Source organism: Chamaea fasciata, unplaced genomic scaffold, assembly GCF_029207755.1.
Source record: "Chamaea fasciata isolate MVZ Bird 193981 ecotype frontalis unplaced genomic scaffold, bChaFas1.0.hap1 SCAF_4, whole genome shotgun sequence".
Taxonomy (NCBI): domain Eukaryota; kingdom Metazoa; phylum Chordata; class Aves; order Passeriformes; family Sylviidae; genus Chamaea; species Chamaea fasciata.
The window spans coordinates 15,817,309-15,889,397 of record NW_027094089.1 but is presented as its reverse complement, the minus strand read 5'-3'; the positions used below and the strand labels follow the sequence as shown (position 1 = coordinate 15,889,397).

Sequence of the window (72,089 nt, the reverse complement as noted above, 5' to 3'; positions counted from 1 at the left end):
AAGTGATGAAAGGAGTCAGCTCTCCGTGAAATGCTCCAGCAAGAGTCCTGTCCTTGGGCTACACCTTTTCACCAAATCATGCAAGACAGATCCTTTTCCACAGGGTCAGTCCTTCAGGAACAGGCTGCTGCACTACGGGTTTTTGCCACGGAGTCACAGTTCCTGCCAGCAATCCTGCTCCAGCCTGGGCTCCTCTCTCTGCAGATCCTGCCATGACCATTGTCACATTGGCGTGATTTTGGTTGGTTGGTTGGTTGGTTGGTTGGTTTTTTGTGGTTTTTTTCTTGTTTTTTCTTTTTTGTTTGTTTGTTTGTTTTGGGGTTTTTTGCCTGTTTGTTTGGGGTTTTTTTGTTTGGTTGGGGTTTTTTGTTTGCTCTTTAAAGGGCTGTTTTGTTGTCCCCTCTGCTGATAATTTAGTCTTAAATTGTACCCCGCCCCCCTTTCCCTGTACTCTTAGTACTGCCTAGATTGCATCCACTTATTTAGGTGTCAATCCTTCCCTAACCCTGCCTTTTCTTCCAGACTTTTCCCTATCAATCTCCCAATCTTCGATGCCTTATTCGTAGTTTAGATTGTTCCCCCCCTTGCTGTGTTCCCTTGCTGGTTTCGGTATTGTAATCCCTGCCTGCTAACCCTCTCCTATTGGATCCCTACCCTGAACCCCCCCCCCACCAAGTGGTCCCTTAAAACCCACTGCCCTTCCCTGAGGGGCAAGATTTTTTCAAAGATTTTTCTTTTAGAGATTCTTAGGTGCTAGCCTCTGCTCTGTCTTCGAGTTAAGCTATAACAAAGGATTCCCGGAGCTGCAAGCTAGGCCCATCTCGCATTCTTTACACTGATCTGCCGGCGATTGCCTGGGACACAAGGAGCCCCGGGGGAACGTGTCGCACCCCATAAAGAGCAGTGATATCAACGACAGCCGCGACAGACCCTGCTCCAGCGCAGGCTTCCCATGGGGTCACAGCCTCCTTTGGGCATCCCCCTGCTCCAGCCTGGGCTCCTCCAGGGGCTGCAGGTGGATCTCTGCTGCCCCCGTGCCCTCCCTGGGCTGCAGGGACACAGCTGCCTCAGCATGGGCTGCTCCAGGGGCTGCAGGGGAATGTGAGCTCCAGAGCCTGGAGCAGCTCCTGCCCCTCCTTCTGCACTGCCCTGGCTGTCTGCAGGGCTGCTCCTCTCACGTGTTCTCAACCCGTTCTTCTCTCTCTCTTTTTCCATACAAAGATTCCCTTCATTTCAACGGAATTATCTGCAGACAGATTAGACCTAACACAAACCAGTGAAACCATAACAAGAAAACAACAACAACAACAAAAAAGCTAACCCTAACCCTAAAAAAAAAAAAAAAGAAAAAAAATCTAAAAAGCCACAGCGCCACACTTGTTTTGTTCTTGTTTTTGACCTTCAATAGCATATTTTTGTAAATTTTGTTATTTTGCAAACTGTTCTTTTCTTGCATGTAAGACAGCAGTATAAATTCTCAACTGCAAGAGTGTAAAGAACAAAACAAAACAAACTCCTCATTTGTGCTTAGCAACAACAGTATCATTTCACAAGTGTAATGGATATCATTAACACAAAATATGAGCCTTTGAGGAGGGTTAAATTCAAGGGAGAGATCTGGGATGCTTGTTTTGCCAAAGCTCATTTCTGTGCTCATGGAAAGAACATCATATTTGGGATGTGGCTGCCTGTTTAATCACAAGTCTATCCTATATGCTTGATAGCACTATCCCTAACTATCACATCTATGAAGGTACAGAGCTGATGTTCTCAAACTTCCCACAGGATATAATCTTGGAAGTACCTGTGATCAAGCTTTTCTGCACAGGAGTTGAAAGTAAGCCAGAAGGCAAGAAATGCTGAACGTGACTCACTGGTGTTAGTGTTCATTAAGTGTTTTGAAGAGTTCCTTTGCTGTAATTCTTCCTTCAAAGCAATTTTCTACTAGCACTTTCTAACATGTTCCAGGGTGGCTTTTCTTTCACAAAATTCTTCATTCATGTCACCTTCTCTTCCCCTGTCTCTGGTTTTCATATCACACTTTCCTCAGCTAGGTCTCGTATTTCAATGAGGGCGTTTGACAGTAACTTTCACAGAAATCATTGAAATCCTCTCTTTCACACCCAAAACAGTAAAATGAGCTATCTGATGCGTTCCTAAAGATATTTTTGAGCAGGGCATATTATTCAGTATATTTAGTATCCATAAAAACCCAAAAGTAATATCAAAAAATTATATGAGGTTCATTTTTAAAATGAAACAAATATGACATATTTTCTATCACACTAGCAAAATGCACTTTAAAGAAAGAATCATAATGGTTTAGGAACTTAGACTGTAAGTCAGAAATCAGAATGTTTTCTGATTGTGTGTTTGTAATTAAGGTTTTGTTTCCTTTGACCAGTTATAGCTTGACACTAGTTTTGCTAACTGTCAAAGAGATATACAATCACTGAGTGAACACCATATTGTCCTGTTCAAGCACCTTGAAAGTTGTTAAAAGTCATGGCTTTTGACTCAGTGATTATAGCTGATATGTCAACCAGGAATATGTTGTGCTAGAGCAGAGTGAATGCAAAATAGATTTATATATATGCATTTTCATATTTTTAGTAGAAGACACTTTATGACCTAAAAGAAAATTATTGTATGGAAAAAAACCCAAAAACAAACAAAAACAAACAAAAAACACCACACAACAAAAAACCCCAAGCAAACAAACAAACAAACCCCCAAAAAGTATAAACAGACACCAAAAAACCCCACACTTTCTGTACCAGAATACATATTGATTTTTGCTTGCTTTCTTTTTTTTCTTTTTACTCAAAAATGATCTGAAAAATGTAGAAATCCTATGAAAGAAAAAAGTTTTGGGAAAGTGTTTAAAGATGGTTCAAAAAGTTTTCCTTCATTAAAACATAAACCTATAAACCAAACTATATTTCAGAAATAATCCCCTCAAAGTTGTGTTGGAAATACACAGTTCAGTTTTCTAGTCTTTCTAAACAAAATTTATCAAAACACGTGTCATGGTTTAACCCCAAGCCACTGGCAGCCACTCACTCCCTCCCTCAGCACTGGGACTGGGGAGAGAATCAAAAGGGTAAAAGTGAGAAAATTCATGCCTTGAGATAAAGACAGTTCAATAGGGAAAGCAAAAACTGCACACAAGCAAAGCAAAACAAGGAATTAATTCACTTCTGTGGGCAGGCAGATGTTCAGCTCTCTCCAGGAGAGCAGGGTTCCATCACACACAGGGGTTACTTGGGAAAACAAATACCATCACTCCAAATGTCCCCCTACCTCCTTCTTCTTTAAATAGTAAGCATGACTTTTACATGGTCTGAAACATTCCTTAGGTCAGTTCGGGTCACCTGTCCTGGCTGTGTTTCCTAAACTCTCAAGCACCCCCATCCCCTTCACCAGGCTGGAAGTAGGAGAAGCTGCAAAGGACTTGGCTCTGTGTGCAAGCCCTGCTCAGGAATAAGAATAATAAAAAATGAATGAATGAATGAATGAATGAATGAATGAATGAATGAATGAATGAATAAAACCCTTCTCATTATTACCCCTATGTTCAGCACAAACCCAAAGCACAGCCCTGTAGCCCTGTAACAGCCACTGGCAAGAAAATTAACTTTATCTCAGCCAAAAACAGCTCAACAGACAAAATTTCAAATTAAAAAAGATTTTTTTAGAAAGTTTCTTAGTGAAATGACACCATTCCGATGAGGAACTTTTACTGGGGTCTGTTTTATTTTGTTACATATTTTATGGACAGTTATGAAAATTCTAGATTTTAACCCCTCCACTTCTGGCATCTTTCCTGTCACTTTGTGAAAGTATGTGCTATTTTCGAAGACATTGTGGGCTGCTTGAGAGGAGAAAAAATCTGAGAATGTATACTATTTTCCCCTTGAAAATCATCTGAATCACATCAGGTTCCTATCACTCATGTCATTTTGCATGATGTTCCATGACACACTGAAAGCACAGGCAGAAAAAAGGCTTTAGCAGTTTCTGTTGGTTTTGGTGGGGTTTTTTGGGGTTTTTTTGTTTGTGTTTTTTTTTATAAATCCCAGCCATCTGCCAGAATGTATTATCCTCAAGAGCAGTTACAGATTTCTTTAAAAGCATGATTAAAAGAGTCACAAAATGTCAATGGGTAGAGGGTAGCAAAAGATTCAAACTGTTAATCAATGGTTTACATCCAAAGTATTAGATTTAATAGTTAATTAACTTTTCTTCAGATATGCTGATCCACTAATACAATGTAACTTAAATGCATCCTCTGTTTATATTTCCAAGATAATTATTACTGAATATATGTACACGTCTCATAAAGGAATAATAAAAAAATCCTCTGTCATAACAGTATCAATTATTTATCTTGTTTATATTGATTTGTTTTCATTTTTCCAAAGTAATACAGACAAATACATTATTATTTTTTAAGCAGCTTCTACAGGGGGAAAAAAAAATGGTGAGAATAAATCTTTACTGACACAAAGAGTTTTGTAGCATTTTGAAAGAGATGTTTCAAAACACTGTAGAACAAGATATAGATGTTTCTCTTCATTGCTTTGACCAAGTGAGGTCAATGTTGAACTCCTCTCCTATGGTTGACTTTGAATACCTGTATCAAGATTACAACAGCAATGTCCAAGCTTCACACAGTGTGGCATCCATGCTGAGATAGCTACTTACTGTAAAAAGGTAACATTTTACTCCATTAAACCTACTTTTGAGAAATTTCATGTGAAAGTTGTGTCTGCCAAGGAAGCCATCTCTATTGCATCTACAGAGAATAGAAATTGATTTCTCCCTGGGGGCATTTTATCTCAGCCTAAAGTAAGATGTCTCACGGACATCTTTATATATTTTAAGATTAGGTGATATGATTCCCACCTTTAGTAATTAACTTCAGAGTAAACAGATGGGACACCAATCAATTAATTTTTCCTCTGTGTTCCTTACCTAAGAAACCTCTACTTTAATATATATTAAAAATGACAAATCTACAGATGAAACTCGAGGGATTTAGTGATTCAGCATTAAATCTCTGATACTTGAAAAAGACTGAGTAGATTTTTGTTTGTTTTAAACCCTCCAAAGCCTAAATAGCAAACAAAAACCTCTGGATAAAATACTCTTTGTATTGTTTTAAAGCAAGAAATCATCAGCAAACTTGGCTGAGGTTACAATCCACTTCTTCATGCAGGCTGTTGACAAACAAGTAGAATAAGGCTGGACCCAGTATTAGTCCTGGGGAATGCTGTGGCGGTCGCAATATCTTGGGAACCTTTTCCTACTTCACCTGGCCAGCCCTGACACCAGTCACGGGAAAGGTATGGCTTGGTACTCTGGAAATCTCATCAATCCTGTGGGCTCTTTGTCCAACAAGCAAGTACAGCGACGTTGGAATTAAGAGAGGACATTGCCGAGGTTTCAGCTGCTGGAGTTTATTAATGCCCCACAAGACACCACCTCACCTCCAGGGAGTCTGCCTCGGCAGAGTAGAGACTGCCCTGATGCACCAGTTTAAGAACGGTGGAGGAGCCAGGGGAAGGATAGAGCATACGACCAATCAGGGATAATGGGGGAGTGGTTCTGCATGTAAGAGACACATAAAAGAACCAATATGGGAAGGGAAGGAGGGAACAGCTGGGATCTACCCCAATCACTTGATGATCTCACTGGAACTTTCTAGAATCAGGCTGTGGCCTCAAAGTGACAGTCAGGACCTGGGGAGTACATAACATATGATTGACAGCAAATTGAAACTCAGGGGAAACCATAGGGAATAAACTCAGGGGGGTACATGGAACAGATCATTAACATACATAGAACAATATAAGAACAAATCATGAATACATACATGAAACTGATAAAACTAAATACACACCACTACAGAACACCAGTGACCACAGGCCTCCATCTGATCTCTGCTCCACTGATCACAACCGTCTGTGCTCTGCCATTCAGCCAGTTCTGGATCCACCTCACTGTCTGTTTTTCTAATCCAGATTTCCTGGGCTTGCCTGTGAGCATGTTATGGGAGACAAAGAGAAATGCTTTGCTGAAATAAAAGCAGATGACATCTACTGTTCTCTCCTCATCAACACGTCACAAAATCCAGCTCCTGGCCCTACACAGGACAACCCCAAGAATCACACCCTGAGAGCATTGTCCAAATGCCTCTTGAACTCTGGCAGACTTGGCGCCATTCCCACTTCAGTGGGGAGCCTTTTTCAGTGCCCAGCTGCTCAGTGGGTGAAAAACATTTTTCCTGGTATCTGACATAAACCTACCCCGACACAGCTCCATGCCTTTCCCTAAGGTAACTGCTACTGATCACCAGAAAGAGAGGCTGGTGCCTCTCAGACCTGAGGTCCAAAAGGATGTGTAAAGACAGGCTACATCATCCATTTTGTTTTATTTTCATAAAAGATTGGAGTGATACATTATTCCTGTGCACAGCTGTACACTGAACCCAGAGCAAAGGGACCTATGTGGGCCCCAGGGCACGAAGGTTCGCTGGAGATTGTTCGGCTGGCGCACACAAAAGATGCACCAGCACTCATAAAACAACAGCTGAATGAGCAGACAATAAAAGCCTAAATTGCAAGAGGCAGTTAAATGATAAAGAGATGCTGCAGCACTGAACTTGCTTAGGTAAGAACTTTCTGCCCGGTGCCACTCCATTATGATTAATGTGTGCACATGCGAACTTTATGAAAAAGATAATGAATTGATTGTGTTCTTAAACGATGCCATTTTAGACCTGTTTGGATTCCTGCCTTCCCCGGGGAGCAGATGATTACAGTCTGTTTGCTTAAACAAATGAACGTTTAATGGTCATCTTTCTGCCAGCCAAGTGGAAAAGGGGAAACATTTATCAAGAGAAGGTATGGAAAAACTGATCAAGCTGGCTATTCATCTGGGATTTAGGTGTTGCAAAGAGGCCATTGAGAAAGGAAAACTGCAGCAGTTACTATGCAAAACTCACTTCAGGCATTGTTCAGAACATGGAGGTCACTGAGTCCACAAATGGAAAGAATTTCACATCCTGGCTTTCTCAGAATACAAAAGCTGTGAAAGTTTAGTTCAATTACTTAACCACACAACAGAAACAAGATCAACAAAAAGCAAGAAGAGGAAGATCTCATAGAAGATATGATTATTCTTCAATGTTTTTAGTTTATACATTCAGTGTTCTGTTCAATGAGACTAGGAAAACTAGCAAAAGCTTTTGGCTTTGTATAGGGTTTTCTTTTCCTTTGTTGAGGTTTGTTTACCTTTTAATATCTGTTTTACTTTTTTTTTTTTTTTTTTTTTTATCACGCTTTCATTTATCTCCTCTAGTCAATTGCCTTTATTCTTAATGGATGCATTCCTTAAGCAAAGCAGATAGTCTAACAATTCAGTGTTTTCCCATGTATGGGCTTTATTTCACTCATTTTCCCGTGTCTATTTTCAATGAGAAAAACTATCTGGTGATTGGTTTAAACCAAACTTAATATGTTTAAAGTAACATAAGCCCTTTGTCCAGAGACATGTCTTCATCTTTCCTATTGGTAAATCATAATCCATGTTTTTCAATTTTTTAAAGTGATTAGAAAATGGAGAAAATCCCTCAACAAATAAGCACAATGAAAACTGAAAACAAACCTTAAGGAGCAAACCAGCTCTATACTATAATAAATTTGGAATGATCAAGTTGATGTGGAAATTACTGTCTTTATGACAGTAATAGTTCAGTGCTCACTGGAATAATAGAGCATTAAGTATGTAGCAGTACAGTCTGGCTACCAATTCATTAGGAAACTGCTTTTCAAAAAGAGTAAGTTGGTATCCTGGTGGATGAGATGAACAGGCTGTCAACACTATGTCCTTGCAGAGAAAGCTGATTGCAAGTGGGCCTCTTTGTGCAGCAGTATGGTCAGAAGATCAAGCTTCAACAGAAAAAAAAAACAAACCAAACCCAAACTTTATTCTTGTTTGTTTGTTTGTTTGTTTGTTTTTGTTGTTGGTGGGTTTCTATCCTGTATTGTTTTTCCCCCACCATTGCCAAACAATGAAAAAAAACCCAAAAAACCCAAAAATCTCCAGAGAATTTGTGGACTATCCATCATTTGAAACATTAAAAATCTGACAGAACCGAGCTGTAAGGTACTTAATCTAACTTTGAATAAGGTTCTGAGATTGATATTAGAGCAGGTGACTTGCAGAGATCCCCTCCAAAATGAACTACTCCGTAAGACTGCATGAATCTGTGATTCTAAAGGAATAATATAAAAAATCACACTAAAGGTTAACATTCATATGGAGAAAGACTTAAGAAAGATGCATGAGTGAAATCTAGGATACACAGTAACGCCTACATTTTGACTGTGTTGCCATTCAGAATAGCATTGAAAAATTGATTAAATTTTTTACATAGACAGTTTTTTTGAGTACTTATATAATGAAAATAAACAAGCAATCTCAATCTTCCCTAAACTACTAAAACAAACAGCTACTCCTTTAAAAAGCTGGATTCAGCACTATCTCTGTCCAATAATGGTTTATTTTTATGAAATATTTGGGTTTTTTGAGATATCTGTAGAACTGGTCCTGTTCTCAGCATCACTCACCTACATCCAGTTGTCCTTCTCCATTTATAGCTTTTCCATTTTGAAAACTTGCTTTTCCTAGAGATAGTTTTTCTGTACATTATGTACCTTAGCTTGAAATATTTTCATTCAAATAGTAATTTTGTTAGATATTCTTACACAAAACTCCACCCAATGCTGAACAAGAGGCTGGCAAGCACAAAGAGTGGCAGCTGGAGAGCACCGTTATTTTAAATGACCTGGGCAATTTCCCTGATCTTTATTCAGCACAGGCAATCAGGTGTCCAGTTTGATGTCTCATCAAAAAATTACTTCATCCCATAGAAGAATGCTGTCCTAATGCATTGTTGAGATATGGTCTGAAAAATGTATTAAAGAGTACTTCATATAAAAAAGAAGCCACCAAATTCTGTTAACACATAGTCTTGATTTTCCCGAAAGTTCTTGGCTAGTCTTTTTGAAATAAGTATAATTCCTTTGTTAGGACTTTTCATGAATGTTGGATACATATGTATGCCTTCATTTGCAGAAAATTTTCATCATCCAGATGTGCTCCATGATTTTAACATCTCCAGAGCTAAGTATAGCCAAAATGTTATTATTGACTTGCCTTGAAGTTGACTTACAATTCCAAAATAAAAGAATTTGGATTGTATATGCAGGTAATCATGAACTTCAGGCTGAGCTGTACACTTTTAAGTTCTACATTGTCAGTGATGTTCTGTCAAGAAATCTTCTCAAGAAGATCCCTGTTTAATCATGGTTGGGTTTTTTTGGGATTTTTTCTTTCTTTCTGTCAGCTTCCTCTTTTCAGTCTACCTGGAGAAACACACCTCCAGTTAGTGATGTAAACCAGATGCTTAGCTCTTTCAATCTGCTAGCTACATTTTCTCTTTGTAAATTATAGATGTGCAAACCTATTTAAAACATAACTCAGGTGGCTGGTGAACCACAGCACCAGCCAGCTCCTCAAATAGAGAGCATCCACTTAGTCATCTGCTCTGTCTCCATCTGCCTGCTAAATTTGGATTAACTGCTCATGGTCTATACAGATAGCACAAGGATCTATTTGAGGAGAAGAATTCCTCTAAATCCATCTTTTTTTTTCTTTTTTGTTTTTTTCTTTTTTTATTTTTTTTTCTTTTTCCTCTGAATTATCCTTTTCATTTGTAAAATAAATGTGTAAATATGACGTAATGCAAGATGAACTGTCACCACACATCAGAAATTAGAAAGAAAATATTTTTTCAGAAAAAAAATTCTTACGTGATTTTTGGTTTTTTGGGCTCTTAGCAGATTGAGTATTGAATGGTTCAACTACAGTCTGTGGATAAATTAATACCCAGAAAATTCCTCCTAGTGTGAATTACAGACACATTAGATGTGTTCGACAAGGCTCTGAATATATTGTTTCAGGCCTTATCTGTTTCATGGGAATCTTGTAAAAATTGATTGATGAAATCCCAGAGAAGTCTTTTTTAACAAACCTGCTTTTATTGAAAAAATATACTAAGAGAGTAGGCTAGTTGTTTTCCTTTCCATCCACATCCATGTACAGGCACTGGATGAATGCTGGGTGATATTTGCAGGCAGAATGGAAGCTTCAGGCAGCGTTTATCAGGGAAGTCCACCTGTTGAGTCACAAGCTGAGAGAAGACACCCTTGCTTTCTAAATTCATTCTCAGAGAGGTGTCTAATTATGGCTAGATCCAATCTTATCCCAAAAGATAGTCTACAATTTATTTTTAAAGAATTATTTAGGTGTAATTCAATCTTTGTACCACTTTGTTGGGTGGGATTAAAGATGGCAACCCAAACATATTTATACTAACAAAATAAGTGGCTATTTTTATTAGCAGTGATAATGATAATGATTAGAAGACATTAATCAGATTTTTTTACTGCACAGTATGTATATGCATAGCTACTATAAACAGGCATAGCTACATTAACAGTCCAGTGCACTGTTTTTTGAAGCAATATTGAAGCAATAATATTAAAGCTAGGAAAAATAATTACTAAGCAGAGATTGATGTTAGTAATAGTAACAACTGTGGTCAGATTTCCTCCTTAGCCTCAAGAAGTAACCTTGAGGAGCATTCTCACTCAAGTGAGGAATCTCCATGCACAGTCCTGGAGCATGTTAGAAGTGCCTGTTGTTAAAAAACAGGACGAAGCTTCTACATTATGTAGTGATTGACTGTCAATCAAATGTTTCTCTAGGCTGGCTGTGTCAGCTCAGTTGCCTTTAGCTCAGCTAAAGATAAACTATCAGTAAAATCACTTGTGGGTTCCTTTATCAGAAACTTTGTCTGACACATCCTCACCAGTGCCAGTTTCTGTCAGGAAACATTGTTCCTCACATCCTCAGAATGCTTAAATTTGGGATTGGTAGGTCAGGCTGTTCTAAGCCTTCTCCAACACCAAAAGCAGTGTGACCTTCCCTTCTCCATCCATCTCTGATAACTTGCAAGTTGGGTAAACCTGTAGCTGTTTCACCTCCACTTAGGCAAATAAATCTGCTTCAGGGATGTAAATCAACACAAATCAATTGCCTTTAATTGAGCACCATTCATTTTCATTACCAGAAAATCTTACCTCTCTCCTGTTTTTCCCACCTTTTACTCTATTTCCCTCATTCTAAAATTTGTGTATAACTGCAATAAATATCAGTCAAATCCATGAAGGTACTTAAATGGAAATTTTGAGTCAGAGGAGAATCAAGATTATTAAATTTTAGGGGTTTCATTCAGGTGCATGAAGGACTGACTATTTAATTGTGGAAAACTGAAGTTTTGCAAAGTTATAGCAAGACTGAAATCCATATTAATCTTACTCAACTTTAGTCATCTACAGGAAGGGAAATTCATCTAAATAATCATCTTTGATATCTAGATATCTGTCTACATCCAGCTAAATCAGTCTTTAGAGGTGCTTTTGCTTTCCATAGAGAACAAAGGCAATCTAGACTCCAAGCATTGATTAGATATATAGTGTTGTGTGGTTAGTATTAGATGAGATTAATCAAACCTTGGGAGCACAATTGAAGGAATAGAAAAATCCATTGCTACCATGCAAAAGTACGATTAGGTAGTATTCCCCCCCCCCTTTTTTTTTTTCTTTTTTCTTTTTATTCTTTTTTAATGGGAATTAAAAGTATTTAGGTTATTTCCTGATATAACTACAATGCTTAGAACTTAGAGACAATTTTTCAGGGACTTGAACTGAAATTGGGCAGAGGGATCATAAGCAGGTAACAGTTATTCAGTATTGAGGAATATATAAACAGTGTGAACATAAACTATTCCATGTTCTACTTTTAAGAAACTATTCCATAAACTATTCCACTATTCTATTCGCATGTTGTAATGAAGTATTTCTTGGGGAGGTGTTCTTTTTGCGTAATAAATTGTGCAGATTCTAAATTGATCAATGGTCAAATGAAGAGTTCTCACATCTGTTTCACTGGGTATAACATTCTTCCTGAAGTGTCATTGAAACTTGGTCTAGTGTCAGAGAAAAGAAGCTCAGAGGAGACTTTCCTCCTGTCCACAGCTGCCTGACAGAAGGCTGTAGCCGAAAGAGAATTGATCTTGATCTCCTCTCCCAAGTAACAAGCAACTACAACACCAGCATTAAATTGTGCCGAGGGAGGTTCATGTTAGGGTTCAGGAGGAATATTAGGAAGAGAACTTTTTCTGTGGAAGGGTGGCCAAGCATTGAAACAGACTGCAGTGAAGTGATGGAATCACATGCCTGAAGGGTGTTACCAGCTGGTCATGGGAGGGGATTGTCCTTCACCTCAAATCCTATGAGCAGTTTTGGGTGCCACAATATAAAAAAAGACATTTAACCATGAGAAAGTGTCCAAAGAAGGGCAATGAGGATACTGAAGTGTCTGGAGGGGTAGCCGTGTGAGGAGAGGCTGAGGACACTTGATCTGTTCAGCCTGGAGAAGAAGAGAGTCAACGGAGGCCACACTGGGGTCTTCATCATCCTCATGAGAGGAAGAGGAGTGCAGGCACTGATCTCTTCACACAGTTACCAGTCACGGGACCCAAGAAAATAGCAGGGAGCTTTGTCAGGAAAGAGACTGGATTGCTATTGATGCAGCAATATGAATGTAATTATATATTACACAATTATTATAGTTATGTATACATACAATAATACAATATTACATTACATAATTGCATTTTGTGCAATATACAATATTACTTAAACTTATGCAATAATGTAATGTAAAACCAGAAAATCTTTATGGATGAGAGAGGCAGAGCATGAAAGTTGGGGTAAGAATCCTTTTGTTCACCAAGGAAACAAATATGTATACAATAAATTTAAAAATACCTGGAAGATTGTAGATTCTGTTAGGGTATCTTTGAAGGTAATTCATTTGTATTGTTTATCTGTATATGTATATTTATTTTTGTACTGTAGTAAAAAAAACCAAACAAACAAACAAAAAACAAACAACTAAACTGGAAATAGCTCCTGAGAAGTCTTTCTTCATATTTAGTTTTTAATTCTGATTTTTTACATCCAAAAAAAGTATAAACATTTAAAAACATAGCTTCCTTTTCCTTTTAATTTACCTTTGGGTAAATTAAAAATTTGAAGAGCGAAAAAATGCCAAGAAAATGTAAATTTAAGATTTATGTGTTTATTTATATCTGTGTTTGATAGAACTGACTTTTTCCTCTTTCTTTTTCCTTTTAATAGCCTTTTTTGACATTTTAAGGTTAATCTAGTAAAGTAAGTAATTGGTTCTGAAAAAAAATGAAGTAAACAGAACATGTGGTTTATGTTGCAATTACAAAGTTTCAACTTTGATTAATTTATAGTCATGAGCAAGAAAAGAAAACAGGAGAATGAAAACCTTAAATAAAAAACCAAAACCAAACAGAAACTGTGTTTTGCACCCAGGGCTCAAGCCAGAGAAGGATTTTTATTTCCTGAAAAAGAAACCATAGCAGGACAGGCTGTGTCTCTACTGTGATTTTAAAGAGGCAAAAAACTATCACAGTACTTGGGTTTATAACTTTTATTCATTAAAGTATTGTACTTGGAAAAATAGAAGATGACTACATTGAAGAACAAAACTATTAGGAGTATGTACAAATTGAGACAAACTTTTAGAAACAAATGCTAAAGATGTTGGCTAGGGAAAAATAAAACGTTTTTTAAATTATTTGTGTTTCATTTGAAAAATAGTCAGTGATGGATGAAAAAGCTAACAGGCAACAGTTTCTGTTAAAAGAAAAAAAATCCTTTCTGTCTAAGAAATATCCTCATGAAAGACAACATCTGTAGGTGAAATCTCTAGGCCAAAATCTACATCAATTTCAGCCACTGAGTTTCAGGGACACCCTGTAAAATGGCAGCAAATGAAACCTTACTAAGTCAATGTCTTGGTTTAGATAGACAGGTATCTGCCAGGGAGGGTTGGAGTCTCCCTTAAAATGTAAGCCCCTCCCCCCTTTTCCAGATTATTATAAATTTGCAATTAAAAGGCTGTCGGGCAAAGATTTTGGGAATAGGTATAGCAGTTCTTTTCTAGGGATATAAAAATACAGATGTTGTAGTACAAAAGAATAAGCAGACAAATAAACAAGAAATCCTAAAAAACCCTGACAGAGTCAGAAATACAACCTGACACCCTGTTGGTCAGCGTATTGGAAGCAGTCCAAAGTAAGCCCTCCTGGAGAGGCAGATGTGATTCTGTTGGAGTAGAGATGGTCCCGTTGAAGAAAAAGGGTCCAGTAATGGTGAGATGGGTCCGGTCTTCCTCCAGGGATCCGGTAAAAAAACTGGATACTTAGTGGCACTGTGGCTCCTTTTATCTAGGTTAAGATGTTTTGGCTCCTCTTCCCTGTGTGGAGCATCTTACAATAGTACGATGTAATGTGTTATATTATTGATGAGCTCTTAATGGTCCATTAGCAGAAGATATCCCCATTGGAGTAGTGAAGCAATGAAGAGAGATAAGTAACACACCACCATCTGATAAGCAACACTGACCCATTTGGGCAAAGATAAGCAATTCTGCTCCATCCAGATGGAATAGAATAACATGTTCTTTACAAAACCCAGAACAGTCAAATACTGCATTGTAATGCAAAAAAACCCTAGAAACTGCAAACAAAACAAAAGAAAGGTGCTAGTTTTTTATAGTTTCAAGCCACTTGGTGTGGTCTTATATTAATTTATGAGAGGTAGTATTCAGAAATGCTTCAGTATGATGAAAAATTTTGCAGAAAGAGTAAAAATGTGTCCAGAATCAAGGCTCAGAAATATAACCAAGTCAACTGCTCTATTATATCTTGTGTCACAATCTACCAATGTAGATTCCTTTGATTTCCTAAGAAATATGTTATTGAGGCCCTCTGGCTCTGGCTACTCCATCACATTTCCAAACAAACTATTCTGTGTTGCTTCAACCTTTGGAAATTCTGGAAAAAATTTTCTTAAATCCAACCTGAGGATATTATCAATTTCTTTTTTAGTCTTCTCTACTTTCATAAAATGACCCAAATTGTTTTGATCTTTCCCCATTGGTTATTTCTGGACTTCTGGTCACAGTTTACTTTCCTGTGTGCACTTTCCACTTCTGTGTCTGAAATACAACACTCAGAATTGGATACCATGCTGTAGCTAAGCCCTTATCATGAAAAACAGGGGATTAATTTAAGTATCTCATAGGGTACATTTATATTTATATATCTCAGTATGGTGTTTGCCATTTCATCTGTCTTCTGTTGTTCCAATTTTGTGTCTAAACTTCTCAGTTAAATAATGAAAAACTCAGTGTAGTCTTTTATAATTTTTCCCTGCCTCCAACAATACTCTATTAGTTTGGCTCAAGCAAATTACTTTATTTTACAGTGTCTCATTTTTCTTATTTTTATAGTGGGAATATTGGCACTGCCATCTCTATTTCCTTTGAAACCTAGAGATAATTATTACATCATGTGAGGTAAAGGTTAGTACTTTACGTAAGATTTTACAGAACATTTTGCTGTTGCCAATTCACTTTGTTTCCACACTAAACTGTTTGTGTTTTAGGGAAATGTGAAAATTTAAAATCTTTTTGGCATATATATATATATATAAATATATATAATAGCATAGAGGTTCTGAAAATCCTGTGATATAGTATGTACTTTATGCATTACCGCAAACTACTAAAATATTGCTTGCTTATACTCCAGTCCCACATTCTGAGACCAGATTTATCAAAAATGTAACTTTTATTTTGTTATAATTTTGGAATACATAGCATAACTGCCCCCATTTTTGCAATAGGAAATTTTTGCCACTCTTTACCAGGAAAATTCAATGATAGAAAAATCTATGAAACTGGGATAAGTGTGTGTATGAAGGTCTTTTAGGTGTCAATATGGACCCTGCAGTTTGGATTTATCAGGAGAATGTATTAAGCTGAGGAGCAACATTGTTATTTTAATACAGTAAAAGCATAGATTACCTATCTATTACACACTAAATTCTGTTGGAAAATAGTTCACTGCATTCATCTTTTATTAGACTTACATGTTACTGAGAGGCAAAATAAAAGGCTAAACACAACTATTTTGGAGTGTCTTGTGAAGGCAATGCTTGTTCCTTAAAGCAACACTCTGTTTCTAGGGAAAAAAAAAAAAAAAAACAAAACAAAAAAAAAAAAAACCCAAAACAAAACAAAAAAACAAAAAAAAACACAAACAAACAAAAAAACCCAAAAAAACCCCCCCAAAAAACCCCCAAAACAAACAAAAACCACAAAAACAAGCAAACAAACCCACCCTTGTCTAAAGAACAAGAAAAAATAACATCTAGTATTACCAGGAGGGTATTGAGCAAACGTAAAAAAGTCAGTAATAAGAAGTCATCACTGTTAATATGCAAATAAAACATAATTTAAGTCCTGTCTTGTGTTGTTTGCAGGTTCTGCCAGCCACCCTAAAAGCGTTGTGACAGATGTTCCAAGATCAGCCTTTTGCAGCCTGTTTCTAGAAAGGTTCTACAGTTAACCAATAACCACATCTACTGGTGCAACCTTAACTGTGTTCACCCTCCTGGGTCAGGGAGGCATGATACAGAAATCACAGAATGATTAGTTTAGAAGAGACCTTCAAGATCACTGAGTCCAACCCATGCCCTAACACCTCAACTAAACCATGGCACCAAGTGCCACATCCAGTCTTTCTTTAAACACATCCAGAGGTGGTGACTCTGCCACCTCCCCAGGCAGACTATTCCAGTACTTTATCACCCCTTCTGTAAAAAACGCTTTCCTAATATCCAATCTATATTTCCCTTGGTGCAGCTTAAGACTGTGTCCTATCAGTCTGTCAGTTGCTGCCTGGAGAAAGACATCAACCCCCACTGGCTACAACTACCTTTCAGGAAATTGTAGAGAGTGATAAGGTCAACACTGAGTCTCCTTTTCTGGAGGCTAAACAACCCATCTCCCTCAGTCATTCCTCATATGGGTTGTTTTCCAAGTCCTTCAACCTCATTGCCTTCTCTGGACGCACTCAAGCATCTCAGCCTCCTTCCTAAACTGAGGGCCCAAAACTGGACACAATACTCGAGTTCTGGCCTGACCAGTGCCGAGTACAGGGGAGGAATGACCTCCCTGTTCCTGTTGGCCACACTATTCCTGATCCAGGCCAGGTGCTATTGGCCTTTCTTGGCCACCTGGGCACACTGCTGGCTCATGTTCAGCTGGCTGCTGACCAGAACCCCCAGGTCCCTTTCCTCCTGGGCACTGTCCAGCCACACCGTCCCCAGCCTATAATGCTGCAGGGGGTTATTGTGGCCAAAATGCAGGACTCGGCACTAGGACCTACTAAACTTCATCTTATTGGGCTCTGGCCATCCATCCAACCATTCCAGGTCTCTCTGCAGAGCCCTCCAACCTTCCAACAGATCGACACTTGCTCCCAGCTTAGTGTTGTCTGCAAATTTACTAATGAGAGGCTCAATACCCTCATCCCTGTCATCAATGAAAATATTGAACAGAACTGGCCCCAGTACAAATCCCTGAGGAACACCACTGGTGACTGGCTGCCAGTTGGATGCAGCAACATTCACCACCACCCTCTGGGCCTGGCCATCCAGCCAGCTCCTAACCCAGCAAAGAGTGCTCCTTTCCAAACTATGGGCTGCCAGCTTTTCCAGGAGGATGCCATGGGGGACAGTATCAAAGGCCTTGCTGAAGTCCAAATAGACAACATCCACAGCCCTTCCTGCATCCACCAGGCAGGTCACCTGGTCATAGGAGACTAGGTTGGTCAAACACAACCTACCCCTCCTAAATCCATGCTGACTGGGTCTGGTACCCTGGGCATCCTGTAAGTGCTGTGTGATGATACTCAATATAAATTGTTCCATTACCTTACGGGGTACTGAGGTCAGGCAAACTGGCCTATAATTACCAGGATCCTCCTTCGCACCCTTTTTGTGAATGGGGGTCACATTGGCCAGCTTCCGGCCATCTGGGAACCTCACCAGTTAGCCAGGACTGTTAGTGAATGATGGAGAGAAGCTTTGCAAGCTCATCTGCCAGCTCCCTCATCACTCTGGGATGGATCTCATCTGGGCCCATAGATTTATGAGCATCCAAATGGCTCAACAGTTCTCTGACTGCCTCCTCTTGGATAATGGGGGGGCCATTCTGCTTCTTAACAACATATACCAACCCAAGAGGTCAGTTTTCCTGGGGACAAGCCACCTTCCTTCTAAAAACTGAGGCAAAGAAGGCATTGAGCACTTCCACCTTCTCCTCATCTGCAGCTACTAAGTACTCTCCCTCACCCAATAAGGAGCAAACGTTGGTCTTACCCTTCCTTTTGCCATTAATACATTTGTAAAAACATTTTTTATTATCCTTTATAAAAATTTCCAAATTAAGTTCGAACTGAGATTTGGCCTCCCTAACCTTTTTCCAACATGCCCTAGCAGCCCCCTTAAGTACTTCCTGTGAGACCTGACCCTCCTTCCAAAGATGATACATCCTCTTTTTATTCCTAAGTTCCTTCAAAGCCTCCTTGCCCATCCAGGCTGGACGTTTGCCTCATTGACTCATCTTTCAGCACACAGGGACAGTCTGTTCCTGTGCCTTCAAGGTCTCTGTTTTGAAGCACACCCATCTTTCCTGAACACTTTTGTTTTTAAGGGCTGCTTCCCAAGGAACTCTCTGAATAAGTCTCCTAAATAGGCCAAAGTCTGCCCTCTGGAAGTCCAATATGAAAGTCTTATTGATATTCCTCCTGATTTCACCAAATATCAATAACTATAATTTCGTGATCACTCTGCCCCAAGTGGCCTTCAACCACCACATCTCCCACCAGCCCATCTCTGTTTGCAAACAACAGGTCTAACATTCTCCCTCCCCCAGTGGGCTTACTCACCAGCTGTGACAAAAAGGTATCCTCCACACACTCCAAGAACATCCTGGACTGCCTCTTTTCTCCTGTATTAAGTTCCCAGCAGATAACTAGGAAAAGTCACCCAATACTTGAATTAAAAAAAAAAAAAAAAAAAAAAAAAAAAAAAAAAAAAAAAGAAAAGGTCACCTACTAGAACAACGGCTGGTGATCCTGAAACATTCTCTAGCTGCTTATAGAATAAGCTGTCCACGTCTTCTTTGTTGTTGGGGGGATGATAATGGTCCACCAGTACAATGTCAGCCTTGTTGGCTGTCCCCTTAATTCTTACCCATAGGCATTCAACCTCATCGTTATTCATTTCAAAACCCATGGCATCAAAAACCTCCTTAACATAAAGGGCCACCCCTCCACTCTTCTCTCTTTTCTGTCTTTTTTGAAGAGCTTGTAGCCATCCAGTGCAGTGCTCCAGCTGTGTGAGTCATCCCACTATGTTACTGTGATAGCGACTACATCGTAGCTTTGGTGTTGTACCATGGCTTTCAGCTCCTCTAGGTTGTTATCCACCTTACACTCAAAGGCAGCACCTCTTTACATGAGGTTATCACACTATACATCAGTGAAATATTCAACAGAAAACTAATGAGGAAAAACAAAACAAAACAAAACAATCACAGCATCATAGAATTGTGAAGGTTGGAAAAGACCTGCAGAGCTTCAGGACACAGTGTGTATGTCTGCTTGAACTGTTAATAACTATTTTCGTATACATTAGCATAGAAGAAAACTCACTATCTATGCACCAAGACCTTAAGCGCCAGCTGAGCAAAATTATGCACAAGGCTCCAAGCTATCATTTTCAGTGTGCAGGGATGTTGATAATACCTCTACAGCAGGAAACTGCCCATAATCACAGATCGCCAAACCTCTAACTCTGATTTGAAGAGTGGGAGAGGGAAGGCAATTTTAGTTTTAACTCTTCTGATTCAAAGCAGAAGGCATACTGAGTGATGGCTTAGAAATGGTGCACTGAATACTGATCTTTAGCACAACAGTTCTGATACTGATGGACTTCAAGGTTGAGAAATTATTCTCCCATGAATGTAAGACACACAAGTCAAAATATTGTCCAGAACAACCATTTACTTGAGACAGTGAAGCAAATCTTCCAGGCCAGAGAGAGAGATAAGCTTTAATCAGAAATTTTAAACCTTATATCAAAAAGCTGAACCAACCTTTTTTGGAAAAAAAAGTTCTCACGAGGTATTATTTTTATAGGAAGGAAAAGATCTCCTGTCACTTATGAAACTCATTGGTCTGGAAATGTATTGTCATGAAGTTTGAAAAAAACTTTTGTGAAAACTGTGAGTGTGGTAATTAAGTAAGGTTGCTAGGGAAGTGATGATCACCCTAAATGATCACCTGTGTTTAAGAAATACAAGTGTGAGGCTTTATTCTTTGCAATCAAATTTCTGTGTCTGTATTATCTAACAATAAATTTTACCATATGATTTGATTGCAGCCCCACAGTTTCAATATTTATTTAGTATTTATTCTCCTTCCTTCCTTCCTTCCTTCCTTCCTTCCTTCCTTCCTTCCTTCCTTCCTTCCTTCCTTCCTTCCTTCCTTCCTTCCTTCCTTCCTTCCTTCCTTCCTTCCTTCCTTCCTTCCTTCCTTCCTTCCTTCCTTCCTTCCTTCCTTCCTTCCTTCCTTCCTTCCTTCCTTCCTTCCTTCCTTCCTTCCTTCCTTCCTTCTTGTCATTTTTGATGGACAATATTGACTTATAACAATCTCATGAAGCATAAAAATGTAAAGGGAAAAATATATCCCAAAGCATAAATTATATTTGTTCTCTTCAATCCTGTCACATATACATTTGTATGTTATGCACTAAAATAATTCAGATTTAAAAAAGGATATGTGTAAAGATCACATACAAGTGTGGAAACTCTGAAACCTCCAGGAAGGAAAGGTATTTTTATTAAACAGCTGAGTAGATTAAAGTTTGAGGTCTGTATATAAAATTGAAAATAGTTTAAACTTGGGCAGTGAAATTCTAATCTCTCTCTGAATTGTGTTGAGATTTTAGTCACACTTATCTGTGTCCGGCCCACCCCCTACCACCAAGTACTATGAATCCAGAGAAAAAGGTTTTGTAACATTAACAGGTCTGCCATCCACAAACTCCACCAAGATAAGGGAAACGCCTGAAAAGACTGTGAAGTCCTTGCTTTTGCACCGTCCTAACAGAAGTTTTGTCATTCAGGATTGGATTTTGCTTTTTTTAGGATTTCACCACAACCAGAAGACCTTTAGAGGACATATCAGCCACAGTTGCATGATGCCCTGTGACAATCTGATTACATTGCACCAAAGTTTTCTATACAAAAATACATACTTGCACACAGGAATAAAGCAGGTTGGGCTTTGGTACCTCCGGCATGTTTTCTCTGTGTGGTGGTTTCAGTTTGCTTACCCCAAACAGAAACTTTGTGAAGTATATCTTCATAAGTGCTGCTGCTCTGCTTCCTAGGAAGTGGCTGCACATTGTTTACTGGTAGGAAGTAGAGAACCAATTTTTTTTCTCTTTGGTTTTTCATACACAAACTTTCACTTTTGCTTTATTAGGCTGCTTTATCCCAATGTACAAGTTGCTCTCCCTCTTTTTTTTCTCTGCCCTATCCATCTGGGAAATGGAAGCAATAGAGAAACTTGATGGGTTTAGTGGGCACCTGGTGGTCAGTCAAGGTCAACCCATCACGAAACTTACTAATTAATAAGGATATATTTTCCACAGAGGACCAAGAACACTCCAGGTGCCCATCATCAGTAGCTTGGAGAGGCTTAGATTCCCTGATATATTGCAGGGATGATGCTGTAATCTGCTTTGTCCTTTCATCAGACTGCCCATGTCCAATCCTGACTGCTATTTCTGCTTTAATTGTGAACAGTTTGATTTTTCAAACTATCTCAGCTCTATCTATGTTCCCTGGTCCCCTTATAGAAAAAATAATTTGTTTTTATTTCTTTACCTGAAGATTTTGTAAACATTGGATCCCATTCCAAAGGGTCCCTTCTGCCCTCCAACCACTATTTCTGGACACTGCAGCAACTGATAGGAATATGAGGTGTATGCAGGATGTTTTAATAGGTAAAGAGTTTTAGGGCTTAGACATGAACTCCCTAAGAGACTTCAACCCACTCAGTTGGTCTCCCCTATGCTCAAGCTGAGTAAAAGAGTAATCTTATCATCCTTTACAGTGTTAATAAATCTTTGCTTGCCACTTTGTTAAGCCTGTGTGTGACCTTTGGGTGGACTGCTGTGCACCCCATTGTCTATTTGTTTATTTGTGTATTTAAATAAATACTTAAATCATGAGAAAGCTTCTTAGATTTCTATATTATATTCCTATTACTGATCTATACATAACACAGCTCAAATATTAAGACTTATGCATTTCCATGCCATGCCAAGTAACTATCTCAAAATTTTTGAACTATAAGTTAATTTAGCCATTTAACTTTTATAATGTTGATAATATTTATCTGTATCTGTAAAATTAAAATGAGGAGGGTGGATAATTAAAAAAAAATGTGTTTTACTTAAAGGAAATGCTGGCTTTAACATGAGTTTCCCTGTCGAGAGTTGTCCTTGACACCAAATGCCAAAATATCTTTTTTTAATATAAATTATTAAGAAAGAGCATTGCATATGTTTTGCACCAGATAAATTATGCACCCATTTTAATCTAGACGAGACATAAGGAATTCCTATTTCACTGCACATCTGAATTTTGTATGGAATTTTGCACATACTGTGATGCTGGGCCCAATATTTTATGCATCAGCATATCTCATGTTTTCTTTATAAACTGCAGAGAATATGCACACTGAGTTATGTGTTTTATAAAAGGAAAGAAAGAATCTAAAATTAAAATAATGTAATCAAACAAGGAGTGTTGCTTGGGTTTTTTCTGCCATTTCCTCCTTCTTCCTTCCCCCTGAACCTTTTCCCATTCTGTTTGGATTATTTTGAATCTCTGCAGTTACATGAAATTTCAAAAATTAATTTCTCAGTAAAAGACTGAAGAAGCAAAAAATCCAGTGCACAAAATTTAATATTCTAAATGCTACTCTGGTCCCAGACTTTTGCTCATTTGAAGTAATCGCAAGCAAAGTTTTGGGTTTTTTGGTGTTTGTTTGTTTGTTCTTGGTGTTATTGGTTTTTTTGTTTGTTTGTTTGTTTTTTTAGGTGTTGAATAATGTGATTACCTTATTAATTTTCACCATGTTTTTAGTCCTGCCAAGATTGCCTCTAGCAAGGGGTATTGATAGGGAAAGATGAGAAACATAGAAGGTTAACACAGAAGGGCAGATAAACAATTAGGATTTGATCCAAAGCCGCTTGAGTTAATGAGAGATTTTTCCATTGACTTCAGGAGACTTTGGATCTGACCCATCAGGCATCTATGTATCAATATGGTGAAATTCTGAGCAGCTCCTATGAAATGTCAGTTGTCTTCAACTCCCATCTGTGTCAGAAGGAGTCAGGGGGGTTCACTGCCCTGGAGATTTGGAGTGTTTAAAAGTTAATGAGAAAGTACACGGCTGAGAGAGTAACAAGGGGGCAGAGACCACAGACTTTACTTACAGCTCCTGAGAAAGCCTGTTAAAGTCAATCAGATCAAGCAGGCACAACTGCTTTGGTGAATTAAGCAGAGTGAAGAAAGATAAATGTGGAGATAGCATTTGAAGTAGAAAAGGTAAAAAAAAACCAAAACAAAACACAAAAAAACCCCAACAACAACAAACAAAAAACCCCCAAAAACCCACCTGTGTTTAACAGGAGAGTGGAGAATGGAGGAAAACTCAGAGGAGAGTTGAGATCAAAATTGAAGCAGGAGGATGAAAACACTGTTATGTCTGACTTTTGCCTCCCAAACACAATCTACAAGGGGAGTTCAAATATTTTTATTTCATTGTTTCATTCTCTTTTAGCACTACTTAGTTTTCACTTCTGATTTCAAACGAGCCCTAAAATTGCATAAGGTCTCTGGGATATTTACAACCTTCTATTTCACGTAACACTCCCAGGATCTTCCCTAGGGGCTATATTTGAGAGGCAAATTAATTTTGTTCACAGCTGCTGGCATGACACAAATACTGTTTTTCCCTTTGCAGATTTAACCCCTTACTATATCTATATCTATATCTATATCTATATCTATATCTATATCTATATCTATATCTATATCTATATCTATATCTATATCTATATCTATATCTATATCTATATCTATCTATATATCTGTATCTGTATCTGTATCTGTATCTGTATCTGTATCTATATCTATATCTATATATCTATATATCTATATATCTATATATCTATATCTATATCTATATCTATATATTCCTATTCTCTACACTACTGTGCCAGAAATGTTTTCCATTTCTGAGATGTTATTTCATTCAGACAGCCTCAAAAAACTGAAGGTCTATTGACTGACCACCAGCAAAACGGGAAATGCTGGAGAAAGGCAGAAGACCTGATTTGTGCTAAGTTACATCTTCTAGGTCACTAAATCTAAAAAAAAAGTCAAGAACAGGATTCATAGATTTTCATAGGTCACTCCAGAGGGGATCATTAAATCCCTCTGCCTGACTAAAACAGGATCAAAAATTTCTAAACTATGTTTTTGTTCTGCTTATATAGACAAAGAAACACACCAGGCAAATATAGACAAAGAAGCAGGCTCATTATGTGTTTTATAAATAACTGCAGCTAATTAATTAAGCTCAAGCAGGCATCATTTTTCTAATGATAAATAAAGAACCTTTGAATATGGCTACATAAGAATGGCGTAAGAAAATCTTCACAAATATTGAAATTCAATTGAATAAATTATTTTACTGTGCTGCTAGCTTTCCCAGAAAATCCCTGACATACAATGCATATGATACTTTAACCGTTTATACATAAGCTTTGGTGATATGGAAAATAGTATTACTTTTGTTTTCTTCAAAACTAAGTAATTCTTTTTCCCAGGGCCAAAACGACGTGTATGTGTCTGTTATGCTGCATGAAAGTCTTGAGAATAATATAAAATCTTTTAAATTTACCCTAAATTGTGCACTGTTTTTGTTTACATTATACTGCCAATATCTAAAGTATAAAATGTTGTAAAAGTCCAAAATGTTAAAAAAAAAAAAAATAATAAAAAAAAAATCAACTGATTTTCTGTGGGGAACGGAGAAAAATAAAAATATTAAGAATTTAATATGAATAAAATTTCCAGCCTGAATGAAGAAAAGAAATACTAAAATAATTTCACAATGTTTCTTTGCATTTTTCTCAAAAAGAGACTTAGCAAAATAATGGGGAAAAAAATTCTAAGCCTTTTCTTTCAGATTTCAAAATATTGCAGTGAACAGGAGCATAAAATACAGTTCGCTAGACTACAGAAAATATTTGAAGATCAAATTGATCTAGAGGAAGTTTTATTTAAAAAAATCTATTGAAGTAATTTCAGTAAAAGTGGTGTTTCTTCAAAAATTCATATTAACTCTTGATATATTTTCTGGTAAGAGTAAAATTTTCACAACTAGTCATGGCTGAGACCATTTGATGAAGGATGGGTTCAACAGTAAGCCACTTAAGATGGGATTTATTTTAATTGATTTTATAACTACTAATAGGTAGGCATATTTCTTTCACAGGTACTGGTGAGAGAAACACCTGTAATGCACAAATCAGTGATTGATATATGAAAGAAAATAGTCGTATTCTGGAATTATCTGCATTATTTTTTTCTGCCGTTCTCTTTTCCTCTCCCTCTCTCTTCCTCTTCCATTCTCAAGATTTTTCTCCTTCTTATCCTCTTCCTCTGTCTCTATTTCTCTTTTTCTCTATCTTTTCAGTACAAAGGAAATTGATACATCTACCTAGATTACTTGGTTAGCATGCAGACTAAAAAGGGTCTCATAAAAGCCCCGTGAGTTCCTTTTAAGTAGTATAATGTAGTTGAGAAGATACCAATCTTTTGTCTTCATCACGATGTAAATAGGCACTATTCCTATTAATCAACATTTAAAGTTGATGTCAGATATATAAATAAATAAAATCTACTTAAGATTCAACCCTTGGGATCTTAAAAAAAATTTGATGTATTCTAACCATTTGGCAAATTATTTTATTAAAGAAACAGTCAGAATTAATACAAGGAACCAAACCTTTAGGAAAAACTTATTACAAGAAAGCTAAATACAAGAGTATTTAGACAGCTGATTTAAATGAGATTTGGGGTTGTTTCTGGCACATACAGTGTTTTAGCAGCTATGGATGTGTTACTAGTAACATCTTGGTATATTATCAAAGAGCATGCTTGTGCTGCTCACTCAAGAGGTTGTCATTACCTGAGAAGGGAATTGAGCTCAGGTCCTCTTAAAAAAAAAAAAAAAAAAAAAAAAAAAACCCACCACCACAACAACAACAACAACCAAAAAAAAAAAAAACAACAAAACAAACAAACAAACAAAAAAAAAAAAACAACAAAAAAACCCAAACCAACCAAAAATGCCCCCAAAAATCCACACTTTTATTTGCTCTTTATTTTTTTTTTCCTGACACCTAAGCAAAGTCCATCCAGAGCTCTCTTTTGGAAGCACATTCCCACACTTATGCTGCTGTGCTCGTGGCTGCTCAGAAGCAGAACTCGAGTGAGTGCTGCTCTGTTACTGCTGTACCTGCTGTTTCCTGTGGATCCAATTTACATGTTATCTGTGCTGTCTAAGGGGGTCTGAAAGCGAGGTCATTATGACATCTTGGCTTGAGGGGCATTAAGGAATCCATTTTAAGTCAGCAAAGAACCATTGTTATCGTTGCTCTGCAGTATGATTAATAATTTTGAGGTTTCTTCTCCCCCACCTATGCCTTCCCATACAATATGTTAGTACAAAACCTTGACCTTGCAGTGAAAGATAATAACAGAACATATCTTGGTATCCATGTGATTAATACAGCAGTCTGGGAGTCACAAGGAGACTTATGGAATACAACTGAGATGCTTGAATACATCAATGATCTTTTCGCGTTGTTCACCTTCTTACTAAATAATTTATCAGCTTAATGATAATCACATTCAAGTATCATAATTAGAGCCAACTCTTTAAAAAACATCAATTCAAAAGATGAAATGTAGCCATTCTTTCTTTCTCCCTCCCTCCACACTTTCTACCATTAGCTATTAATGCCAAAATATGATCTTTATTCATTCTACTGACACAATATAAAACCAATGTAGATTTCCCATTTTTCATAAAATTTCCATTCGCACTATTAGTTTCGCTGATAGCAGGCTGGGAAATGTTGTTAGGCTACAAGATGGACGACACTGCAAAACCTCAGCATGTTAAGAAGCCATAAAATTTTATTCAGTTCATTTACTGCTACAGTCCAGTAACCATATAGTAACAGTGTGCTATTTTTATTGTGTATTTATTTAAAGCTTGAATATTCCCTCTTCTGGGCCATCTAACCAAATTACTCTGGCTTCCTAATGCACTCCATTGTAGAATGTCAAGAGTGTGCTTCTGACCCATGAGTCCTCTTTCTTTCAGATATTCTTGGGAGAGTAGTCTGTGGTTTCATAAAGGATGAGTTATTAGGAAAAGTAAAAAAAAAAAAAAAATACAAAGGAACAAGCCATGAGTGAAAAAAAAAATTACTTTGAGGAATAATGTAGGGATAGGATCACAGAATCTGTAAAAGAAAAATCAAAATTTTACTGACACATGTAGGGACTCTGAAGCAAAGAATCTCCACACATCTTTAGTGGTATCTTGAACCCATTAAAAAAAAATAAAAACACATCGCCCTCTCACTAGATGCAGGCTTCTGTCCTACAAACAAATTAGTTTAAATCTTATAATTGCAGGTAGCTTCTAAAAAATAAGTCAAAACTTGTTTATATGTGGTAGTTCAGGCAAATGACCTAAATAGAAGAGGGAAAAAAACCAAAAAAATCAAACCTAGAATCAACTGAATCCTATCATTTTTAAACCAGCCTGTGTGTAAATTTCTGTTCTTTGTTTGTTGTAACTTTATTTTTTACTTATTTTTCAAATAATTGTCTATTTATTAGATAATGTGTAAAATACTTCTTTCAATTAATAGTGCTGAATAGCATTTTGAATAACATTTCAACATTTAGTTCAGTATTAGAGAACACACAAAAATATAATATTGAACAGGGGTTTCTGTTCTTTAAATCTTGCAAAATAGCTGGGAAGTTTAAGGCCAGTGACAAGGGGCAAGTGAGGTAAATCTCTGGAAGGTGCACAAGACAAATGTGCAATGATTGGAAACAGCATGGTGAGAAGAAGTCACAAGATGAAATCTCTCTACCATTGCTGGCTTTCTTGTGAAGATCACGATAGACAAAAGAATCAGAGTTTTCTCTGCCACACTAAAGAATTTTTAAAATGTTGCATAATTTTGCACAAAAGTACCCAACAAACCCACATCAGAGAGACCAGAACAGAACTATTGCACACATGAGACTTTGGGTGAGAGCGTTGATCTGTGGGAGGGCAGGAAGACTCTGTAGAGGGGTCAGGACAGGCTGGATCCATGGGCTGAGGCCAGTTGTGTGAGGTTCAACAAGGCCAGGTGCTGGGTCCTTTCTTTGTGCCACAACAACCCCTGCAGCTCCAGGCTGGGACAGAGTGGCTGGAAAGCTGCAGAGTAGGAGAGGATCTGGAGGTGCTGTTTTCCAGTGGCCGAACATGAGCTGGAGTGTGCCCAGGTGGCCAGAAGGCCAATGGCACCAGGCTTGTGCCAGCAATAGTGTGACCAGCAGGACCAGGACAGTGTCCATCCCCCTGTGCTGGGGGCACTGGTGAGGCACACCTCAAATGCTGCGTTCCCTTCTCCACCTTTTCACAACAGGAAAAGTGTTTGGTTGCTGGAGCCTGTCTAGAGAAGGGCGATAGAGTGGGGAAGGGTCTTTATAATAAGTCCTGTTAGGAGTGGATGAGGAAGCTGGGGGGACTCAGTTTGGGGTAAAGGCGACTCAGGGGACACTTTGCTCTCTAGAAATCCCTGAGAGGAGATAGAGCCAGCCTATCTTCCAGGCAAAAATTGACAGGATGAGGGCACATAACCTCAGGCTATGTGGGGGTAGTAGGTTCATGTTAGACATCTGGAAGAATTTAGTCAAGCATTGGAATGGGCTGCCCATGAAGGTGGTGGCTTCAAGATCCCTGGAGGTGTTTAAGAAATGACTGGATGTTGCAATTATTACTATAGTCTAATTGTAATGGCAATTGCAGACAATTTCATTGGACTCAATGGTCTTAGAGATCTATTCCAACCTATATGGTTCTGTGATTCTGTGATTAATCAGGCCATGGCACAAGAGAAAAAATCCATTCTGCAATCACCCATGCTGTTAAATCAACAGGTGAGATTGAGCCTAGTCCATCTACTGCTCTGTCAGATTTCATTCTGACACAGTCTGTGGTTAATATTATTTTGGGCCAGTAGGTAGTGTGGAGGCAGCTGATTGGTTTTGAGAGATAAGTTAATGTCCTCAGGTCCAAGCTGGGGTGGACCAGAAAGTGGTTCACTTCTGATTTCATCTATTAGCATAGCTTTAGTCTCTTTACTAACACCTTAGCAGGGAGGCAGGGTGCCTGTGTGCTTGGGTCACCAAGGTCGCATTAGTGAAGTGAGGACAGAAAAGTGTTGCACAACAGCAGCTGTCCTCATTAATGTAGGTGAGACGCATCTCAGAGAAAGCCATATGATAACAGGGCATCTAAGTTATTTCATCTGTGCTCCCTATTCAACCCAAAGGAGCCATATCTGGAGAGAAATTCATTTCAACAACAAATCATTTATTTTGCAGCAGACTAAATTGTCCTTGGGAACAGCTTGATGTCTCTTTAAGAAAGAACATACACGACTATTTGAAACTGGATGCTTAGCTTCCAGATGGCTATATTTACACCAGATGATCTTAATGCATGATTAGAAGTTGCCAACTACACCTAAGTAATGAGGAAGAATCTATTTAACATAGAATAAAATAGATGTTCATAAATTAATTATGAGAGCCTCATAAGGACCAAGCACAACTGTACCTACAAGACAAATTATTAGCTGGAACAGCTTGCAAGCTGCCTTTTAAAAATTCCTGCCCATATGAGCAAGGAGGATCTGACCAAAGATGTTGTTAACAGTACAGCATACACAATCTGTGGTTCAGGAAGTCCCAACATCACTTACAACTGGAAAGTGAATATATAGTGAGGGACAAATAACTTCATACTTTCAGTGTATGTCAAAATCTTTCCATTGGCATCTGCAACCAAAGTCAGAAACTAAAGGAAGGATCAGATGGTTTGTATTGAGATTCCTATGAACACATCTCACTATTTAAAAAAATAAACAAAAATAGAAAGAAAACAACACCCTCCATAACACCTCCAAAAAACTATTTGTAGTTTTCCAGCTTGAGAATTTTCTCTTCCGTGGCACACAAGCCATAAATTTGTCCCTGGAGCTGAAATGAAGTGTATTTTTAATAAAGATGCCAGATTTTGTCCCAACAATTTCCAGCAAGATTGTGTCCATTAAAATTCCTTGTGAACTGTTCTACCTTTGTGATGTTCAGACAATAATGTCTGTTATACAGGAACTAGTCTTTTAACATGGATTTAGATTTCAAATCAAGACACAAAGAAGAAAAAGAAGTTGATGTGTGAAATTTGTTCTGTCAACACTATCAATTAATTTTAAGACAAAAGGATCAAAATGTTTTGGTTTCACATTGAGCAATGAATTTCATTTAGAAACATATAGAAGTATAACCAAAAATGGGTACTAAATTTTAGGCTGAGTGCATATAATAATGTATGATGTTATAAATATTATACTAATCACCATTAATATAACAGAGAAAAAATTCAAAAGGTGATTTAAAACAGAATATTTTTTCCTTTTTCAAAATTAGATTATTTAAGATTGTGAAAAGAAACTGAATGCACAATGATGTCTTCTCCTTGGCTTAAGGTCTTTGGAACGACATATTTCTGTAAAACATTTCACTTGGACTGTGTCAGCATTTTCTCATGTAGAATGGTCATGTCTTTTTTGTCTGTGCTACTGATATTCCTCTGATTTGAAAAGTGTTACAAACATTTTTGATGGCATACTGTACACTGAGACCCTTTCTACACTTTCTTCTAAATACAAGATTTTTGTAGTGCATATAGGTTTCTTTGTGAGATTACGGTGACAAGACTTTACAAAGAAGAAGAAACATGAAACAGAGGAGCAAAATAGTAGTAATAATAATGAATAAAATATAAAGCCATCAGCAGCAATTTGTCTTGAACCCTGAATTGCATGATTAACAAAATCTGGAGACTCCTGCTACAGCTGGGAAGATGATGATTACAGCAGGTGTTATGAAGATATTGCTTTCTACTAGCAATGGAATGAAATGGACACATAAAAGTATATAGAGCTTGTGTCACCCTACCCCCAGGCCACAAGAGAGACGGAGCACAATGTGTCCATTTACATTATGGTAAAAGGTTTTGAATGTATTTATTCCAAAGATTCGTGTTAAAGACTTAAGAGGTCATGAGGACTATGCAACAGACATTTCCCAAGGGACGGGAAACATACATTAAAATGAAAAGAGAAACATGTGCAAATTAATCAAACAGTGACTATGTGTGCTTTCAGCATCTTTAACAGTGGTTAGGGAACATTTAAGAATCAATATGTGTAGTGAAAAACAGCATCTTATAGCAAAATGTCACACATGCTTCCCAGAATGTCTAATGTCAAGTTCCTAACTGTACTACTGACCAAAGCAAAATGAAGCATGTTCAAATAGGTAAACAAAACTGTGTGATAAACTGGGATTGAATTCAGCATTTTTGAAAGGGATAATTTTCCCAATCAAGAGAAGAGCCCTGCTTTTCACAAGACAGGAATGTCAGACACTGTTTAGTGCACACTCTCCCACCAAAAGGACTTCATGGGATTGTGTGGAACCAATATGCTGCCTGTGAAGTCTGAAATGTTATACTACAGTGAAAATGCAGTACTAGCATGAAATGAGAAAACAAGTTTTCCCTTTTGACTGGTAATTCAAGAGATAAATAAGGAAAACAAGGATTAGAACACAGACCACCTTTCTCTCAGTGGAGTGTCAGAGGCATTAGGCTTCCAAATTATGTTTTCTTTTTCATGCTCTCTCCCTATGAATATTGATGAGCCAGTGTGTAGCCAGGAATGCCTCAACAGGAGTCACGAATTTATGTATATTTAGGGGATAGGGCTGTCCTTGGGTAACAGAAGGACTCATTCAGTCTTAGGAACGATGATTCTTAAGTAAGTGCTTTAAGCACTTGGTTATAGAGAAGGAAACATGAAAACTAGGAATAAATCAAAAACATTGCAGAAAATTTTACCTCTTGTCTCTAAACAAAATTCCCAGACCTACATGGTATTCATCTTTCTAAGTGCTGGTTTAAACAATAAAATGTGGCATGTAATGTCCCAGTAAAAATCCTTTATGTATGAAAACTGAACGCACCATGACATTCAATACTTGTTCTCACTACATATCTAGGAAGACAGGTGGCAAATGTTTACTCTGATCTTACATCAGTTTAAGAAAAGTAAAACAGAGAATGGAAATATTTATCTATCAAAGCCACAGTAGAAACAAACAAACAAACAAACCCCCAAAACCAAGATGGGGATTTTAGAATAAAGAAGTATAAACATTATGTAAACTTATAACACAGATAAAAAGTCAGAAAACTATAAAGAAAAGAGGACGAGTGCAAGCCTCAGAAGAGCCTTTAAAAATCAACATATCCAAGATACATTTCAGGGAAAAATAGAATAGAGCAAAACCGTAAGACTATTATTCAAAAAGAAGACTCTTTGCCCCAAGGCTGTAGCTGAGGCTGGGGCTCATCAATGATTGCTCCCTGCTGACTTAAAGAAAAGAATTTCAAATAAGAGGGTTCGAAGAACAAAAGATGTGAATCTCAAAGCAACTAATGAAAGGAAGAGCAAACTCCACCTCCAACCCTGAGCTAACTCAAGAAATAGGAAAAAAAGTATGAGCACAGCAGAGCTTCTTTCTCCCCTTTTCTTTTGCTAACTCTTGAGAGAGAAAACCAAAATAAACCAAAACTAACCAAAACAAACCAAAGCAAACAAAAAAGGAAAAAATAAAAACAAACAAACCAAAAAAACCCACAGAAACACTAAAACAAAACAAAAAGTAGAGAAAGAGCATTCCTGAATGGAAACTTCAAACGTGTTGTCAAAAATAAAGCTTCAATAGGCAGAGAAAACCTCCCTGAATATATTTTTCTATGCATGCATGTGTGCAAGCTATTCTATTTTTCATCTCTAAAGTTATATTAGACACATCTTCTGAAAGAAAAAATAAAGAAATTTCACTCATGCTTCTGTTTCTGTACCTCTTTGTCACCAAATTTTCCTCTTACAAAAGTCCTCATTAGTTAGTTTTCCAGACAACATCCCCGTGAACTCTGAAGTCTTTTTAGGTTACCTGTGATTCCCCCAGCTCTTCTTAAGTACCAGGTTTTTTGGATATTTTTTCTAACTGCTAGGTTTTACTTCAAGAAATACTGTTTTCATCAGCAGACTTTTATATAAGGTAGCCAGGAATATATGGACCAGTGTTCACTGTGATGACAAATTACAGTGTAGAGTGATGAAGAAACTCAAAAGTTTGCAGACTTTTAAGTTATCTAAAAGCTTATTTTTTGATCCAAATGAATGTTATTAAAAGTGTTTAATATGAAAATCTAGCCTTCAGAAACTTATTGAGGAAAACGCACAAATTTTGTACTTAGTGAAACAGAAAAATATTAAGTCGTGATAAACAAAAAATGTTACTTTGTTTTACTTTTTTATTATTAATATTTTCCTCTTTTTTTACAAGTTTCTTTTTGGGTGTGCTTTTTTCAATATTGTATAATTGAAATTCCAAATCTTGTCAGTTTTAAAGTCCTTAATTAATACTGAAATGAGAATAAAAACTTTGGAGTGCTAACATTTGAAGAAATGAATTTTAATACTGTTTAATACTGTTTGTAGAGACACAGCCCTTACACCGTGCCCAGCCCTATGATGCATCTGTGACAGTTCAAACAATAGTAAAGAACAAACAGATTCATTCCTAGCTCTGGTCTGATTTTAAATCAGCTGAGAGGTGGTAGGAAGGCATTTAACAAAAGACTTTAGCACTCTGACATTTTTAGATATGTCTGTGCTGTACAACCCTATGACTACTCGAGATACCAGGCCTTTTATGCTTAGGCTTACAGCAATATACTGGTGATGTACTGGGATGAAGGATACTTGCTTTGCCTCACCTTTTCCTCATTAATGCCCACATATCCCTTGAATGAAAGGATTTCTGCCTAACAATAAGGTGTTAAGCACTATTTTATTCTTTATTATCGGAGGATAAACTTTTCAGAGAACATTTGCCTTACAATGCAGAGTCAGGTAATGTGACATGAACTCAGCTAAAACTTCGATGTTTCCAGGAAACAGTTAGTGAGATTTCTGTACCTCTCAACAGGTTCTTCTGTTTCCCAGGAAGTCAAGTTTATCTTGCCATTCCAATACTCCAGGGGATTAAGGGACTCAGGTGAAAGGTCGGCCTTACTATATAGCAATACTCACTGGAGATATTACAGAACTGTCTGTACACAACCCTGGACAACATTCTCTGGGATGACCCTGTCTGAGCAGGAAAGTTGGGCCAGATGATGCTCTGTGGTCCCTTCCAACCTGACCCACTCTGTTATTCTGTCATATCAGGTTGGCATCTTTGTTCAAAAAGGCTTCTTGATGAATTTTGATGAATTTTGGGAGGACAAAGCAGGTCAAACAGCTTTGAGACGAGTTAACAGACAAAATTTCATGACTGTGGAATTGCTACATGCAAGTATGTGTTCCCAGGCTGTAAGTCATTTCTAAATAAACTTGGCAACTAACACAATGTCTGCTGAGAAGGGTTTTAAAATTCTTTGTATTGCTCTTCTTTATTACCTAATTTTGCCCCAGAGCAGACTGCATTTGCAGAATATCGTGTCTTCATTTACCTATGCATAATGAATGAAGCTCCGAAAGAGCTTTAAGTATTCAGATTCTATGGCAATGGGATGGCAAATCCGTGCATGCAATTATCAAGGCAATTATTGCCTTAGAAAATTAAAATGCAACAAGCTTGATTTGCTATGTTTCTCCAATCAAACCACAGAGGCAACTGCGCACAAAGCTTTGTAGGGAATGAGGGTCAATTTAATCCTTGTTGGTATCATGCCTACTTTTGTCACACAATAGAATTTGACAACATGATAACCACATTACTTTGACTTCAGGAGGACAAGAACATGGGAAGTGAAAAAAGCTTTTTGGAATTGCCTGTAGCTTCTCCTTGATCGAAGAACTCCAGATAAAAAAATGAAAAATTGTTTAACATACATAGTAAAAAACTATTTCAACTGCCATAAGAGTTACTGCTATGAAGACAGCAATCATCTTCAATATGATGTAACTTTTCTGAAACTACAAAGGATTTCTTATCCAGCTCTTTCCTCTTTAAGGGAAGTTTAGGTATGTTTTTGTTTGATTTGGTTTTAAATTTTATTGTCAGTAAAACTATCATGGGGAAACTGTGAATGTATGACAAAATCTGAGATGTATTCAGTGATTCAACCGATGAATTATTTAAGCCTAGGGAAGAAAGTTTGTTTTGGGTTTGGTTTTTTTTGCCAGTCCCACTCTTGCTGAGAACAGTTTTAGGCAGCATACCATGATTTATCCCTTTACTATACAATATGCAGAAACTTCCCTATGCAACTTGTTTTCACATCACTGTTGACAATGATCAAAAAAGATAATTTCTTATGACTCTTGGCATGGCTGCTGGGAAATGAAAGTAGAAAATGCTTGAATAAATAGAATATAGAAGACTTATTCAACAATTGAATTATTTAAATCTACATAAGAAATGAGATCTGTAAGGCAACATTTGTGTTTGCAATTCTCCAGGCTTTTTGGGGCTTATTTGATATACAATTTCCTTAACGGCTTACTGTGGTGTTTGAATCTTATTATTTATTTTTCTTGAAATTACTACAGTAAGATGACTGCTGGAGAAAAATCTACACTGAGACAGGTTTTGCTGATCAATTAAAGCCCCATTTTCTCTCAGCTTCATAACTGTAAATCAGGAATAACTATTGACTAAAGCATTTGTAGTGATGTTACTCTAGATTTACTGACATAAGTGAAATCAGAGTGGAGTCCCTGAGGTTCTTTTTTGCTTAGATAGTAATATTAGATCTATTTTAGTGCCAAATGGATATTCGCAAGTGTTTGAATTCTGTTGTTTCACTTCATCCTTCACTGTAATTTTAAAATTTGTGACTATTGCGCTCCTCAAGGGGGAGAAAAGTGATGGTAAAAAAAAAAAAAACAACCACTTTAAATAAAAATGCATTGTTTGGCTCTATGCCTCATTTGTTCCTTAATTTGTTGCATGATTTTACATTTGGAGATCAAAGTTGCATGAAGAAAGATGAAAACCTGAGATGACTTGGAGTTGAAAGGCTTGTTACCATGCAAGAGCTCTGGCTGTGACTTAGCGTATTTCACTTAGTTTCACCTTGTTTACCTCTGCTTTGATTTCACTATCTACAAAGCTGCTATAATAATTTTTTTGAAAAGAACAAACATTTTACTGAATTTACTTAACAACTGTGTTGTCTGAATGTCCTTCCTTCAATGAGATACAACTTTCTAGACCTTTCCAGGGGACTGTGTGAGTTATAATTAGTTGGGTTGTTGTTCTTTTAAGAAGAAACAATGATTTTTTTTTTTTTTTAATGGCTCAGGTAATAAGCCAATCTGCAAATAACAAGGATTCAGAAGAAGGTGTTCTGATCTTGGGTTTATTTCATAATAATTCCATGGACCATTTTTAATTTCCTTCTCAAATTTGCTTCCTTTCTAGAGCAGAATATCCAGCCTTCTACATTCATCCTTATCAAATGTGGATAGAAATTTTGTATATTTTTAAGGAAGAGATGAGAAATTTTATCCTACTTTTTTTTACATTTTTAATTTTAATTCTTTTATTAATATTATTATTATTTTAATATTGCAACCAATGATACAATGACAAACTTATACACTTACCTATGTTATTATGAAGCAAGGTATTTGGAATACAGTTATGTGAGTTGTAGGAAAGCTACCTTGAAAAAGAGACCCTAGTTAAGATGTGTGATAAATTTCAGTGCCAAGGTTAATATTAGCATATAGTTATTTCTAGCATCATGTGCAGACAAAATGCCCCAGCATTGCATTTGACACTACCATTTAACTATACACACAGTGTGAAGTCAGCCAAAACTAATAGGGAAAGTGGTAAACAGTAGACTTAAAGCTAGATACTTGATTGCAGACCAAAAATAGTGTTTTGTGCAGAATGGGTTTGTTTAGTTTGTTTTGTATAATATCTCAAAGGAATGCTAATGAAGGAAAAGTCTCATTAGAAGAATGTAAGATTTCTTTAATTCCTTTAATTTGTTTGTGTTTGTTTAGTTCTGTTGTTGTTGTTCTTTTGTTTCTTTTTTAAGAAGAACTGGTGCAGTTTTCTGTAGCTTGACTAGCACTATGGATGTGGTAACCAGCCTGGAAAACTGATCCCACCTGGCTCTTTTAATGAAGCCAAACTAAACCTGCTTGGAATTTCTTGTGTGATTTTTGGTACATGTGATCATTAGCATATTGGGATTTTTTTGGAGGGAGCAAGGGGATTGTAGGAACACAAAACTTAACTTCTTCTATGTTACTTTTTAGAATTGTCTACCAGATTTTAAGAGAAGTCTGAAGATGTACTGAAGAATTCATAGATTCATAGGGTCATGGAATCATTTGGATTGTAAAACATCTTAAAGAACATTTATTACCAATGCCCTACCGTAGGCAGTAACACCTTACACTAGACCAGGTTGCTTCATATCCTGTTCAACCTGGCCTTGGACACTTCCAAGGATGTGACAGTCACAATTTCTGTGGATAACCTGTGCCAGGGCCTCATCACCCTCACAGTGGAGAATTGCTTTCTAATACGGAATGTAAACCTACCGTGTTGTCTTGCTTTGTACATGGAAATGCCAGAGTTTTAATGGACCATTAAACAGGAGTAAAAACCTTTCCAGGACCAAAAACCCCGTGTCACCTTTCTTACCATGGCTTCAGAGTCTGCTGTGGCTATCACAAATTATCTATTTGAGATGTGTTTTCATCAGAAAAACCCTTGCAGACACAGATCCTAACCTTAGGGTAGGGATAAATGCATTCTGCAAAGATTCATCCAGCGAAGAAGTACAACTTTGCATATTACAGAGTTGTGCAGACTGAGCTACATAGCTGTTCAGAAATTTATCATATATCTCTGCATATTTATCAAAGCTGTGGTTCTGTTCTGAAATTAATTTTTTTTACAAAAGTGCTGAAGTTTTCCCAAGTCAAAGGTTAAATTCAGGTCTCAGAGAATCACAGTGACATAGATAATAGTTGAGATGTCAGGATATGCAGAAGGGAGATGGAAAAACAGTTATAGGTCATTGATCTCAATGTTGGTTTTTTCCTACCTAGACACTAAGAAATCAAACAAATCAAAATATTATCCTGCATCAGAACAAAAACTAATTCTGAAACAATTTTTTTTTTAATAAAATGAAAATACTGTTTTCTAGACAGACTTAATGAGCTGTCATTGTACCAATAAATTTTCTGCTCATGAGATTTTCTTCACAATGTTGTGAAAATAAAATGTTTATATCAAATTCAAAAAGCATCTTAAGTTTGGACATACAACTTCCTTCAGTTAAGTTTCTGAGAATATGCATGACATAAATGAAGAAAAAGACAGAGTTTTTTCCTATGGAAAAATGTCCTTTATTGAAAGAATTCTTAGAATGAATGATCTGTTTCAGGTTTGCACTAGAATTAGTCAGGACATTTGGTTGTCTCTAATAAGGATGACTTTAATGCACTTTACATTAGATAATGATTCAGAACTGAGTTTATCTATCTATAGGTGTTTTCTAAATAAAAGAAAAAAAAACTACCAAAAAAATCCATCCAAATTTAGGACTTTGCTATGTGAAATGGCAAAAACCCCCCATATTTTGCTTTTAGAATTATATTTTGATAAACTACCCTTCACACTCCACTCAGCAAGACTGGGTTTAGTTTGCTTTTTTTTGTTTGCTTTTGTTTGATTTCAACAAGCTGGTTAGTGGTGCTTGCATTCATCACACTGATGGCATAATGTGAGAAGACTCAGACATTCTTTTTAACCACATAACAACTTTCTATTTCTGAAAACAGGGAATCTTCTAAATGCCTAGAAAAGAGAACTTAGAATGAAGAATCTAACTGGTAAAAGGAGAAATAAATTGCATGTCAGTGGAAGAAAAACCACAACATGAACAAAAGGGAATAGAGAAAAGATACAGGCTGAATTATTTAAAAAAGATTAATTAAAAACAATAAAAATCTTCAAAATATGCATGACTAGGGGAAAATGGTTTGTAACACATTCAGACCTTCAAAATCCTTGATTTTTTTAGACTTTCTTTCATCAGTCTTGAGGCACTCAGATGAAAACAGTTTCGTAATTAAGTTACTGAAGTAACACTCAGGAAACTTGAATTAATTTATTGGCTTTGGTAGATATTCTATGCAATTAGGGAAAATGCCGTAGATACTGGGATTTAAAGGCCCTGATGACAAAACAAGGACAGAGATGTTTTTCTCTCCACCCTTAGTTTCATTCCTGTTCCCCCAGTTTATGTTCATTAGGCAAATAAAGTAAATATAAAAAGATGATTCAGTACCTTCATGACTTGACATGGGAATAGGGCCTAGCCAAGTTTTGGCTCCTGTATTAATGAATATTATTTATACAGAAGGAAATAATTTTAACTGGAGAAAACTGTCTATGTATCTTATGCCCATATGAAGGCTGGCGTGCCTAATCTTTAAAAATGTCAAGACTTACAACTTTCTAGCCCAGCTGTGTTCTGAGCTGTGCATATAGCCCAACAGATAAAATTTCTGCTGTAGAAGGTAACAGGCTTAGTTCTGACCTGGTGACCAATAATCTCAGGACTGTTTCAGGTTATATTGACTAGACACGATCTCAGCATGGTTTGCTTATTTTAAGAAGTCCTTTGGTAAGTAGTTACTGCCTAAATTGTTTCAGCATAGCTTTTTTTAATACTTTGCAAGGTGAAGTTCTGACAATCTCTGAAATCCCTAAGTGAAAAACATTAATCCTTTCTGTTAATTGGTCCTGAGGAAAGTTAATTAATAACTTCAGCTAAAAGTCAATTTAAGGTGATTTAAATTTTGTAGTAACCAATAAATAAAAATTATGCAGGAAACATAGAAAACTTACAAAAGCTTCCAAAAGAAAACATAAAATGAAATCAAATTCATCATTATAGTTTACTCTTTTATTAAGAATTTTATAAATTGGCAACCCATAAACCCACATTATTCAGTAAAATGGTTGATTTCACAAGAATATTTGAGTGTAAACTAAGAAATGGGATAGCAACAGTAAAGTTTGTGTGTCAGTCTTAAATCCATTATGAAATGGAAGTGTATCATTCAATCTTATTGGAATAATAACAACTGCTGTATTTTGATAAGGTTAGGCTTGAGCTAAAATAACAATAATTTTTTTATCAGCACTTAGTCAATGATATCCATTTTGACCACAGCAATATTTTTAGAGTGAGACTGGAAAGACTATGAAACAAATCTTCTGTGAGCCTTGTCCAGGTATAGAAATTATAAGAATCTGAGCTGACCAGCCTGGATTTACAACAGCAAAGTTGTGCCTAATGGTCTAGAACACCTTTATTATGAGAGGACTGGCTTGTTAGATAATGGAGAGCAGTAGAAATAGTTTAACTTAACTTTAGTGAGTATTTTGGGCCATTTTCCTGCAGCAGTAGGAAAATTAGGGGAAAAAATATGAATTTATATTAAAAACTTGCCTAAGATCTAACTTTGACATTGTTTCTCCCCAATACCTCTGAGCGAATTTCACAAGAGATGACCTCCAGAGGTCACTTTCTGCCTAAATTATTGCACTATTTTATGAGTCCATCATCCTCCACATATTCTGTACAAAGGTTGTTTAAACACTCCTTGAGGAAATCTAAGTCTCAAAAGGCTTTGAGTCTAGCAAAAATTTGGAGATCATTCCAATGAACAAATTGATTTGCATGGCAAGAAATTAATTTTCAATTCAACATTGCAGCACAATCATAGGTCCACATCCCTAAGTAATTATACAATGCTGATTTCCCTTCTCCCTTCAGGAAATGAATGCATGACTCCTAAAAGCCCAAAAATAAAAGCAGTTTCTATACGAACACTGATTATTACTTGCTTGGGAACTCAGAGTCACCTTCACTGGAGCCCAGCTGCCTCAAATTCAAGAACAGAGATTTGTTTTGTCTTGTTTTCCCGGCTTCAGTAAAACACAAATTTGGAAGAAATAATAAGATCCAAATGCTCATAAGTAAATGGCAGCTTAAACAAAGACAGTTGGGCAGTAATTGCTTCTGTGTTTCCAGTTGCTTTCGTTTCAAGCTTTGTCATTGACTTTATCAGTACGTGTTCTCTTTTGGCTAAGATTTTGGTTAGACATGCCAAGAAAAATAATTTAGAATTTTGCAGTCTAAGCAGTTCACAGCCCTGTGTTACCTGCACTATTTTTCAAGTATTTTCTTATGTCACTCTTTGCTGAATAGGGTACTTGAATCCTGCACTCATACTGAAAATTTTCTTACTGAATACTCTGAGCAAAGACTTTTTAACATTGATATTGACTAAAGTGAGAGAAAAGAATACCAAGAATGCCTGATTAAAAGCTGTCACTTGTAAGGCAAAATTTTACTTCTGGCACTGGGGTTTGACCAGAATATCCTTTATCCACAACTTTGTAAAAGCTGTGAATTCTGCAATAATGCAATGAATTGAAAAGTCCTAGTGAGTTCAGTAGTCAAGGTCCCTGACACACATACGTTTCGGGGGAAGGATGATGCACCAAAGGGCAATACAGTCACCCAGAAATCCTTGTGTGCAGATGAACATAACCTTGTGAGTGATGAGGGCTTATACTGCATGATGACAAGAGCTGGGACTCACCCCTACTTTTAGCTGTCTCGAAGTTAAGTGTCCAATTTAAGCTATTCCCTTAGACTGTCTATAGTTAATGGAGAAATATAGCTAAGACAAATTGCTTTCTTTAGATGTCCCTCTTAAACACCCATCATAAAGTGAGCTTAATTGCCCTCCAGAGGCACCAATCCCCCACAGCTGGCTATAGAAGGAATCCAGTTGTCTAGCTCAGACTGAAGACGTGATCTCTCCTGGGATGCTATTTTACCATTCTGTTGGATGAATAGCTAACAAATCAAAAGAAACCATCATTGTTTTCAGATGTAGGGAGGAAAAAAAAAAAAAAAAACAACAAAAAAACCCAAACCAAACAAAAAACCAAAAACCAACCAAACAAAAAACCCCAGACAAACAAACAAAAACCCTGAGGACTGCTCTGTAATCTAGGTCTGACTATGGGTTTGTTAGATGTTTTCTCCTTGTTTCCCTTTTTTTCCAATGATAAAACTGTTTTAAGGAAATTAAAATGTAGCTTGAATACCTACTGAGAGTGATCCTATGTGAGCTCTGAATTCGGGTTTTTACATTTTCCTTCTTCTGTATTGTTGCATTACTTATCTTGTGTTGTCTTCATGCTGTTCTGCACAAATCAAAGAAACATCTTTAACAACTAGCCAGAAAACCTGTTTTCCTATCAATCTGTCCAGTTTCTTGCCTTGCCAAGAGGAGAATGCAAATTTCTTTGAGCACAGAAATGCATAAGTGTGGTTTAGAACTCTACTGCAGGTTATATTTCTCTTCAACATAATGGGCAGATAAAGCTCCTTTCCTTGTTCAGAATATTTTTTTTTTCCCATTAAAATGTGTCTTTAAAATCAATGATCTTTCAGAGAAATCACAGGAGGTGAGATACTGCTTTAACTTATTCCTGATGCCAGAGTTAGGAACCCAGGCTTCCTCTTTTGAGGAAAAACTGGAACGGACTCAAACTGACTTACAGACACACTGTTGCCTGACCTCCTAATTTAACAGATTGTAGAGACTGGGCACAAATTTCTTTTTGGAAATCATTTTAAAACAACTACTACTGCTCCTTTACTATTCTCCTGCTGTGAATTATACAGTCAGATGAGAAAAAAATATAGTGCAAGTTAATCCTATTATATTTTTTGGAGTTTCAAATAGTGATGTATGTTCACTGAAGTGACTCCTGCTCATTCCAAAGGGATTAAATTGATCTTCATTTTCAAAAGGACAGAAGATATCCTTGCCCACACCTTTCAGATGTCTCAAAGGAGAATAAGTTGGCTAAAAATAAATTTCTGAATTTGTATGGACTTCCCCCAAAAAAGATTTAATAACGTAAGCAACAGACAGAAAATACTACTGGGCCTAAATAATTTTGAAGTCTTTCAGCAATATATCCATACTAATGATCTCACACTCTTCACTTTTCTTAACTTTCTTAACTTTCTGGAATTCTGTCATTACTAACTGCATGAGATACATATAAATTCTGACATTATGGAGCAATTCATACACCATTTGTTTGTGTACACATTAAGTGCTCATATTAAACTATACACACTTAGTGTTGAAGGGAAGTTAGTGAGGAAAATATTCCATCCCATCTTTAGCTGAGGAGAAGGCCACAGACACTCTAAGGGCCTGACAGGACAGGATCTCAGGTCTCATCCAGTTTTCTGGTGACTTGAGGAGGTCGTAGGTTGCTTTAACCCAATTTTTTTTGCGTTTTGTTCAAGTGGCTGTTACCCAGACTGTTTTAGTTTAGGTTTGAGCATGCCATATGCAATTGAAGTCTAAGAAATCTCTATAGTCACTGAGCAGAAAATTATATTCTTTGCGCTAGTGGGCTGGAAAAGATTAGTGTACAACATTCAAATTTTAGCTGGGTACAAATGGAAAAAAGTAGACTATGTTTGAGAAAATGGATAAAAAATATGTTTGCACCAAGTGGATCCAAGAAGATCAGAGTCAAGAAAACACTGCTCAGCAGCAGTGTGCTCCTCCCAGTGGAAGATTTAGGGCATGGAAGAGCCATTATCACTTTTCTCGTCCTTTCCAGTCCTTCTTCTCAGGGAAAACTGATGTTGTGGACTGCAGAACACAAGAACAAAGGAAAGTTAAGCATAAGACCAGAGGAAAAAAAATTAAAAGAGCTGTATAAAAGACAGTTAAAAACTTTTATTTAAAAAATCCCAACCAAATAATTAAAAAAAAAAAAAAAAAAAGAAAACCAACAAAACCCCACACTAAACAGTCACCACAAATCTCTAAAACAATTTCAAGTCCCTTTGAGGAAATCCACTTGAAAAAAGATATTATTTGAGAAATGTAGAGAACAGGCTGTAATTCACTGGATTTGTGTCTCTATGCATCTTCATGAACTGGTCACATCAGTAATGCCACTTTTACTGAGTCACAGTTTGGTTGGTTGTATTCCATTCTGTGTTCATGGTGTCATAGAATGAGAAGACTTCAACATATGCAATATACTTAGTTAAAAACTTGAAAGGACAAGCGGAGTCCCAAGATTTACAAATTTCTCTGGGGTGCTACAGCTACAATTTCTGTTTTATTTTTTCTGTTGTTTATTTATTTTTAATATTATTATCTAAAATTGAAAATTCGATTTTCTTTAGGAATTTCCTCTATCCACCATGCCTTATAAACTCACTGTATTCATCAACATCCTACTGCATCCTGTTTCTTCTTACAGAATTTTTCACCAGTTGGAAACACCCCTCCGTAATTACATATATGTAGTCTGATGTCAGTCTACAAATTTCCTTGTTTAATATAATGCCATTAATTTCAAATCAGTCCCTTTGGAATTATCAAAATAAAACTTGTTCTTTTCTATTGTTTACTTCCTTGAATGTCTCTGTTCAAGGAAACAAACCCTATTTTCTGAAACCTTCATTTGGTCAATATATATTTAGTTTTTGAGCTACACAGAAGAAGGCCTTGTGGATCCGGGGTTTATCATCTGAGGGTTATCCTCTATTTGTTCTTTTCAGTGAGTAGCAGTGCAGAAATGCATTCCAGATTTGATCAAAGGCATCTAGTATCTTACTCTGTTCAAAGGCTGCTCATTCATATTTTACAGTTTCAAGAACAGCATTGACCCAGCAATCAATATGAGATGTTAAGATGGTTTTTTTTTTTCCTTCTGTCCTTACCTATAGTTGCTTGAAGGGAGCATTTATTTATAAGCTGTCACCAAGGCAACTCTATTTTTTTCTTTTAATAATTAGGCCAGCAGTTACGATAATTCAATGCTAATGCAAATTTTGTTAAAAGTTTTTCCTACTGTAGACTGTGGAAGATGAGTTTAGATATAAACTAGTCATGTGAAGTGTATCAAAGAAAGACAAAAGCACTTATAATACCCAAGTATTGGTGAAAAAATGCAGAGGTAAAAAGCTCAAGTACGAATTTCAGGAACGTTTTCAGCAGTATTCAAGGTATCCCATGGCATTTAAATCTCTGAACTATTTACCTTCTCTCATCAGACACATTTTATCTTTGTTATAACAGAGTAAGAGTTGTTTTTTCACACCCAGGAAATTCTCCATCTCACAGAGCCACAACTCTTCACATAAGTAAACACTAGCAGAGAGTATTTTCAATAATAATAATAATAATGACAACAATAATAATACGAAATGTAATTTGTCCATCAAATTGGTAAGTTTTTTTCTTGTTAATTTTTGTCTTTGCTTTCCCCTGAGAAACATGAAATTTTTGGTTTAGAGATCTACTATCCTACTTTTTGTGATAAGTGTAAAGGGCAGAAATTTTACATTCAAAAGACTCTGAATGCCTCAGGATATTTTCACAATTTTCATGTGGAGACCCTCCCTTTGCTTTTCACCTGCATCTAAGGTGAATGATACAGTCCCTGCATTCACCCTCTATGTATAAGTAATGAAATATTTACTGGGCCAGATTGAATACACAACTGTATTCTCATAGCCCTGGAGCTAGAGCACTCACAGAAGGGGAAGAAGATACCTTTTGCCAGACTGATCCAGGGACAGGAATTTCAAACCAGGTTTCTCGTCCCTAAGCCTTCAGTTTTATGATTCCCTTCTGAGTGTCCTTACACTTCTCTTTCTGTCTCCCCCTCCTTCAAAAATAAAAACTCAGGAACCTTGGAGGGACTATTTTAATATTTCTGATACTTAAAATACCCAGCTGAAACATGCACATTTGAATTAAAATAGTGTTCAGTTGTGTGGTAGGAAATAGACACATTTTATGAACGACAAATGAATCTTTGAGACATTCTTTGCTTCTTTCCCGTTCCCAAACCTGTGCTCTACTGATATCTTCCTGAAGAGAGTCATAATGTTGGTGAAAAACCTATTGGGTAGTGCCATGGGACAACTTATGAAGAAAAGTGTATCTGCATGTATGGCTAGAGAGTTAATGTTAATAAATGTTGACTGGCACATAAAAATAAGGCAACTTTGATCAAGTAAGATAGTTGGGAACTTTTGGTTCACTTCCCTTGAGATTTTAATTAATTTTTTTAGTTTTGGTTTGGTTTTTTTTTGTTTGTTTTCAGGCAAAGTTGCATACCTGTAAATCACTTCACTATTGAAGCTGGGATAGGGTTTAATATATGACTGGTAGAGGCTCAGGTGTTACGATCATTTATGATGGTGATAGTATTGGGGGGGGGGGTGGAAGGAGAAAAAATAGCAGCCTTATTTTACAAAAAGCTTTTGGAATCCAGCTTTTATCATGCATCAGTGCTGCTGCCATCTACTGAAGAAAACAGGACATTCCAGTTCAGGAACTCCAGTAATCCAGCAGAGTACCTCTGCCTCTGCATTTGGATGCTTGAATTACAAATCTTATCTCAGATGGAGCATGTGAAGTTAACCGAGTGTGCAGTAGTAGTGTGCACTCACTTCTTGTAAAGCCAGCCCAGCCAGCACTTCCTTGGAGTTACTGTTATGCTGTCACCAAGCAAAGCTCAACAGGTGATAGCCTCGTCAGCTGCCTCTGGGAGAATCTGAAAATACAGAAGTTTATTGCATTTGATTTATCATGTCCTGCTTGTTAACATGCTGTTTTATAGGCACATTGTTCCACAGTGTAACAATTTTAGTGTGCAAACTCTATGTTTTTAGTTTAATTTGCAACAGATATGATATAAAGTTAAATGAGACAGTGTTTTTTACCCACCAAATGGAATTGTCCCCAGCAGTTTGCTAGCCATCAATCACAACAGGGATGGAAGACCTTCTGCAACACACATTATGAACACTATATTTGCAAAGGCAAAAATGAAGTAAAGGGAAATCATTATATATAATCTCACTCATCTCTCTATATAACAGATTACAGCTATACAGAGATTTCATACCCCAGAAAATTACAATGGACACAAAACCAGATTCGATGAACGGCATGCATGCTTGTATTGTATCTCTTAAAAGTGCACATTTGCTTAGTCATGATTTATTGACATAGTTTGATAAAGGCCCAGATGGATTTTAGCAAAATTTTGACACTTGCATGAGGCCCTTGATCTTCTTCCTTTTCTTAGGAGAATGATAAGAGTTCCCTCTAGCAATAATAACAGAAACACATTTTTAGACAGGTACCTACAGCAAATATCCTCTCCTTTGAGGTGCTTCACCGAGGTGTCTAAAATTTCAATAAATGATTATATCTATGAGAACACCAGAAGACACAGGAGAAGACAGTCAGAAAACTTGATACAAGGCACATAGGTGTGCCATATTTCTCTTTGCCAACAGGTCGCTTTTCACCTGTGAATAGCTTTAACCTTTTTCACCTGTATGAAAGGCTGTGTTTTCTCAGACTGTCTGTTATAGAAGCATAGAATCATAGCAAATTTTGGCTGGCAGAGATCTTTAAAGGTCATCCCGTCCAGCCCTCCCTGCATAAGCCAGGTCAGCCTCAACTAGACTAGAACATTCAGAGTAACCTTGAATGTTTCCAGGCATGGGGTATCCATCATCTTTCTGGGTAACCTGTTCCAGTATCTCACTATCCTCACCATAAAAATCTTCTTATATCTCATCTGAATTTACCCTCTTTTATTTTAAAATCTCTACTCCTTGCCCTAATATAATAGCCATGATAAAAATTTGTCCTCATCTTGCTTACAAGCCTACTTTCAGTACTGAAGAACAGTTTTAAGGTTTCCCCAAAGCCTTCTCTTCTCCAGACAAAAAATGACAACTATCTCAGCCTTTCCTCATAGAAGAGGTGCTCCAGCCCTCCAATCATTTCAGTGGCTTCCTCTGGACTTGCTCCAGCAGGTCCCTGTCCTTCCCATGCTGGGACCCCAGAGCTGGATGCAGTGCTCCAGCTGGGTCACACCAGAGCAGAGCAGAGCAGAGCAGAGCCGAGCCGAGCAGAGCAGTGGGGCAGAATCCCCTCCCTCCCCTGCTGCCCACGGGGCTCTGGATGCAGCCCAGGACATGTTTGGCTCTCTGGGCTGTGAGTGCCATGGCCAGGGCATGTCCAGCCTCTCACCCACCACCATCCCCAAGCCCTTCTGGGCAGGGCTGCTGTTCATCCCTCTGCCTGGATTCATGCCCTGACTCCAGTGCAGCACCATGTGTTTGGTCCTGTTAAACCTCATGAGATCCCCATAGGCAACTTCTCCAGCTTGTCCAGGTGTCCTTTAATCAAATCCCAACCTTCAGGTGTGTCAACAGCACTGCTCAGCTTGGTGCCATCTGCAAACTTATTAAGTGTGCTTTCAATTCTTTTTTCTAGGCCATTAATGAAGCCATTAAAGACTGCTGATCCTAACAGACAGCCCAAAGGATCACCTCTTTTCATAGACCTCCAACCCTTTTCATGACCACTTTCCTCTGGACATGACTATCCAACCAACTGCTCATCCAACAAACTCTGCATCCATCAAACCTGTGTCTTTCTGTTTTAGAGAGAAGGAGGTTGTGGTGCACCATGTCCCATGCAGCATTCCATACAGTTTGCAGCTGTAGCCCTTCCCTTGCCCACTGATGCAGCCACCCCATCATGGATCACATGGATCACAAGGTCACTCTTTCCCTTTTCAGTTGAGTTCTTCAGAGAAAGCTGTGTCCTGTTGTAAAAAGGCAAGGATCACACCTAAACTCATGTTGACCATAGTTTGATTTCCTACCTTTTGCTCACATGATGTTTCAATGCAGGCATTATTTTAGTTCTACACAGAACTTTTCAATGCATTTAAAGAAAGGTGTTTTTATGACATGAACAGAAAGAGAAAGGCTCATTCTTTTTTCAGTTAATGGACCATAATATATATTCAGCTTAATTTATTGATAAACTTTGGATAAGAATGAATATAACTTTTTAATAGGAAGTGCTCTGTAATTATTTTTAAAGGTTGATGTTATATAAAGATAAATCCTCATAGCACCACTGCATTGTGTTAGATAACACATTTTATTTGCAGGTTAAATGTTTAACCTTTTAAGAATTTTCAATAAATAGCTGTTAAATATTTTTTTAATCCATTTAACACTGCCTTTGTGGTTGGTTTTGTTTATTGTTATTGTAATTACTATTACTATCACTGTCAGAAATATTTCTTCTCCTTTCTTACAAGTATTCTACACCTTGACTTTTCACCCTTTAAATAGGAAACAAGGAATATAATGACTAAATAAAAATGATAATTAACTCAGATCAATCAATGTGTTTATTTTGCATTTATATCCTTACTCTAACTTGAATTATTCAATAAGGGAAAATTAAAACAAAGCAAAACAAAACCAAAACTAAAACAAAAAACCAACCAAACAAAAAAAACCAAACTAGAAAATCTCTTCTCTTTATAACAATTTTAAAGGAGATTTCCAAAAAGTCTACAAATCAAAGATTGAAGGGAGAACAAAAAAAACAGACAAACAAAAAAAGAAACAGAAATAATTTTAATGGAGAAATGGAGTATGAGCGAATGAGACAAGAGAGTTGACAAAGAGAAGGGCTCTCTCACCACAACCCTTCAAGATAACAAATAATTTATATGTGCTCTCTGATGCACCAATTTTAGTTTACAGATGCTCATTTTAAAATTCAGGCAGGAGAAAGAAAAATTTCCTCAAAACACAGCTTCAATGATCTACATAAAATACAGTTAGTTCTGTCTAAGTATCCACATGCATGCCCTGAAAATGAAAGCGTGCAAACCAAAACCAGGAAGAAAAAAAACCCAAAAAAACAAACAAACAAAAAAACAACACCAAACCCAAAAACCCAGGAAAACAAAATCCAAAATGAAACCACTAAAGCTGACACAATATAGAAAAGGTTCTTGCTTAATTTGACCATTTTAATGGAGCATGTTGTGTTTATATTCTGGCTGTTTATGTGAGGAACTAATGAAGCTGTTTTTCTCTTTAAGGGGCCGCAGGGATATGGGGAGTCGTCGTGAGGTTAGTGCTTGGGCTAGTGGTCTGTTCAGCCAGAGAAGCTGCTGGGTGATGCCCACGAGTCATGCTGTGCAGCAAGGCTCTGCTCAACTGCATTTCTGAAGGGACATGTGTGTTTTATCTATGCAACAGCTGTTCTATTACCTCCCTTAAAATGACTTCGTAAAGCAAAGAACCTTTTCCCAATTTATTTTACTTGCTCTCACTGAACAGCTTATCTGGGGTTTGCTCCAAAGCCCATGGAATTCAATGGAGAGACTTTTCATTTACTTTTTAGAGCAGGCATCAGATTCATTAGTGAAAAATTCAGTGCATTATTTCTTGTTTCCTCTGACAAAAGTCCCAATTTTATTCAGCACAGGGCATACTATATCCTCTATTTTGGATAGAATTAAAAATCAAAGCAGAAATTTCAAAGGTTTAGAACTTTTTCTTTGTTCATGCATATGCTGTAGTTCTTATCCAAAGTTTAGTCCAATACCTTTGTGTACTGAATGAGGTTAAAAATCCTGAAGCAGTACTTAACTTTATAGGTTTTTTTCTACCTATGTAAATGTTTTCTGAGATTCCACCTGAGATTAGTTAAAGGCATGAGAGAAACAAAATTGATGCCCACAATGGATCAGAAAAAAGATAATTTTGATGTAATTTTCTTTTCTTAATCTAAATCAATGTGTTCAGTAAAAAGTTATTTTAAATGAAAACAAAGATTTTAATGTAGTGGTTTGAAAGCAAAACAAGTGAGAGGCTCCAAGTCAGAAATACAATTTAATAGGAAGAAAAGAAAAAAAAGGTGAAATAAAACAAATGTAATGATACAAAAGACGACTGACAGAGTCAGAATACAACCTGAGCAGGGTGATGGAAGCAGTCCAGATGAGGTGGTCTTCCTGAAGCAGCGATCCCATAGAAAAGTCTGGTAGCTCTGTTCCTCTGGGAATCCAGTGGGTAAGGGCTGCTTGTACTGTCCCAAACCCCAGATTATATCCAGGTGAGAATGCTTGGTTCCTTCCTCTGGGCGGAGCATCTTACAATGGGATGATGAGTCATGCAGGGGGTCCTTGATGGCCCGTTAAACAGAGAGAGCTCCTGGAGGGAGTTATCTGTGAGTCATGGGCAAGGCATCTCATGGGCCATAAACAGAAGATAGCCCTGAGGAAGGGGGCCCGGGAAGAGCACTGCTCCAACAATTGGATTCAATAGTTCATGAAGATGGTGATAGAATACTTTGGTCACATCCTGCACTACAATCCAGGACATTTAATAAGATCAAAATATTCTATTAGTTCTGCAACAAAATCATAACTTCTTCATTTAATGAGAAATTTTACTTAATAAAACAGCTTATGACTCCAGTTTGATTTTTGGAACAGAAATGTATTTAAATAATAATAATTTAAAGAATTATAAAATAGCAGACCTAATTGCCAGCTCAGTTACTAACAACACTTATTTTTTGCCTTTATCTCTGGAGTAGCTGACTGTTGGAAAGGTCAGGATTTGAAGTCGAGTTATAGGCTGCACTTGTTTCTCACACTGCTTGTTTCATGATATCAGACCAGCCAGATGTCAAGGTGCTAAAAATCCTTTGAAATGTCAATTTCCATAGGTTGGAAGACCAGGTTTATTGTTTGTTCTATTGGTAAAGAAGAGGAAGGTTAAACAGCTGCTACTGCGGGACATGCTACCCTGCCTTTCTGAGGCCCATGCAGGAAAATTTTGTTTGTGCTCCATAAGCAGTGTAGTCATGGAATTGTTGAGTTAAACCTAAATGACCATATGTATATAAAGCTTTAAGCAGATCTTCTATCTTGTGCTGGAAATTAAATTAAAAAAAAAAAAAAAATTTACAAAGAACCGGGACACATTTTCATGTGGCCCTTTAGTTTTTTGGTATTGTTTGTTTGTTTGTTTGTTTTTCTTTTTTTCTTGACTTGAGAATAAGTACAAAAAAAGAGTAAGAGCATCATGAGCCTTCCTGAAAGCAGATCAGGAATGGCTTCTGTCCATGTAATAACCATATTCCTACTGGGTGACAGCACTGCCTAGAAGGGTTGGAAGTGAGGACCCCACTTTGCCGTGTGCTGCACACATCCATGAAGGACCACTGGTTTACAGCTTTTTAGCCATCTAATTACTACTGATTTCCTCAGAAGTTAGAAATGTGAGACTTACAAAACTGGATGAATGCAATGAAAGAGGAAAGTAGAGATTTTACTGACACCTTCGTAGGGCAAATCACAGACTAGAACCATAGAATATCCTCAGCTGGAAGGGACCCACAGTGATCATCAAGTCCAACCTCATCATTTTCACTTTCTCAGTCTTGTCCTATGGTCAAACAAATCTCCTCTTGAATGTGCCCAAAAGAAGGATAGTCTGATGTAGTCATATTTAGATATCTAAATGTTTGACATCAAAGACAGAAAAGACACATTCCTTTTGTGAGTGTAGGAAGTGACCACAGCCTCTAGTCTCTACCGAATGACCCAGTAGTAAAGCAAGGGCAAAAAGTGTGTGGTCTTAGGAAAGCTGGTCATAACTACATACAATCTGGGTCTTGAAAGTGCTAGTAAATGATATAGACAATAACAAAAACCCCATCAGACTGAAATATTAGAAGTGTTTATGAGGAAGACAGGCATACTGAATTGTCATGTGAATAAGTTGAGAGCATGAAATTATTTCAGATACGTATTTCAAAAATTGTCTTTTGAAAAATAAGGTAATATGTCACATCAACTTTAAATACCTCGTGATCTATTTTCTTTGTTAGAAAGTCTTCACTTGGAACAGGGTTAGAGAGGATGTGGGAAAGGAAGAGGAGAGTGGTATGGACCAGAGGGACAGATCCAGATAGTTGCTTCTGAGCCACTGAGTTAGTGTGGATGGTTTTGAGAGACACACAAAACAAAACTGGGAAGATTTAAGGGTCATTCAGAGCCAACTGACAAAACCACTTCACAGCCTTTGCAACAAAAACAAGAGAATCTTCTGAAAAGCACCCTGCCCCCTGAGCTGTCCCTGATACTAATGTGCAAGAGACTCTTGATGTGCATTACACTGCAGAAGTCATGCTAAAGCCATCAGCCTTGGTCCTGATCCCATCTTAAGCCTATTTAAATATCAAGACTTTTTTTTTTCAGTAACTTTTTATTGTCTTGTATCTTCAATTGCTACTGATATCTCTGAAACAAAGTTGCCCTGCTCTAAACAATCTGCATAGCAAGAATCAGCTGCCCTGAGATTCAATGCTGGAGTTTGCAGATATGGTTCATTCTATGATGTTTTCATGCCCCTCCAAAGTGAATTCACAGGCAAGAATTTTGATCACTGCACAGTCTGGGCAAGTAAAAATGCTTCTTCAAGTTTAAAATTAATTTCTGATTGGGTAGCTTCCTTGGTGTGAAGGAAAATTGTTTGAATTTGCAATATAACATTGCTAATGATAGGTGAAGAAAATAAAAAGATCTTCTTATTTCCCCCTCCTAAATTCTGATGTAAATATATACTTTGGAGTGTGTATTTCATATGTATTTTTGATATTCCAGTTACATTGCTAAAAAAATGACATTAGCAAAGCTGTAGGCTGATATTCAATATAAGGCTTTGCATTAGCAAATTTGTCATTTATTCAGCTGTTCTCACTCCTTTTATCTATTAGGCATGCAGGTTAAGGCTAGAAAAAGACACTTGTTTTGTTTTGGTTACTAAGTCATGCTTTATCAGAATAGGTAATCTGAGGCTGTGTCGGAGTCCTTTAGCCAACTCATCCACCGTGGCACTGTGCCGTGAGTGGGACGTGTCTCCCGAGCAGATGACGAGAGATGCAGCTTGGAGCGCTTTGCTCTACGGCATGGAGGTCTTTAGATTGGAACTGGCTGGGGGGCAAGGAATGAGAGGGAGGTCCTCTATTTGTGATCCAGAACTGTTTACTCACCTCAACAGTCACTGACAGACTGGACCCAGAATACAGTCTACAGCAGCTTATACATGGGGGAGGTCTCAGGGGCAGGTACCAAATTCTAACCAATAGGGAGAGGATGTGGGAGGAGAACAAGGAGTTTCATACTTCAGAAACCAATGGGAAAACAGTGGGAGGAGAACAGGTCACTTGGGCCAATGGGGTGTCAAGGATCAGGGGAATCCCCGGGAGGGGTTAAAACAGGGTTTGGTCCAGGGAAAGATTTACTTAGAATATTCAGGAAAAAGGCGTTGGGTTAGGTGCTACTGACAGCTCAAGGGGCAGAAACAACAAAACCATTAATTCAGGGAAACAGGGGGATGCAGAACAGTTCATTAACAATGGAACTTGAACAAACCACAGCAGTAATCCAGTTGTGGAACTTACTACCACAAAACATAGCAAAAAATGCAAGTGAGTAAATTGCTTTCAGGTAAGTAATTTGCAGTACCAAGGAAAAGTCCATTAAAAAATGTTAAGCAAAATAGTATAGATTTAATTTGACTCTGGAAATTGTAAGGATTTTGTCTCCCCTTCTGTCGGAATCTGATGAGGGATAGCAAAGGGAGATGTTATTTTTGGTTGTCTTGTTCTACTCATCTATCCAGATCTACTACTGCCACTGTGAGAGACGAGACACTGAAACCACTGAACCTGTATGTGACCTGTTTACCTATTTTTATATTATGTCTTTACAATGGAAGTCTGGAAGTATCATTATTCCTGCTTTACAGGAGAGAACGACCAAACATAGAAAATGATTCACTCAAGGCCACACAATGCATCATCTGTGTCAGGTGGACGGGTCAATTTTGTCCACATTATATTCCATGGACAACTGTTTGCACGTCCTGGCTTTACTCTCAGGATTCAGTCTGGAGCAAAATTGCACTGCTTCAGAGAGGAAGTTCAGGTGTAGGAAAAACACCAAACCCCCTGTTTCACTCAGTGATGTGAACAAGAGCACAGAAAGACCATTTGACTTGGACAAGGGAATCATGTTTGAAATAGTCTTAATAATCCAAATCCATCAATATCCCATGCAGTAGTAAACTGGGACACTGACTTTAGAGACCAAAACACAAAGTTTGGAATTTGAGCTGTGGAGGAACAAGATGAATACTGTAAGGCTTGAAACCTACATTTCCTGGATCTGATGACTAAAACTTTGTTGAAGCTAAAATCAAGCTTACATTCTGGATTTCAAAAACCTAAATTTCATTTTTTCTTTTTTTTTTTTTTTAATTAAAGATCCTGAATTTGAACAAGAAAGAAATTTGTATAGTTACTATATAATTGCAACTTAATTGTAGCTGAAAATAAAATACTCAAATATAAATATATAATCAAGGTCCAATAGGTAGTTATTTCTGGTTTTTCAGTTTTTTGTGGGGTTTTTTGGTGGTTTTGGTTTTTTTTTTTTTTTTAATTTAAGGATGTAATTGTCAAGATATGTTATGGAGGGTGGATTGTTGTTTGGAAAAATTAAAGGCACTCAAGTGGTTGCAGCAGGAAAAAATTGTCTACATGCATTAAAATGCATATGTAAAATGTATCATCTCCTTAAACATTCTCCTTCAAATAAGTTAATGACTTTTACATTATAAGAAATTTAAGGCATTATGAGGGACGGTTCAATATTATTATTTCATATGATTCATATGGTTCAAACTTTCAATTTTTATTCAAATGAAAATGAAGTAGTCTAAGGTCAATTATTTAACTTTTTAAATGAAGGAAAATAAAAATCTTCTGGGTTTGTTTGTTCTTGAATGTATTTCTTTACTGTTCCTGAGAAAATATTTGATGTATTTCTGAGAGATTTTGAAAAGAGAAAAGTTTATTTTGCATTACTTTTACACATCCTTTCTAATATCCCAGTCCTAGAAAAGATCTGAACCATCAATGAACTTTGCAGTTTTAAATTATTCATTCAGCTTCTAAAAACGACAACAAAGACCAAAACTAATAACAATAAAAGGATAAGAAAAGAAAAAAAAAACCCAAACACTGGAAATGAACACTGCAATTACGAAAAAAACAAAACAAAACAAAACCAAAAATGACAAAGCTAGCATCCTAGACAGGAATGCAATTTTGCTGCAAAAGTAAAACTGTGAGATGGAAAAAAACAAATCAAAAAACGAATATCACTGAAGTGAAATTGTGAGTATTATCTCCTGGATTGGCTATGAACTTCAGTGTTGAAAACTGTGCTGTCCTGCATATGCTTCTTTCAGATGATGAAACAGTTTTAACTTCATTTCTTTTTAGGGGCTGAAAGATGAGGCAGAAACCATATTCTGTGCAGTGTTGACAATATTAAAGAGTTTCTGCTAATGAAGACTGTGTGCAAAAGGATGGAGAGTCAGGAATTATATTTTCCATGCTGCATGTCTCTATATTAATAGCTAGTTGCTGTGTCTGTGTTTATGAATGCAGCCAAAGATCATTATTGAACAGTCCTGGAGCATAAAATTTCCACCTGTCCTGCCAGACGGAAATTACTTTGTATTTTATGTTATTCAATTGAACAGACCATTCAGGAGAAGATATTCCCCCAAACCAAGAGAAACAGAATGTAACTGTGTCCAGAAGGACTGAATGTCTCTTCAAATATAAAAACAGTAGTTTCCATAAAATAATATTTGGGGGAAGATTTAAATCCACAAAAGTTAGGAAATTTGGCATAAAAGCTGCCATTCACTCTATAACTCATTTCTCTGTGTCAAAAAGAAGAAATTATGTTATATGCCATATGTGTGGCTTTATCATAGCCTGGTGAGCTGAGGTTAGACTTGCATGGGAAACTCCCTAATTCTGTGGATTTAAATCAGACCTATAATGCTGGAATAACATTGAGCAGTGTCCTCAATGTACAATTTGGTTTGATGTGAGAATCTTTATCTGTGAATTGTTGCTATGGGAAGCTGTTGCTAACTTCTACTGAGAAGTGAAAAGGATTCTCTTTGCATATTTAAAAATATAACAGATGGAATATGTACATACACAAGCACACACAAATACATATGTATTGACATAGACATCTATGTCTATTTTATATTTTCGTTCATATGAATTGTCCATAAGAAAAAGTGGTGCCTAACTGGGTTATTGACACATCTTATAAACCAGAAAGAAACAAAAGTGTTGGTTTTGGTGTTTTGTTTTGGGTTTTTGTTTTGTTTTGTTTTGTTTTGTTTTGTTTTGTTTTTTGTTTGGGTTTGGTTTGGTTTGGTTTGGTTTGGTTTTGTTTGTTTGTTTGTTTTTTCCTTTCAAAGACTGGGCAGTGCATTGTCTAGATGAGAGCTCATTAAGAGTAGACTGTAATTGAGACAGTAAAATACACTCTTTACTCTTTTTTTTCCCCCTTTTCAGCCACAGGAAAGGCTTTATAAAACAGAATATTGGCTGCTGAGGGCTTTTGACAATCAAGTTCCATCTGCTCAGTATTGTGCAAGACAAAATATACATATATAGTCCAAGCCTTGGAGAGTGTATAATATGATCTGATCCAGGTAGATGCTTCACTGCCTATCCATTTGACACACGCAGTGACCTGATCTGGGCATAGAAATCCAGTATTTGCATGAATTTCCTGGCATATGTTACAATAAGGATTCAGAAACTCTTGAGCACACCACTACTGAATTTTTTCATTGATTTCTGGGCCAGAGAAGCCTCTTTTAGTGCTAGAGGAGCAGTCAGTATATAACAGATAAATACTTCTAAAGAACACCATATAAATATATGAGCAGCTAATTGCAATTAAAATTGGTAGAAACCTTGATTTTGTGCAGTTTTAGGACTTAAGACTTGTTTTTAATTTAAATCTTATGTTGAAATAAATGCATATAAACATGTGCTTTATAAAACCTTCTGCATCCATCATGTTGGAATTGAAACAAAAGCTTTTTCCTCACCTTTGTATGTGTTCAGAGAAGGGTCTAATTACTTTATCTTCTATTTTCTCAATTTGGGGAGGAATACCCCAGCCACCCTTCAACTGAAAGGTTACAACTGACACTTCAGGTAGATTTTTTTTTTTCTGTTGATACAGTTTCCATTTTTTTGTTGTTGTTGTTTTTTGTTGTTGTTGTTGTTGTTGTTGTTTTCTGTTGTTTTTTTTTGGGTTTTTTTGTTTTGTTTTGTTTTGGTTTTATTTTGTTTTTAATCTATCTGTGGAAAAAATGTATGTACCGCAGGATCTTAAAAAACACAGCAATAGAAATCCCACAACTTGATTTTCACTATGTTTTCTAGCAATGCTGAGAGATGCAGTTCTAGCTTTGTGAATGCCATAGTACATGATGCCTGGTAACTCTGGTGTCATTAAATAACACTCACATTAAGACACACTGCATGATTTTACTGTCTATCATAAATCTGAGCATTGTGAAATAGAAATCAAATGTCATAAGTTTTTTCCCACTGAAAATAAACTGTTAAAGACTGGTTGTCTTCATCATACTACAAATAAAAAGAGGACTTTTCCAGCACACCTGCTGATGGCATGCACTGAAAACCACTTCCTTTACCATAAATGAATATGTAAACATATAAAAGCAAAAGCATCTTCCCAGAAGGGCCACTATCCTTTCAAGTTTCAGCACAAGGCAAAAGAAATAACGACTTGCAAGAGTTTGAAAAAGGCATCTTGAGTTGAGTTTTAACAGATCATTTAAAGGTTGAGATTTGCAGGTGTCTCTGGAGGTCATCTGGGCCCAAACTCCTGACATCTAGAGCTGGTTACATGCCTAATTTCCTCCAATGAAATTAGTAACAATAACAAACCTTTTGTTTGATATCCCTAGGTTCTTGTCTAAACGTGGAAAACAAGGAAATTTCCAGTGATGTGTATAAATTCTGACATTATGCATAATTTATGTAGCCAAACTCCTAAGCAACCTCAGACTGCAGCCAGTATAGTCTGTCACTCTGCTCCAATCTTAGCTATTCTGTTAAAGTATTTATTAGCACTGTAAGTAAGGGATACTGGGGAATAGGAGGGCTAATCTTTAAATGATGTGCTTTCTTAACTAATTTAAGGATGTATGTGGGATTTAGATGAAATAGAATTTTTGTTCTGATTCTTCTCACAGTGCTGTACCTCTTCAGTTGACAATATGTGAATATGTCACTGCCTATATCAAGCATTATAGTTTTGTTCACTGTTTCTTTACTCTCTTATTCTCCTCCCTATTCCCCAGAAGAAAATGACAAACAATAATTTCAGCGATGTTTCCAAATAACCATGACAAACTTTCTCCTTTGTTAATTAAGCTAAGTGAAGAGAGATACTTTGAAAATAAAGGAGAATTTTCCCACACTTTTTCTTTTTCATCACTCTAAACCTTGTATTACCAATAAGCTGATCAGAAAGTAAAGTATATTCTTACTAAGATTTGAACATAAAATACTGACTTGAGATCCTTTTTTGTCTTCCCTTCACACCTTCCTCCATTTTCCCCACCCTCCATGGTTAAAAGATATGTTTATTTCCAGTGTCATCTAAAAATGGGCGAGATTCATGGGGATAAAAATATTGTTAAGAAATGCAACAGCCTTTGACCAAATACTTAATGAAAAAGCTTTTTCTGTGTAAGCAGAGTGTTATACAGATAACTACACAGCTGGACACATAGACAGACATTTTTTCTTTTTCATTTAATAGGTCAATGAAAACATTATTTCAATTGGAGGTCGTGAACTTCAGATAACAATAATTGGTGTAGATTAATTACATTTAATGAGACTATGTGAGTTTATGCTTGCATATCAGCTCCACATTTTATTCCTTATAAAAGAATTGGACTAATTTTTTGCTTAAAGATGACAAGACTTATTGAAATTTGTTACTGAAGACTGAAGAAATATGCTGCTAATCACAACTTAAAATGAAAGTGGTGAGGTGGACAAATCAGCAAAATGAGATTTTGCAATGAGATAATTTCTTCCGAGAGTGTTTTTAACCCTACGGTTAACCTGTTTGATTGCTGATTTTTTTTAAAAGAACAATCTCACCATGTATAGATATTTAGATTTACATTGTTCAGACTAATCTTGTAGTTTGTGCTAGAACATCATCCAAATATTGCCATCCAGCCAGATCTCCTCACCGTCATGGCTTCTGTAACAGTCTTCCATGATCTGATGAACAAAATTCTTCCCAGATTGTGATAACAATGTGGAAAGTCTTGCTCTAGAGTGACACAATCAATTTATCTCCAAAACAGACAAAATAAGAAGTACTTTTAGGCGATGTTTCCACCTCTCAGTATTAATGAGATATACAGCTCTGTTTCTGAATCATTCCTATTGTCAGGAAATAATGTCAGAGATCCAGACTAATGTTTAGGAATGGGTGAAAGGCTATACTTAAATATAAATATATCTGATTTAACTGAAATGTATTTTCATTTTAAGTGCTTCTCAAGATCTCTTTTGGACTAGAACACCAAATTCTACCAAGGTTTCAGAAAGAAAACACAGCACAAAAAACCTTAAAACTTAACATGGAGTAGTGTGATGTAACATAATGGAACATAACATAGCATATAACATAACATAACAAAACATATAACATAACATAGCATGTAATAGTGTAGGGCAAACCCTATCTTTTCCTTTCAGGGAACAGTATTTTCCTGAGTTAAAAATTCTCTTCACTCCAAATGAAAGGAGCATTTTATACCAACCATTATGAACTAAGGACACAGTGTGAATAGCAGTGCTGTAGAATAGCTAACTTTAGCTCTAACAATGGCCTTTGAGCCATCTACTCAGGTACTTTTTGTGGCTTGATGTTATTAAAGGTTCTGTATCAGTTTCTTCTTAAAGTTTTGAAAGGCCCAGACACTCAGAGGCTTCCTAACAGAGGCCATGCAGGTACTCATTTAAAGTTCAATAATCTTAAAAAAATAAAACTCACCAATACCTTAAAAAACTTTATTTTTGGTTAGGGATCCTAATCATAAGTAAGGATCAAGTGTTTATTTTATCACCATTGTTGTTGTCCATAGCTAGCATTCTTAATGGTCAAATGTCATGAATGCAATCTCTGAAATAAAAAGACCCATTTCTTTCCACCTCCTTGCCCTTTGACAAGTTAGTAATTCAGGCTGGCCAGAACAATGGTGCTTGAATTTTTCAAGTGATTTCTAATTTTGGAAATGCCCATTTTGACTGTCTTCAGCGTCGTCTATTTCTTCCTTAATTTCAGGTGGTCAGAGCAATAATTCATAGAGAAATGGAGTCTTGTGGGTGCTTCACATCTAAGGTACAGGTCAGAAGCTCAAACGTGGTAAAAGCCAACATTGTGGCCATTGCCTTCACTGCATGCCATGTGGGTCAGCAATTAAATGTATATAGTGCCATTCTTTAAGACAGTAGTATAAAAGAACAAAAAGCCCATAACTATGATAACAACTAATAAGTAGTAGATTGTGTGGAAATATATCTATGTCCAACAAAATATTCAACTTCCATTTATTTAGTAAGAATACATGGTAAAAAAAAAAAAAAAAAAAAAAAAGCTCATAAAAAGAAATCCAGCAAAAGAATGAACAACAAGCAAATTGAGTAATGTATAGATCAATTTTGGATGAAAGGGCACGGTATAAATAACAAATGTCAGTTGGGATAATAATTTCAATAAGTGTTTTCATTCACAACTTAACACCATTTATAACACGTAATAGTTTTATGTCCTTGGGAGGTGGAGGTTGTTACTTCATATATATTCTAACGGAGGAATATGGAGGTAGACAATAGAAGAGTAACTGACATATCTGATCTAATAATCTATGTCTGTCTAATTTTGCCAGGTATGTATATAACATGTAAAATGTTACATTGCTTCATTGTTTCACTAACTTGGATCATTGTGAGTGTTGAACAAAGTAAAGAGATTTTTACTTCAAGTTTAAATTTTTCTTTACAGTGCAAATTTATATTTGCATTTTCATTTAAAACATGGAAAATTTAGTAAAATATAGATTTTCCAAGGGGCTAAGAAACTTCATGGTCTGCAATTACTAACAGTGTCTTTCTTTTTATGCCAATGTATCTCAATGCCCTTTAAAAATCATGACTACATTGCAATAATCTCTTTTAATCTTTAGAAAACAAAGCTGAAACTCAGGGGAAGATCCCTTTCTTCCAAGAACCAATGTGCTGACACTGCAGCTACTCTGTCTCTCAGTGAAGTCCTGTTTGGTTTAGTTACAGGTAATCACAGAATATGAGGTAGGAGTATACTTTAAATCTTTCTCAGCTGACTGCATGAGTTTATTAATTTGTTTCCATAGTGTTCATTTCAAACTCCAGAGGCCAGAGTCACTGGGTTGTTTTACGATATATCCTTGTTTGGCTGATAGCATTCTTGGTCTGGCACTTTTCATACCTTTTTAATTGAATTTGGCACCTTTGTGGTAATGCCTCAGGTTTGTAAATTTTTAGTCTATCTGCTGTGTCCTACTTGATTTCTCTTATTGATTTCAACACCTGAGTTTTGAAGGTGTTTTTTTTTTTTTGTTTTTTTTTTTTTTTTTTTTTTTTTTTTGTTTTTTGTTTTGTTTTGTTTTGTTTTGTTTTTCTGGGTAGTTTTGTTTGTTTGTTTGTTTTTTGGGTTTTTTTTGGTTTGGTTTGGTTTTGGTTTTGGTTTTGGTTTATGTTTTAGGACCAAAACAAATCACTTTATGAGGCCAAAACAATGTAACTTTATTTTTTTAAAGCATCTCTTGTGGCTTGAACAGCAAGACCTGGACTGAAAGGAGAGCTGGACAGACAAGAACTTAATGAAGTTCTACAAAGGCAAGTGCAGGTCCTCCATCTGGGGAGGAACAGCCCTGTCACCAGCATGGGCTGGGGGTTACCTGTTGGAAAGCAGGTCTGAGGAGAAGGACCAGGGGGTGTTCTGGTAGACAACAGGCTGTCCATGAGCCAGCAGTGCCCTGGGGGCTGAGGAGGTCAATGGCATCCTGGGTTATGTTTCTAAGTCAGGCCAGCAGGCCAAGAGAGATGATCCTGCCTCTGTGCTATGTACTGGTGAGCCACGTCTGGACAGCTGTGTCCAGGGCTAGGCTCCCTAGCTCTATAAAGACAAGTTTTTAGAGTGGGTCTAACAGAGAGCTACAAGATGATGAAGGATGTGCAGCATCTCTCTGCAAGGAAAGGCTGAGGAACCTCAAGAAGTCATGGTTGATAGGGAATCTCCTGAGTGTAAGTGTCCAAAGGATGGGGCCAGACTCCAGGAGGAGAGGCAATGGGAACAAAATGAAACACAGAAAAGCTCATCCAAGAGTGAAGAACTTTTTTACTTTGAGGGTGATAGAATACTAAAACAGGCTGTGGAGTTTATGGAGCCTTCTCTAGAGATACTCAAAATCCAACTGGACATGATCTTGTAGAACCAGCACTCAGGCAGCCTGCCTTAGGACTGGATAAATTGATCTCCAAAAGTTCTTTTCAGCTTTAACCATTTTGTGCTTCTATGACCTGTAATAAATACTGAAACAAATATTGAAATATTTTACAAAGATGACAAACTGAATATTTCTAGATTCAGCCTAAATGACTCAGAAGCAGAAAGCAGAAAGCAGAAAGCAGAAATCTTTGTGCAGAAATCCGTCTGTGTTTTTCTGAAGCATATGGTGAAAAATAGGAGTCCTGCCTCAGAAAATGCCTAACAGAGAGTTTAAAGCATTGGGTAATAGGCCAATTGATTGCACAGGAGAAAAAGAATGTTACCCTGTTTTATGCATGCCATCCAAGAGCATAGGTATTAAAATACCTTAACATTTCTACGTGAGTGAGAAATAAATAGTGAGCAACTATAATTAATAATTATTAAAGCTGTCTGACTGATCATATCTTGTGGCTTGCAAAATCTTTTATGTGCAGGTGTGTGCATTAATGAAATCCATTAAATTCATATATTTCAACAGATAGTAATTTATGATCTTTTATAAGATCTGTCATGAAACACAGTCAGAGATATAGGATTGTCTCAGTGCATTACATAGCAAATTGTACTCCCCTTTCCCCTGAAATGACTTGACTTTAGAGACTAAATATGAATGTCAATGCATTGGACAGCCACATTAGGTATACTTTTTGCTCTACCATCACCTGGGAATATGTGGAATAAACCTTTTATCACTGGCAAAGCTGACAACAAGAGTGAACAATATTCAAAATGGTTGGAGGAAAAAATGTTTGGGGGTTCTATCTATTTCACTTCATACATAAAAAGACAAAGAAATTTAGTGCGTAATCTTCATTTATGAACTGTACTGTCTCTCCTATGGATTGCTAACTATTCTTTTTTTATTTTTATTTATTTTTTTTTTCCTCTTGGTACTTTCATAGAACCTAAGAAGATGAAGACACAAGCCATTGTTTTAGCATTCCACATCAAATTCATAGAACTCTTCAGCCCTGGATAGGTATGAAAATCACTTATTAATGTCTGTAATAAAGGTTATGGGTCTTTTTCGTCCTGGAGAAACATAAGCTTGTATTTTGGTATGAGAAGTAATAAAGGGAAATAAGGACTTATTAGAACAGAAAATAGAAAGAAAAAAAGTCTTTAATGAGTTAGTGGAGGATTATAGGTAAACTATATCAGCTCTTAAAACACTACTGACAAATCTCGAAGGGAGGCTTTTGTCCTGCTTGCCTATTTAACAGCACATTGAGATTATCATAATTAAGTATAGACAGTCAACATATTAAATGGATTAGTATCTGCTGTATATACAATCTTCCTATAGTTACCTAATTACACATTTATTACGGAGGAGCTATAATGCTATCACATAAAACTTGAACTTTCACCTTTTTTTAATGAATGAATTCACAGTCTAGAAAACTCTGCCATACTTCAGCTGCTAAATATGACAGGTCGTTAGCCTTTGAAAATTCCAACTCACTGGAGTTTTAATCCATCATCATAAATGTAGACCATCATGCTAAAGTCCAGAGGAAAACAGAAAACTTCTTGGTCACTGCTGTCTTGTGCTGATTTTGTCTATAGTTTAATGCCACAGAATCATTGGTAGTAGGTGACTATTATTTTGCTTTTGAAGGAAAATGAAGGGGTAGATATGATTGAGCAGAATGGGAAATGGCAGTGAAGTGGAGTTTTTGATGAAAGGGACAGGAAAGTAATACAAAACAGCTCAAAAACATAGACCTAAAAGTACTACATGCAGAGGTAAAATGCTGTCCTTCCACTTTATAGATTGTTATGGTTGAGAGAGAGAGAGAGAGAGAGAGAGAGAAAGGAAGGAAGGAAGGAAGGAAGGAAGGAAGGAAGGAAGGAAGGAAGGAAGGAAGGAAGGAAGGAAGGAAGGAAGGAAGGAAGGAAGGAAGGAAGGAAGGAAGGAAGGAAGGAAGGAAGGAAGGAAGGAAGGAAGGAAGGAAGGAAGGAAGGAAGGAAGGAAGGAAGGAAGGAAGGAAGGAAGGCAAAGAAAAAGCTATGTAAGATGTACAAAATTTGATACATTTCAGAGCAAAGTAAAAAAATGATCAAGGAGTTGTAGGCAATGAGTCATGAGTAAAGATGAAAAGGAATAAATCTGCATTGCTTGGCTAAAGCAGACTAACAGGGAAACTTTCTTTGAGAATACAGCAATTAGTTCTTTAATTTATATGTGTAGATTTCTAAGGGCATACAATGAAAGGGAACTCCTGAAATGCTTTCAGGATAAGCTACAAAAACAAATATTTATTTGAAAAGATCACTCTAAGTTAGGAAAAAACAGTGTTATGCAATAAGGAGTTATGGGACAGGAAGAAAATCTTCTTAAAACTGAGTACAGCGGGATTGTGAAAAAACATCTAAGGGCATGAGGAAAGCTCCTGGCTTGGCTAAAAAATGTGTACAAAAGTGGAGATTTCCATGCTGTCAGTTATGATTCAGAAGACCCCAATCATTATCCTCAGGTAGAGAATGTTACTCAAATAAGTTTTTTGCAACTAAAGTGCATGATTGTTTTATTTAATTTTTTTTTCAAAAAAAATAATGTGAAGAAAGGGACAAGACAAAATAGCATGACAATTTGGATACAATGCATTTTATCAGTACTGATACAGCTCTTATATGAATACTGGTATAGTGCTATAACTCTTATATGTGTGTCTTTATGCCCATACATGCACATATATAAATAACATTATCAAAGAACTGAGGTGAGTTCTTGGGATTCAGGAAATTGCCCTTCATCCACAGTTTTTGCTGCAAGAACAGCTGTTGCTGCAGCTGAAACAAAGAGAAACAAAACAAACATTTTGTTTGTTTTTGTTCAAACAAAAATGCACTAGATGGGTGATAGTGCAGGCCACTGATTTCTTTCCCTCTGAGATTCACAAGTCCATGTTTAAGGGGAAAACACTTACTGGTGTGCCTGATTGAGGTAGGTGACAGAAGGAAACCAAGTCTAGGAGAGAGAAGTTCTGATTCTCCCATGTGTTTCCATCTTTTCACTTCCTTCTATACCACAGGTACCTGGGATTTTGAGAGTACTTTAAGTAAGAGACTCAGTCTTCAGGGTTAACAGTGAGGAGGTGGGAAGAGCTGTAATTGTGAGAATAAGAATGTAGGGCAGTTGTAACTTTGGACTGACGTTGAGAGCTGCCTTAAAAGAAGCTTGATAAGGTCAAACTAATAAACGTGGGAGTTGCTCAAGGGGAAACCAAGTTCTGGAGCTGTGAGACACTTTGACAGATAATTAGCATACAGCAGGATTAGCACCCCACCACAGAGAAAGGAAAACCATAATCACAAATAGAACTAGATAAGTCAAAATGGTGGACCAAATATTTCCTTGACCTGTCAAGGGCACCCACAAGAATTAACAAGGAAAAAATTAGGTCCATAATTCTTAAATGATGAGAGATTCACTCAACACTATGAGTCAATGACAACAAAATACATAAATCTGGTCATAGCTGCTGCATTTTTCCTTCTCTGTAGGGTCTGTGGGGCATTGCTAAGTGACACATGTTATACTTATGATATCTATTTGTTTCTGTGGTACAGTGTGGGTTTGCTTATCTGGCCATACAGGTTTCTGGTAGTTTCACTGATTTTATGTGGACCTGTTCATTACATGGTTTACCCATAGCAGTTAATTTCATTCAAGCTGACATTTAACAGATCATATGATCATAGAGTGGTTTAGGTTGAAAGGGGTGTTAAAGATCACTTCTTTCCAACTTTATTCTATGGGCAGGGAAAGTTTCCACTATCCCAGGGTGCTCCAAGCCCTGTGCAACCTGGCTTTGATCACTTTCAGGGATGGGGCAGCCACAGCTTTTCTGGGCAATGTGTGCCAGGGCGTCACTGCCCTCACAGTAAAGGATTACTTCCCAATACCTAATCTAAACCTCCCCTCTTTCAGTATCAGATCAGAATAATCTAAATCTACCCTCTTTCTTTATCAACAGCTGTTAATGACTTACTGCTTTTATTCAAATTTTTTTTTTTTCAATGTCCTGCTGACAGGTCTCTTTTGTCTCTCTTTTTGTTGTTTTCCTGGATGTATTTCTCAGCTGTCAGACCTTATATCTTTACCTCCTCTGGACTTGGAGGGGAGGAGGTGGAGGAGGTAAAGAGGTAAAATCCATTATTCTTGGATTTGGATTTGTCTCTATTCAGTCTGCTAAATCTGCAGAAATGGTTTTTAGAAGACATAAAATAAGATACAAGGTGCAGATATTTCTGTTTTCACTACCTCTTTCCAGTTGACTTCACTTTGCAGATGGTCTGTAACATAAAACATTTTAGTTTTCCAAACCCTTTAATTAATGCACTGGTATTCAGTGATGCTTATGACAGAAAATTTTAATGTATAGAGTCAACTTTAGCACATATGTGACCTACATTCACTTCCATCAAAATTTCTTTTGTAAATTAAAGGCTACTCAAATCCTGAATGAGACACAGAGGAACTCCTTCTTCACCTAACTTGTCAAAAGTTTCATATGTCTTTGTCTTAAGACATTTATAATAACGAGTGTTCTTGTCTGAATCAAGACACCAACACTGTTGTTTCTGAAATAAGTATCACTTTCACAAAGAAATATTACCTTTCACTGAAAACATGACAATAGGTAACAGTGATCCTTTCCCTTCCCACCCACCTCTCCACAATGATATTTTAATTATGCTACTGCTAGAACATGAACAAGCAGGGCTTGAATCATACAAGGAAGCTCATTAAATGAGTCCTTCTGTCAGTTTTTTGGGGAAGGATTGTTTTGTTTTGGATGCTTTTAGCAGGAACTAGAAACCTAATTTTCTCCTGTATTCTTTTCTCGGCTTTTGATTTTCACCTCTTTTATAATCATCCCTAAATATACTGGTACATTTCAGAAGAACACTCAGCTTTTGGAAACTTATGAAACCATATAAAACAAGGTCACAATAGAGAGGTTTTGAAGAGGCCGTGTCTTATTCACCAGCATCCTTGAGGCCCACACACTAGTTCAAACTTTTTTTCACAGAAACCTTACAGTCACCATGGCATACTAGATGAAAATTTCATCTGTCCTAGTATCCAACACAACTGGATTCTCTCTGATGAGAGTAAAAGGACCAAATCTGTACATTACATAACTTTCCTAGCATATGCAGCACCTTTCAACAACCTGAACATCAAGATTTTCCTGAGAGGGAGGTGGTCTTTATTTCTTTTTCTTGGAGCTATGCAACTTGAGATGGCTTTGCCCATAACCCTGTGCAAAGTAGAAGTAAAATGTTGTTGTTTTGATCAGGCTGCATTTTGCACTAATGCAAATGACAACCTCAGAGGTAAGAAAATGACAAAAGAAGCACTCAGTCTGAATGTGCTCATTGCTGTGATTACACTTCTGCTAAGCATATAAAATCATGAAATTATTAAGGTAGGAGAAGAGCTCTAAGATGAAGTCCAACCATTAACCCAGCATCAGGAATTTACCTTTTAGCGATATTCTCAAGTGCTGCATTTACTTGTTTTTCGAATACTTCTTGGGATGACAATTCCAGTGCATCCATGGGTAGCCTGACACACAGCCTGTCCACCCTCTTGGTGAAAAAAATATTTCTTATAATCCAACCTAAACCTACTGTGGCACAGCTTGAGGTTCTGTCCTCTTGTCCTGTCCCTTTTTCCCTGGAAGTGGACCCCAAACCTCCCCAGCTGCCCCCTTCTGTCAGGGAGTTATGCAGAGACAGAAATGCCCCCTCAGTCTCCCTTTCTACTGGCTGGGCACCCCCAGGTCCCTCAGCCACTCCTCATCAGACTGGTGTTCCAGAGCCTCCACCTGCTCCATTACCATTCTCTGACATGCTCCAACACCTCCATATCTTTCTTGTCATGAGGGGACCAAAATTGAAAACCATATTCAAGGTGCAGCCTTACCAGTGCTAAATATGGCCTACAAACAGTTTTGTGTTAGAAAAAATTTGGAAGGGAAGGTGATTTGGAAGCAGAAGGTGGTTTTGGTTTGGGTTTTTTGTTTCTTTGTTTGTTTGGGGTTTTTTTGTTGTTTTGTTTTGTTGATTTGTTTTATTTTTACCTTTAAATGTAAAGTGCAGTTTAAGATCTTTGCAAAACTCTAGCAAGAATTTCCTGTATGCAAGCCAGAGACAGTATTTGTAATACTTCTGTTTATCTGTGTGTCTCCCAGCAGACCTGTTTGTAAGTCTGCTTCTGTGCACGTATCTTTGTGTATATCAGTTCGCTTCTCTTCCTGCTGCCTCTCTTTCTTTCTTTTGTTATGTATGTGCTGTCTCCTTCCCAAATCCCTTATGCTTATTTTCCAGACGCATTTATGTTCCCTTGTTAATTGAAAATCTCATATTTGAAGTTATTATTCTGATTGATGTCTGTCATTTTGATCAAACAGTTGCTCACAGATGCTTTGTCAGAACAATTTTGCTTTTTAGTTTATCACCATCCATCTCCCTGCTGACCTTCTGTGATGTTAGGTAGCAAAACTATTAAATATCTCCTGCAAACAGAGAGGCAATTGCCCATCAACTCACGCGTTCATGGCTGTAGCTACAACAGCAAAACCCTGGACATTCCATCTCTGACTGTGATGGGGACTTCCTGGGCAGTGAAACAGGGGAAATTTCTTGTCATAATATCGTCATATAATTGTTCCTCCTTACGGTTACCTGCTTTGTACACCTAACTAGGGAAGGTGCTTGTGTATTCTACCATAGTTTTGCTCAGTAGCTGGAAGTTCAACTCTTCAATCCAACACAGAATTTATTATCTTATGAGGAAATAAATTTAATAAAATTTATATCTGATGAGGAAATAAATTTAATAAAAAGAAAAATTTAAACACCTAGAATTAGGTCTGCTATAGTCTCAGATTCACATTTTTCAAGTTCAGATTTTCAAAGCTGCTGCACTGCAAACTCATGAGTATTTCTGACAGAGAAGTTCCCTTGGTATCTAAAGTTCTACTCTGAGCATGCCAAGAAGTCTGGTCTTGACACAGTGAGATATCTATTTTATGTTTAAATCCTCCTGAGATTCACAAAACATGTATGTCTCTGCCTGTCTTGTGCTAAGGACTTGCTCCCGGAGTTATACATTGATATGTATTAAGTATTTATTGGAGCAGGGACCAGAACCTATGTGTTCATCTCCCACATGACTACCCAACCCAATAGACAAAAGAATCTTGCTTATTCATTCTTTCTGTCTGGCTTGATGAATATTTCATTTTATCTTCCAAAGTGGAATAACTTCAAGAAAGAAACTCAAAGAATATGTACCCAAGAACACCCAATAACACAATAGTTAGAATTATCTCCCAAGAAGGCACATGAATTCAAGGCCATGTGCCAAAGAGGTAAAACCATCCTTCGCATCCCACTGGTGTGTTGTAAAAGAAAACATTGCTTCCCACCACATTGTGCTTGCAGGTCAGTTTTATGGATAAGTTTCAAGAACACTCTGAGACACTATCAGGAATTTGTGGCCTGAGTATTTTATGGGAATGTTTTTTTAAAGCTTTGAAGGTCATTTCTACAGCAACCATCAGTATTTCATACAAAATGGCCCTTAGAAATACATGGTTAAATCATGAAGGGGTGATTGAAGCCAGATCTTTTTCTTCCTGTATTTAAAGCCCAGACTTCTGAGTGAATTTTTTACCCCACTCAAAGAAATCCAGAACTGGTGTTTGGGCTTACTTGTACTTAATAAGATTGGCTTGAATCCTTGGAGCAGAAAATAAGTAAATTTGAGTCTCCCAGTCTATTGATCTTCTTAGAGCTTCTCTGCAGGCCTTGTATCTTCTTCGGTCACCTTTCATTTATGAAGAACATACTTTAAGGAGTGGATTGTGGCTCTAAAT

General features: G+C 37.0%; 1 long non-coding RNA gene across 1 annotated transcript; it reads right to left on the bottom strand.

The window, feature by feature from the left end:
- Positions 1-43,549: 43,549 nt before the first annotated feature.
- LOC136288790 (uncharacterized) lies at positions 43,550-47,596 on the bottom strand. The gene is made up of 3 exons (XR_010720584.1): positions 47,523-47,596; positions 47,246-47,349; positions 43,550-44,420 (listed from the first exon to the last, which is right to left on the bottom strand). It is a non-coding gene; the product is annotated as an uncharacterized lncRNA (long non-coding RNA).
- Positions 47,597-72,089: the final 24,493 nt, after the last annotated feature.